The sequence below is a fragment of the Rhinolophus ferrumequinum genome, chromosome 27 (assembly GCF_004115265.2).
Source record: "Rhinolophus ferrumequinum isolate MPI-CBG mRhiFer1 chromosome 27, mRhiFer1_v1.p, whole genome shotgun sequence".
Classification (NCBI taxonomy): Eukaryota; Metazoa; Chordata; class Mammalia; order Chiroptera; family Rhinolophidae; genus Rhinolophus; species Rhinolophus ferrumequinum.
In genome coordinates, this window is record NC_046310.1 from 27,172,837 (window position 1) to 27,244,925 (window position 72,089).

Below are 72,089 nucleotides of genomic sequence, written 5' to 3' on the forward strand. Positions count from 1 at the left end.
CCCTGCAATGTGTTCTTAAAAGTGAGACATTCACTTTATACATTAGAAGTGCTTCGTACACAATCAAGAGCTTACATTCAGAGGTGGCTTTAGCAAGCGCTTCAGGTATCATGGTATAAATCTGCACAGAGCCCGTTTCTAGCATATGAGACATTAGAAATAATTTTTCATTGGTGAAATAAGTCGTATTTGGGACTAGTGGTTGGCTAGAAAGGCGTGAGGACATGGAGCACTCAGCCACCCTGCTGTCCAGCAAAGCGTTCTGTGGGGGCTCTACTGGGTACTCTGGCTATACCCCACCCTTCCTGCAGGACCGTCTCACCTGACAGACAAGGCTTGGCACTAGGACTCTTGCAGCACCTGCTTCAGAGAGGACCTTGCATGTAAGGTGCTTGTTGAGAGCCTGACGGACACAGGGTGGGGCCAGACGGAGCAGTTGTGTTTTCACCTGCTGGTACAACGTCATCTGAGTGTTGTGTTGGCTGTGACATCACAATTGAGAGGAGAAAAGCCACTATTCGTATTTCTGGTCTGTTTGGTTTGCAACACATGGGTGGTTTTGACACATGTGTGAAGGGTGTTTAGAATTTAGAACCAGCCATGACGAGTCACCAGCGATTTTGAAGTTGGGATGATATGGAGAAGTGTTCGTGCTGCAGTGTGAGGGCCAAGAGACTAGGGTAGGGACAAAGAGCAGAAGCAACAAGTTGGGGAACCCAGAGCTCAGGTCAGAACCCGCAGTTTCCCCCCAACTCATCTGAGCCCGGGGGCTGGTCCAGGACTTCCCATGGCAGAGCCTACTCGAAGAGCAGTCAACACGGTCCACTGTGACAAAGCGACGCTGTCATGAGGAAGACTGTCACTGACACATGGATTAAATTTCCTCCCAGGTATACGTGGGGGTGGGTGAGACTCAGAGCCCATCCAATGTCAGCTGGGGCCTTGATTTGCCAAGAAGACACACTAGTGATGACAAGCGCATGTCACAGCGACGAGGTTGTGTGGGCTCTGGGAGGTGCAGTCTCCCGAGCTGCTCACTGACTGCGGCCCCTTGTCAGGCAGAACCGGGCTCTGTTGAGGAAAGAGCCCATGTGAAGGGTCAGTTTCATCCCCCCTCCCTCTCTACCTCTGAGACTCATTTCCCGGTTTGTCTTCTTTTTAGCTGGAGGCCACCCTTGCTCTGATGAGCGCTCCTGAGCCTTAGCTACTGCTCCCTGGGATGGGTTTTGCAAAGTGTGTAGAAAATGGAGTAGAACAGACAGGCTGGGGCACAGGCTGCTGTCGCCCCACCTCCTCACCCCCACTGTGTCCCCAAGCTAGGTTTTCAGCACGGACTGGAAAACCCTGGGAAGGTTTTAGCACATGGCTTCTGTTTTGTTTTCAGGCAAGTGTAGACATCTGGAGACCTAAGCTCAGGCCAGGTTCCACCTCTGGACGTCTGTTAGTGACAACGCTCAGTGGCTTGTTTCTCAACATCGCCCCCTCTCTCCCTACCCACGCACTGTCATGAGGAGTGAACGTTGGTATTTGTGAAGAATATTAACTATTAAAATAGTTTCCTGTACTGAACACTTAGCGCATATGAGGCATGTGCGGGCGCATCCGTGCAGTAACCCAGTCAGTCCTCACAGCTGTCATCACAGACGAGGAACGTGAGGCTTAGCTGCCATTATTTGCTCATTCATTGCAGGGGGTTGAATGGCAGTCCCCAGAGTACATGTCTAAATCCCTCAGAGAGAGTGTGGCCCTGTTGGCCAACACCTTGAATGTGGATTTCTACTCTCCATAAGTGAGAGAATAAATTTCTGTTGTGTTAAGCCAACCAGTTTGTAGTAATTTCTTACGGCGGCCTCAGGAATCTAACAGTCAGATAGCTAAGTGATGACGTGTAGGCACGATAAAATCAAAGCTGCCATTATGGAAAAGAAATCAATAACACCCAAAAAGAATTACAGCGTACTATCAAATGAAAACAACAGGCCATGTGTACCTCACTGGTAGCCGTCTCTGGGTAATGGAATTACACAGGTAACTTCTGCTCTGTGTTTTCCTCCACTTTCCAGTCGTTGATGAACATGTAGTGCTTTGATACCCAACTTGAAAAAACATCCCTACGACAAGGTACGTGAACTCAGACGCCCCTATTCACCCAGCTTGTGTGGTAGCAGGGTGACAGTGGCGGGGCTTGCTGCAATGCCCCAGGGAGCAGGGTTCTCCAAAAAGCCTCACTGTTTCCTAATTCTGGTCACCAAACCCCCAGATCCTGTGCACAGATCCTCGCATCTCTGGAGTTCTGCGAGAACCACCAAACTGCCTGGTCAGTGGCTGTCCTTTGAGAATTATTCACATATACATGCAGGTGCATTTCACGGCGACAGCTTTGTTCCAGAAAGGTTGTGAATAAATAATACTTTAATAAATTGACTTGTGGTGAACACCCAGCAGGCTAGCCGTTCAGATGAGGCCCACTTGGACGTTGTCCCATCCCCTTCCAATGCCACCCTCTCTATGCCAAGCGTTGTGTGCTGTGTGTTCCTGAAGGGAGAGGGGCCTCCATGGCTCCCCAGGCCGCTGACCTGGCACCAGACACACATCTTCCCAGGAGCAGATCCAGGCTCAGCAGGCACAGCCTTGTATCTGTCCCCATGGACGCCGCGTCACCGCGGTTAGGGTGAAGGTGAAGAGAAAGGGCAAGGAACCCTGCACGCAGGGCAGGCCCGAGGGGAAGGCCGTGGGGAGGCGAGGCCTGGCTGTCTGAGCAGAGTTGCAGGCAGCTGGGCGCGCGGTGGAGGGCAGGTTCCGCGCGGGGTGGCCGGACCGCGAAGCTTTGCGCCGCGCGCTGCAGGCTCTCCTGCCAGCAGTGCCCTCAGCGTTCAGGAGGGAATCACTCCCACAGCTGGCTGCGTAACCTTCAGCTGCACTCTTTCTTTTAGTTTTACAGGTGAAGGTTTTTTGTTTGTTTTTTAATATAAATATAACAAATGAGGCATTACAGATAAAACTGGAAAAAATCTTTAAAAAACATCCGGGCTAAAACTAAAAACTCCAGCTGGCCACAGGCAGTGCATTTTTCAAGGATCTTCTCTAAAGCACATTGTCCATGGCTTTTAGGGACAATTTCATAGTAGCCTCCGTGGAATTGGCAGTTTTCCTTTGTCCCAACGGTCCTGTCTGTCTAGTTTTAGTTGGGAGGGACCCCTTGCCTTGTCCTAAGGAGTTCGAAAAGCCTCCAGGAGGGCCAGAGAGCGGCCGTGGATGCTCCCGGCAGCAGTGAAGGACTGAGGACCTGGCCACGGGCGAGGCCACGTCTCAGCCACCAGACCCACGTGCAACTTGGCATAGGACAGTACAGTGTCCTGTACACAATCAGGACAGGTACCAGTGATAAAAGTGAACTGGCATCTTGGGATGCCTAAGCATGGAGCTGGGAGGACTGTGGGTGGAGCCGGCCCCCCCCATTGACTCTCTAGCCCTGACTTCCTGTTGAACTTTGTGGTAACTTCCGCAGGAGGGATGCTAATACATAGGAGAGCCAGGTGGGAAGCGGCCGTTGTTTTCCTTCTTCCCGTGGGAGCTGTTTGGAGCCCCGGGTTGGAGGTGTGCATTCCCGCCCTGCGGTGGTGGTTTTTGTTTCTTTTTTCTTTTTTCCCTGAATAAACCTTTTTTCTTGTGGATTTATCGGGAGAGTTATTTATGTCAGTTGACACCAGAAAGCACCAGATACCGCAGCCCCAGAAGGACCCGCTGTGGTGCTCATCTGTTGGTATTCCCAGTGTTCCCAAATGCTAAGGATGTCAGGGCAGCGTGTAGACACACCTCACAGAGAGGCCCAGACCGTCACCTGGTGATTGCCTGCGGAGCTCCAGCACCCAGGTGGAAAATAAGTCATACCTTCTCTGACCTACTGCCTGAGCTATTGTCAGGATTTTTAAGGACTGATGGTGAATAAAATAGAAAGGTTTAGCGTGAGCCCCGGATGTGCAGGGTTGAAGGGAATAAATAGCCCTTTGTGTGTCAAAGATCCTTCCTGGGCAATCCAACCTGAGAAATCACTGCCTCAGCCACCTCTGCTGCTAGGGAAAGCTGAGAAAATAGAGACTCCAAAATGAAATGAGGCTGGGAGGTGAACCATGTGAAAGCCTGTGCACGGGCGAGAAGCATCAGCTGTTACAATCAAATCTCTTAGGAAGGAGCACGGTGGGCAGGAGACCGTGAACAAGCAGCAGATAGAAAATGCAGATTTTCTCTTGGGAAGCTCCATCCCTGGGAAAGACACTTTAACAAAACTGAGCCAGGAAGCTTTGCCTGCGGGGCACTCTGTTCTCATTTGCATGTTAAGGAGGGAGCCCTCCCGTCCCCACCGCCCGGAGAAGGGCTGTCAGAGATGCTCTCTCAATCTGAAGGTTTCCTGCTTACCATTTACTCTGCTCAGAGCCCACAGCCCCAACAAAAGCCTTATATACTGCAGATGCTCAATAAATATTTGCATTGAGTTGCATTTAAAAGCTGGGGTCTGGAGTGGCCCAGACCCTGAAAGGCTGTGCTCAGAAATCTCTGTCCTGTGCGTGTCCTGAATTCTGTGTAAACTGTGGGGCGAGTGTCCTGAATTCTGTGTAAACTGTGGGGCGAGGCCTTAGAGAGACCGTGATCATCCCGAAAGCCTGAGGTGTGTCAGTTTAGGTTCCACCGCCTGCACCTCTCCACTGTAGACAAACAGCCCGAGTCAGCTGAGCTACAGAACCAGCACTGCCAGTCTGAGACTAGGGACTGGGAAGGCCTTGGCTGTAGCAGTGCTGTCCTGTCAAAAGTCAGCTGCCCTCCCTGGGCTCCCTGCCTGTTACCCAGCAGGGATTTACCCCTTGCAGTACCCGCTCAGGGCCTGCTCTGCAGCTTCGTCCCACGCCCCAAAGGGCGCTCCTGGGCTCCTTCACCTCCACAATCTGTGCACACGTCTGTACTGGCTGGCTGCACCTGCCTGCTGCCCAGGCCTCTGTGCCCACGTGCGTGGATTCTGGTAGCTTCTGATGAATCAATCTCTCCTTTTCATTCACTCCACACTCAGACATTGACACCTCCTGTGTGCCAGGCACTGCCCTGAGTGCTGGGGACAGCAGGAGCAAAGCAAATAAAACTCCTGCTCCTATGTTGCTTTCATCAGGGGTGGGAGGGCGAACAAACAGGGAGCAGAGTCAGTAAGTAAGTACTGTTAGAAGATGGTGCATTTTGGGTAAAAACCACAGGATTAAGAAGGATCTGGAGTGAATGGGGAGGGACTGAGACAGAAAAGAGTGTTGGGGACACCCTGCCCTAGGAGGGAGAGCCAATGGCACCTACGGAGGGGGGCTGAGGGCTGTGAGGACAGGCAGGAGTTGGGCGGCTGCACTGTTGACCCAGTTGTCAACTGAGAAGGAGGGTGGAGGGAGGGGTCTGGGGCAAGGGCTGCTGGGGGAAATTAGAGAATTGATTCTGGATATTACTTATGAAGACTTTAAAAAACAAGCATTACAAACGGGAGGAGAGTGAAACTGAGACAGGCGATAAAAGGGTGTTGTGCCCAGGCGCCAAGGGGAAGGGATTGGTGACAGGAGCAGCAGGCACATGTGGGGCGGACCCTCCGAGGGTTCTCTGCTTTCCCACAGGTGGGACCCAGGCCTGAGCTGCCTAGGGATGGCCTTGGTGCCCCGCTTGTGGAAGGCTACGGTCAGAAAACCCAGAGGGAAGTGTACTCTGCAGAGGGGTGAGGAGGGGTAGAGCCAGGGTCTCTGTCTGGGCTCCCAAGGGAATGCAAGGGCATGCATGTTTATCTCCAGAACACAAGGGGACTGCGCCATCTGGGTGGTTTATCGGTTGTGTCCTGTGTGCCTAGAAGGGGGCCGGATCACAGCACATAGTTGCTGAGCAAGTGAGTGAATTCAAGCACTCATTGGCTGCACTCTGGGGTCCCCCACTTGCTGGGCATGGCAAGCCCACAGGAGATGTGGGTGTCCCCTTGCTGGCCTGCCCTGAAACCTGGTTTAAGTAGCAGCCTCTTCCTCTAGGACACCAAAGGGACTTGTGGGCCTTACAGACACAGTGCCCCAGACCAAAGAGCCCTGAATATGGAGGCCGGTTCCGTCAGCCCGTGTTGACTGGACCTGGACTTGGCCAAGTCACTCAACGTCTGTGAGCCCATCTCTCCCACATGGAACCCCAGGAAATCAGGGTGTCCTGCTGGCCCTGCCTGCTTTCTGGGGCACCTGTGAAGAACACAGATCTGTGTAGGGCCGTGCTCGGGACCAAAGCACTGCACAGCATAAGGCACTGTTCTCACTCTTCCATTTGGAAAATTAAAGACAAAGAAAAGTAAAAAGAATATCACAACACGTACTGAGGCACTCCCCGCTCAGAATAATAAACTGAAATTGTTCTGTGGCTTCATACCCCTCTGGAGTAAAGCTATGACCTCTGAAGGTCAAGTTCCCTGTCAACCCTAACCTAAGTCTATCCCTCTCCCCGCCCTCCCTCACAAGGCAGCCACTTCCATTAATTTTGTGCAAGTTACTTTATCCCAGATTTTAAATATTTTATTTATTATTTACGAGAATTACAATATATAAACAATACATTGTTACGTTTGTTTTAACAGTTTGCATAAATAGTATTAAGTTTCTGCATCCAATTCTGATGTGTGAGTGTGTGGCGAGAGGTCTCCCCACACCAGCAAGCAAGTCTCTGACCCCGACACTGGCTGGTGTCCTGTGATTCAGCTCCATTGTGACACTGTCCCCCGCAGATGGCGTCAAGTCCAACAGGACTGCCCCACCCCCCAGATGCCAATCACAAGTCCAGGTTGTCACCTGGCTTCTGACCAACGCACTATAGATCAGGGTTCCCACAAGCCCTCCTTGGGTTTGACTAACTTGCTAGAACTCAGAGACTCATTTTCTCACCAGGTCACGGGTTTATGATAAGAGGACAGAACTCAGGAACAGCAGATGGCGGAGATGCATGAGGAAAGGGGTGGAGCTCCACGACCCCCCCAGGTGTGCCGCCCTCCCCAAAAGGCCACTCAGCTCTCCCAACCTTGTTCTTTGGGTTTGCATGGAGGCTTCATTCCAGAGGCACGAGTGATGAAATCATTGTCCCCGCAGGCAGGATGTTCCCTGATTCAGGCTCTGCTGTGGGGACACCGAGGAGAAACGGGACATCAGGGGCTGGTCCAGGTACCAGAGTTTGTTCTGCCTGAAATTATATCCTAAATCCCGGGCTCGCCCTGGAGTTACCTCAACTAACTTGGGGTCCTTGGGGGACACAGAGATGGATAGGGTTGATGTATCGTTGGGATTTATTTGGAATCTGACCAATATTTACCCCAGCTTAGACCTGGCTCTCCAGTAAGGGAGTGTGACCTCTCTCTCTGCCACCGCCTTCCTCGTCACCCATTAGCAGGAGTGGCCCAGGGACGAGCATTCCTTTGTGCCCCTTCCTGCGCAGGGAGGGTTGGGTGCCCAGGTCCTGCCCGGGAAGCAGGGACTTGTGCTGAGGGCCCTGGCTTGCCCTCCCCAGGACCTTCCAGAGCCACCCTGTCACGCTCAGGGAGGAAGACTTACTTTTGCCTGTGGCATAAATAAATACAGGAACCAGCTCTAATAATCACAGTGTGTGCCAGCTCTCCAGTGCCCGCTGACAGAGCAGGAGGAAACCTAAAAGGCCACTCAGGATGGGGAGGCCAGCAGGAGAGTCAGGGCGCCAGACCAGGATTCTGGAGAAAGGGGCAGCAAGGATGTGCTGGATTTTTATTTTAAATTATCAAGTTCTTCAAAAAATTAAAAAGAGCAATTCAAAAACCAAATCTAAGTAATCTTGCCCAATTCACTTCAGATCTTAAGAAATAAAAATAACACCTTATTGGTCCACTAGGAAGCCGGCCATACTAGATCATTATCTCCCCAGCGGTTGTCGCGACTCTCAATCTGTGTTTATCTTCCTCATGCTTGCTTTAGTATTTTTACGACGTAAGTATGCATCCATAAAAACAACCGTGGGATTGTTTTTAAACTTTCTTTAAATGCTTGTCTACTGTACCTATGGTCTTACAACTTGCTGTTTTAGAAACATTGTGGCAAAAAAATCACAACATACAATTCACCCTCCCACCAATTTCCCAGTGTACGTGCTGTCTGGTGTGGCGCACGGTGCTACAACCGGTCCCCGGGACCTGCATCTGCGTGACTGAAACTATTTACACCAAAAGACACCTCTCCCAGCCCCCGACAATTCTACCTTCTATGAATTTGGCTGCTCTAGGTATTTAATATTTAATAAGTGGAATCAGTCAGTATTTGCCTTCTGTGACTGGCTTATATCACTTAGCATGTCCTTAGGTTCATCTGTGTTGTAGCAGGTGTCAGAATTTCTTTCCTTTTCATGGTTGCATAATATTCCAGTGTATGGATGGACCACATTTTGTTTATCCATTCATCCATCAATGGACACTTGGGTTGTGTCCACTTCTTTTCTATTATGAATCATGCTGCTGTTATGTCATGGGTGCAGATATCTCCTCCAGTCCCTGTTTTCAATGCTTTTGGATACACTCCCAGAAAAGGGATCATTGGAACATATATGGAAGTTCTGTTTTTAATTTTTGAGAAAATTCCATATTATTTTCCATAGTGGCTGTACCACTTTACATTCCCACCACCAGTGCACAAGCATTCCAATTTTTCCACATCCTCACCAGCGTTTGTTATTTTCTGTGTTTTTCTTAGTGGCCATTCTGATGGCTGTGAGATGGTTTCTCATTGTGGTTTTGGTTTGCATTTCCCTGATGACTAGTGACATAGGGCATCTTTCCATATGCTGTTGTCCATGTGTGTGTCTTCTCTGGAGAGATGCTTATTGAGATCCTTTGCCCATTTTTTAATTCGCTTTTTTATCATGTAGTGGTTGTTGAGATGTATGAGTTCTTTATGTATTCTGAATATACCCCCTTATCAGATACGTACATGGTTTGCAAATATTTCTTCTCATTCTGTAGATTGACTTTTCACCCTGCTGATTGTTTTATTTGCTGCACAGTTTTTAAGTTTCATGTGGCCCTTTTGTCTATTTTTGGTTTTGTTACCTGTGATTTTTTTTTTTTTTTTTTTCCCAAGAAATCCTTGCCAAGTCCAGGGTCATGGAAATTTCCCCCTGTTTCCTTCTAAGAGTTTTATAGTTTCAGGTTTTATGTTTAGTTCTTTAGTGAATTTTTGAATTAATTTTTGTATATGGTGCATGCAACTTGCCCTTTGAACTTATTTAGTGTTTGAGATTTATCCAGGTTAATGCAAGTACTTCTAGCTCACACACGGTCACACTGACAGAACACTTTGGAATGTCCTCCATGGGTTGTCTGTCCATTTTCCAGTTGTCATACAATGTGTTGTGACAGACGCTCTAAGTCCCCGTGCACTGGCCCCGAGTGTGTGAGCGTCTTCCATACTAACACATACCCCCCAACTGTCACCCAGAGGGGTTGTAGGAACTGGCAGGACTGCCCCTCTTCCCCAGGACACTCATTCCTGCATATAATGGTGCAGGATAGTGCCTCATGATAACTTCCATTTTTTGGATTAATTAGCAGAATTTGAGATATAAAGTTTATTAAACTGCTTTGTATCTTTTCACTGCCCTGAACTGTTAGGACAGGTGATTATCATAGTGTTAAAAATTTGGGAAGTAACTGTAAGTTACTCCTTGGGACACTCCTTTCCATCCTACTCCCACGGTCTTAACTCTATGATAATCACCCATCACAGTAGTTTGGGACAAAAGGAAGGGAATAAAACCAGTTAACAAAATTTATGCCTATTTTAAAGGGATAAACTGAAGAAGAAATGGGTTCCTGGTTTGGATAATGGCTTCAAGCAAGGCAAGAACTGCTTTATGCTTAGATATCTGAATCACTCTGTCCACACTGTGTTCCTGGAGCTCTGTAGGTGAAGATATGCTATAAATGGGAGGTAAATGACATTTCTCAAATTCAGACTAAAGGTGGGATGGGGCGGCTTGAATTAGTGACGATGGAGTTATGAGCCATTAAAGACACAGGGTGCCACGTGTACGCAGCAAAGCAAAGGCAAGTAGGCTCTGATGGCTCCATAAGAATCTCCTGTCTGGCCCAGCTCTCCTGCTTTGGAGCAGGAAGAGGTTGGCATCCAACGCCCAAAGCCATATTATAACCACAAAAGTAGTTTGCCTGCTTGTGGCTGCGAACAAGCCAGATAGGCTCAAATATCAGAATGACCCTCTGAAAAAGGGTTCTGCCTGGAGACAGGGCTTAAGCCATAAAATACTAAGAAAAGGTTCTGGTCCAGCATATTTTTAAGTTGTCACTCTTGTACTCACAACAAGAAAGAAGCCACTGAACTGAAAATCAACAACTCTTCTTAGATCCAGTAGAGAACTATAGTTACACAGCTGCCTCCCCCCAACAGGCAGACAGATAGAGTCACAACTTACTGAAGCAGTAGCCTAGGTACAGAAAACTCCATGGGAACCAGTGCTGGGGTAGTAAGGCTAAACTGCTATTGAAGAATTGCTGGGGGCTCAGTGTGGACAAGCATGTGAGTTAAAAACTCCAGAGGGATCCAGAAGTAGGAAAAGCACCCATCGTTTTGTGAGTTTTACCTCCATGAAACCTATCAGGTTCTCACAATGAAGACCCGAGAAAAATCTCCTTGGGCTTCGGTCAGGGGTAGAGGAAAAGTAACCACTTTGAAATATGCCAGAGCCTCTGTTCTTCATATAAAGCCTGCCCTCGAGAGAAGCACCTAAACTGGGGTTTTATCGGAGCCTAACTCACCTGGAGGAAAGGAAATATTCAGCTCCAGACACTTTTAGCCATCCTGTCCCACCTAAATGGGGAAAACTGGGGAGCATTTGTGAAATTCACAGCCCAGATTTCAGGCTCATTAAAATATTGAGACTTAATCATAGAACTACAGACTCTTCTCCTCCCCCATACCTCACCACATCAACAGAACTTCTGTATAACAACAAGGGAATAAAATGGAGAGATTACTGTCTCAGACCTTATTTAGAGAGAAGACTCTAGGGAAACCCAAACCTAAACATAACAGGGGAGACAAAAAGAAGGTCACCAAAGGAAATTTTAGCCTCTGACATGTACAGCTATAGTAAAGAGTAAATACAGCTTAACTCCTAGCCAAATAAACATAAAACCTCACACTAAAGGTCTACTTATCTCAGTTCCTTTTGCTTAATACACCATGTCTGGCTTTCAACAAAAAAATAACAAGCCTTACTAAAACACAAAAAACACAGTTTGAAGTGACAGAGCAAAGTTCAGAACCAGACTCAGATATGGCAGAGATGTTGGGATGATCAGACCAGAAACTTAAAACAACTATGATTAATATGCTAAGACCTCTAATAGAAGAAGCAAACAACATGCAAAAACATATGGATAATGTAAACAGAGAGATGAAAATGCTAAGAAAAAAATCAAAAGAAAATGTTATAAATTAAAAACACTGTAACAGAAACAAAGAATGTATTTCAAGAGCTCATCAATAGACTAGACATGGCTAAGGAAAAAGACCAGTGAGCTTGAAAAAATGTAAATAGAAACTTCCCAAACTAAAATACAAAGAGAAAAAGATTAAAAAAGATGGAACAGAATACCCAACAATTGTAGAACAATTATAAAAAGTGAAACATGCATGTAATAGGAACACCAGAAGGAGAAGAAAGAGATAAAAGAACTGAAGAAATATTTGAATAATGACTGAGAAATTTCCAGATTAAAGACAGACACCAAATCATACATTCAGAGAACACCAAGGAGGATAAATACTACTAAGAAATATACACCTAAGCATATCATATTCAAACTGAAGAATATCAAAGATGAAATTCTGAAAGAAGTCAGAGGATAAAACATCTTACATACAGAAGAACAAGAATAAGAAATTACATGTGGCTTTTCTTCAAAAACCGTGTAAGCAAGAAGAGAGTGGACTGAATTATTTAAAGTGTCAAAATTAATTAAATGAATGAATGAATTAAAGTGTTGAAACCATTATCCTAAAGTTCTGTATCCAGTGGAATTATCCTTCAATAGGGAAGAAGAAATAAAGATTTTCTCGGACAAACAAAAATTGAGGGAATTTGTCAGTACTGGACCTGTCTTGCAAGAAATATTAAAAGTTCTTCATAAAGAAGGAAAATGATGTGGGTTAGAGACTTGTATCTACATAAAAAAAAAAGAAGAGTGTTAGAGATAAATGAAGGTTAAATAAGATCTTTTATGTTTCTTATTCTCACTGGATCTAATAGAAACAGTTTGCTCAGAACAATAATAGCAACAAAGTATTTGGTGATTATAGTTTATGGATAATGGAAGTGAATGACAGCTATTCATAAGGGAAGGGAGAGAAAACTTAGGAATACTCTGTTATAAGTACTTGTACTACCTTGAAGTGGTACAGTGTTATTTGAAAGTGGACTTGAATTAGTTGTAAATGTATCTTTCAAACTCTAAGGCAACCACTGAAATAAGTTTTTTAAAACATTATAATTGATGTGTCAGTCAGGATTCTTCAAGAAATAGAACGAATAAGATGCATATATGTTCTGTGAGACTGAGAATCCCAAGGTCTGCAATTTGGACACTCTGGAGAGTCAGTGGTCTACATTCCAGTTCAGTGATGGAGGCAGGAGAAGACCAAGGCCTGAGCTCAAGACCAGCAGGTAGAGAGAGCAAATTTTCTCTTGTCAGCTCAGCCTTTTGTTCTATTCAGGCCTTCAATGGTTTGGATAAAGGCTGCACACATTGGAAAGGGCAATATGCTTTACTCAGTCTACAGATTTAAGTGGTAATTTCATCCAGAAATACCCTCACACACACTCAGAATAATCTTTAACCAAATATCGGGGCACCTCATGGCCCAGACCAGTTGACACATAAATTAATCATCATAATTGATATGCTATGAGAGGAGAGAAAATGGAATCATATAAAATGCTCAATTAAAAGTAGAGAGGGAAAAAAAGAGTGAAAGGCAAAAACAAAACAAAGGAAAACAAACAAGCAAAAAAAAAAAAAACAATGACCATAACTAGTAACAAACAGATATTAATACAGCTATATCAATAATCTCTTTAAATGTCAAATTTAAATGCTAAGAAAAAAATCAAAAGAAAATGTTACAAATTAAAAACACTGTAACAGAAACAAAGAATGTATTTCAAGAGCTCATCAATAGACCAGACATGGCCAAAGAAAAAAATATACTAATTAAAAGATACTGTCGGTGTAGGTAAAAAACAGCAACCATATGTTGTCTATAAGAAACCTGTTTAAATATAAAGACACATATAGACACATCCATTAAAGGTAAATGGATGCAGAAAGATATACTATGATAACACTAATTAAAAGAAAGTTGGAGTAACTATGTAAATTTCAGACAAAGCAGATTTCAGGGCAAGGAAAGTTACCAGAAATAAAGAGAGGTGTCAGATAATGATAAAGGGGTCAATTCTCTAAGAAGACATGAAAATCCTTAATGTTTATGCACCTCAACAGCACCTCAACACAGCTTCAAAGTACGCGAGACAAAAACTAATAGAAATGCAAGGAGAAATAGACAAATCCATTGTTATAGTTGGAGAACTCAGCACCTCTCTATCAGACACGGACAGATCCAGCAGGCAGAAAACCAGTGGGATGTAGCTGAACTTAACAACAACAATCAACTGGATCTAACTGACATCTGTAGACTACTTCAGCCAACAACAGCAGAAGACACATTCTTCGTAAACTCACACAACATACACCGAGATAGCCCACCTTCAACATCATACAACACATCTTAACAAATTTAGAAGAATAGAAATTATGCAAAGTTTGCTCTCAGATAACAATAGAATTAAACTAGAAATTAAGAGAACTGTAGTGGGAAACCCCCCAAATTCTTGGAGATTAAATAACATACTTCTAAACAACACAGGAATTAGAGAAAAAGTCAGGAGAAATTTAAAGATATTTTAAACTAAATAAAAATGAAAATACAACATATCAAAATTTGTGGAATGCAATGAAAGCAGTCCTTAGCGGGAAATTTATAGCATTAAATGCATATATAAGAAAATAGAAAGATCTAAAATCAATCATCTAAGCTTCTACATTAGGAAACTAGAAAAACTAAAAAGAGCAAATTAAATCCAAAATAATCAGAAGAAAATAAATAATAAAATTTACAGCAGAAATCAATGAAATTTAAAACAGGAGATCAATAGAGAAAATCATGAAACCAAAGGTGTTTCTTTAAGAAGATCAATGAAATTGATAAGCCTCCAGCAAGGTTAACTGAGAAAAAAGAGAGAAGACACAAATTACTAATACCAGAAATGGAAGAGAGGCCACCACTACTGGATAACATGTACTTTAAGATGATGATAAAGGAATATTATGAGCAAGTTTATGCCCCCAAATTTGATAACCTGGATGAAATGGACTATTCCTTGAAAATTGTAACCTACTAAAATGCACACAAAACTCACACAAGAAGAAATATATAATCTAAACAGGTCTGTGTCTACGAGGTGTGATAAAAAACTATGGTGAATGCTGCTGCCAAGTGCCATCCAGGTGATGTTAATTGTGTTTTTTGACCTTGATGGAATTGTGTGAGCTGAGTTTGTACCCAGGAATACTTTGGTGAACTCTGAATATTATAAGGGCTTATTAAAGCATTTAAGAAACATTGTGTGTAGAAAATGGCCTGAGAAATGGCCAAATGTTTCATCCTCCATCATGACAACACTCCGTGTCACACATCGTTTCTGGTATGGCAATTGCTGTCAAATAAAAACATTACGATGTGTCCTCATCCACCTTATTCACCAAATCTAGCACCTTGCGACTTCTGGCTCTTCCCCAAAGTCAAAATGAACATGAAACATAAACATTTTGAATCGATTCAGGACATCGAGGCAGCCACCACAGCGCAACTAAAGACACTCACGAAAGAGGACTTTCAGAACTGCTTCAGAAAGTGGCAAGAATGATGGGATAAATGTGTTTGAAGCGAGGGGGAGTATTTTGAGGGGGATTAATGGCAATGTGTCTTTTACTGTAATTAATTTTTTAATTGAAACATTCACTGTCTTTTGTGATCACACCTCATATTAAATAAATTGAATCAATAATTAATAACCTTCTTTCTAAAACAGAAAGCACCAGGTCCAGCTGGGTTCACTGTGAATTTTACCAAACATTAAAGGAAGAAATGATATCAATTCTTTACAATCTTTTCCAGAAAATAGAAACAGAGGGAATATATCCTAACTAATTCTATGAGTCCACCCTAATTCCCAAACCAGAGAAAGACATTACAAGAAAGGAAAACTGCAGACTACTATCTCTTATGAACACAGATGCAAAAATCCTCAGGAAATTATTAACGCATCAAATTCAACAATGTAGAAATAGAATTATATACCATGACCAAGTGGGATTTATTCCAGGTATGCAAGTCTGGTTCAACAATTGAAAACCAATTAGTGTAATCTGTCATAGTCCGCCTGGGCTGCTGTAACAAAATACCACAGACTGGTGGCTTAAACAACAGACATTTATTTTCTCACAGTGTTGGAGGCTGGAAGTCCAAGATCAAGGTGCTGGATATCTGACTTAAGGTCCAGCATGGGGAGGACTGTTTTCCTGGCCACTTTCTTCACATAGCTTTTCCTTAGTGCATGCACAGAAAAAAAGAGAGAGTGCAAGCTCTCTGATGTCTTTTGTTATAAGGACACTAATCCTATTAGATCAAGCCCCCACTCTTATGACCTCGTTTAACCTTAATTCCTTAAAAACCCCATCTCCAGAGACAGCCACACTGGGGATTAGGATTTCAATCCATGAATTTTGGAGGGACTTACACATTTGGTCTATAACATAATCTAACACATCAACAGGCTAAAGAAGAAAAATCATATGATCATATCAATAGATGCATAAAAAACATTTGACAAAATCCAACACCAATTCATAATTAAAAACAAACAAACAAAAAAACCTCTCACCAAACTAGGAAGAGAGAGGAACGTCTTCAACTTGATCAAGGATATATACACAATATCTACAGCTAATATCATCATATAGTACGAAACTATATGCTTTCGTACTAATACCAGAACAAGGCAAAGATATGCTCTCTCAGCATTCCTAATCAACATAGCACTGGAAGTCCTAGCTGATGCAATGAGACAAGAAAAGACAATGAAAGATAAACAGATTGATAAGGAAGAAATACACTGTCTGTGTTCACAGATGACATGATTGGCCATGTCAAAAACACCAGAGAATCAACAAAAGAAGAAAAACTCCTGAAACTAATAGAAATTATAGCAAAGATACAGGATGCAAAGTTAATGTACAAAAGTCAGGCGCTTTCCTATCTACCAGCAGTGAACAACTGGAACTGGAAATACAAAACACAATGCCATTTACATAAGCCCCAAAGGGAAAAAAAGAAAGAAATACTTAGGTATAAATCTAACAAAATATATACAATATCTATATAAGGAAAACTACAAAACCCTGATAAAATAAAAAAAAGTTCTAAATAAATGGAGAGTAATCCATGCACACGGAAAAGAGTGTACTAGTTTGCTGGGGTTGCCATAACAAAATACGAGACTGGGGGCTTAAACCACAGAAACTTACTTTCTCACAGTTCTGGAGGCTGAAGTCCACGATCAAAGCGTGGCAAGTTGGGTTTCTCTTGAGCCCTCCCTCCCGGTCTCACAGACATCTGACTTCTGTCTGTCCTCACATGGCCTACCCTCTGTGAGTGCATCGCTGAGTCTCTATCTCTGTCCTTGTGTCCTAATGTCTTCTTGGAAGATAACCAGTCAAATTGGATTAGGGTACATTTTGTCTTTAAATTTTACCTCTCTAAAATGCCCTAACCACATTCTGAGGTACTGGGGTTTAGGGCTTCAGCATATGCATTTTACAGGGACACAATTCTGTCTGTAACAGAGAGACTCATCATTTTCAAGATGCCAGCTCTTCCTAATTTGGTCTATAAATGCAATGTAATCTCAGTCAAAATCCCAGTAAAGTTTGTATGGAGACAAATTTTATATGTTTCTAAAGTGTATATGGAGACAAAAGACCCAGAAGAGCCAACACAATATTGAAGGAGAACAAAGTCAGAGACTGATAGCAGCTGGCATTCAGACGTATTACAGAGCTGTAATAAGGAAGACAATGTGGTGTTGGTGAGGAGATGGACAAACAGATGGAACAGAAAAGAGAGCCCAGAAATAGACCCTCACAAATACGATCACAGACGGTGTGGTGAGTGTCCCGAGGGTGCAGAGGGTGCACTGACGGGTGTTTGCTGGGAGACCCTGCTCAGCTCTCAGAAACAGACAAGGGGGGCTCGGCACCCAGCACCTCTCCTGCTTTTCACTCACACTAGACCCACGGAAACGCTCTCTTGCTGTCTGTGATAGAAGGTTAGCTATTCAGGAAAACGATGAAGGGAGGAAACTGGCAAGTCATCACGTTTACCTCCTGCTCTTTGTTTAAAGGCATCTGCGTGAGATTCCACAGCAGGTCTTGGCAACGACCGAGAATTCAGCAAGCCTGATGCCAACAAGGGTCTTCTTCTAGGTAGTCTCAGTCTCTCCTGCTACACTTTGAGCTCATTTCATCTTATTTGCACCCTGCTCATGACCGTCCCTCCCCGTCACTTGTTTATGTTGTTCCTCTCTGCCTGGTGCCTCTTCTTCTCTGTCACCTATACACTGTGGTCCCTGAGCTCCCGCTCCCTCAAAGAAACGAAGCTCTCAGATCCAACTCTCCTTGGGTGGCGATGAAAGGAAGAACTAGGTTTCTGTCCACATGAATCAAACTCAAAAACATAATGTTGAACAAAGAAAGAAAGTTAGAAAATAAAGTATGCAGTATATCATTTACGTAAATCAAATATACGAAACAGTGCTATACACGTTATGGATGTACACACACACACACACACACACACACACACACACACACACGGGAAGGGGGTCAGAAGGATGCAGTAATAATATGAGAATGTAGTTATGGGAGGGTGGCACCAGGAGCAGGGATAAAGGGACACAAAGAATAAATGAATGTCTGTGTGTGTCAGGCAGCCTCGTCTGGCAAACGATGGCCTGTGCCACCAGCTGAGGAAATGGTCACTGGAATTTGTTCAGATCAGCCCCAGAAAGGAAAACCACTCAACTCAAGGTGCACAATATGCAGAGGTGGCTCTAAGGTGGGCAGAGCGCAGGGCCAGGGTAAGGAGAGGATGGGGTGGGGGGGAAAGCCACCCGGAGGGCTTACCTAGGACTAACGAGCACACATGCTCTGGGGCTTCTGCTGTTTGGTGCCTCTATCCACAGGGGGACAGAAAAAGGAACACTAGACACTCTGAGCACTGGTGCAGGGAAAACAGCCTCAACTTTTTTTTTTTCCTGGGATGAGAAAAGATACAGACTTGTCCCCTGTAATAAACAAACAAGCCTACAAGGGATCTTTAGCTCCAGACATCAGAAATGTTTACATAAACTGAGAAAAAGTTAACGTCACGACTTTGTGAGTCTCAGATTTGGTATTTTTAAAGCAATGTCGACAAAGATCCATGACCCCTTAGAGGTTGGTGACATAAGTGTGTGACAATAGACCCCTCAAGTTAGATCCCCAGGTCCTGACTGAGGTGTCTTACCTGTCCTTGGGCACACACCCCGCTGCTGGGGGCTGGGCTCCCCCCTCCTTTTTCTGTGCCCCCTCTCTCACTTCCAGGCCTATTTGTGTTTTTTTGAAATTTACCTAAATTGCAGTGTATTTTAAAAACATTTCATGCTAATGTTATTACTACGTTTTGCTGTGTTAATTGGTCTGTCTTGGAATAAGGTAAGCACTTTCCCTAGAAAAGCACAATCCAGTTGACCGTGCCTACTGGACGGAAGTTATTGAGACACAAAGCCCTAAGCCATGTGCTGCCTGGCTGGGCCTGGAGCCCCTGGGTAGGAGGGGAAGGTGCCTCACCTGCTGACAAATGTGGCTACCCGTGTCCCCTCCACAGCCACCCAACTTGCAGCCCAGTGAATGTTTCACTTTGTGATGGGGTGCTAATATGGGGTGCGTTTCAGTCAGTAAGTGGCAGCACCCCATGTTCCACCCAGCAGGTGAGAGTCTGCAGGATGGCTCACGACTCTGACGTTGTGGGCCCTTCCTCTTCTGTGGGGGGTAGTGCAGACACATCCCCTCACCTTCAGCATGGGAGGGAGGAGACTTTAACACATCGGGGTGTTGACAAGGGGCCAAGGCCTGGCACTGGCCTGAGAATATGAGGGGTGAGGAATTGGCTGAGCTGGCTGGAGGGGCTGAGACAAGGCTGCAGGTGGGAAGTTGTCAGCGCTGGCAAAGGATGCACCTGAAAGAGCAGGCGGGGCCCCGCCATGTCTTTGCCCTCGACACCCCCAAACAGAAAGCCCTCCACCTGCTGTGTGGAGGTGAACCTCTGAAAACCAGGGACTGAAAGGGCTTTGTTGCTGCCTGGTCAGTGCGTCACCCTGGTCAAGAGAACCAACGGAGAGGGTGCCCTAGGGCCCAAAAGGAAGGGCACTTTTCTACATCCGCTGTGGCCAGAGGGCCCGAAAGTCACACAGGTAGGACCCCCTTCCCTTGAGGTTCCATTGGCCCTGCTCTAGTCCTGGACAGTCAGAGCTGGGGAGCTGGGAGTGGAGATGCTGGCAGGGAGAGAAGAGGCTGACTGTGTGTCGTCAGCTGAATTGTGTCCACCACAAATTCATATATTGAAGTGCTAGCCCCAGGAGCTCAGAATATCAGGAGACAGGGTCCTTAAAGAGGTGATTACGTTAAATACAGTTATTAGGGTGGGTCCTAACCCAATGCGACTGGTGGCCACAGAAGAGATTTGGACACAGGGAAGCTGATGGGAAGACGTGGGGGGATGGAGGCCGTGTGCAGGCCAAGGAGAGGGGCTCAGAAGGAACCAGCCTGCCCACACTGGACCTCAGACTTCCGGCTGCTAGAACCATGACGAAATACTAGATTTCTTGTTGTTGAAACCGCCCAGCCTGCAGTCCTTTGTTATGGCTGCCCCGGCACCAGACACACTGGGTATCTTCTCTGCAGGCTGCTTGTCTGCGCAAGGTCTAGGTTTTCCCTACCAGTGCCATTCACAGAGGGTGCATTACTGACAGCACAATCATCCATGGAGCTCAGACCACCAGCAAACTTCTTGTGCTCTCCTGTCCCTGGGCCAGGAAGAGCCAGCTCCCAGGTGGGTCAGCAGGGGGCGTTACAGCAGGCACTGAAGTTGCTCCTGTTCCCTCTGGGCCACAGGTCAGCTCCCTGCTGGCCTGTCCCTGACAGCAGCAGCCCGCTCCCACGTCCTGAGAGGCTCTCCCACGTGGCGCAGATGAGTTCATCTGCGCCACGTTAGATGTTAGAGGGTTAGATGTTGGCCTCACCGATTACTCTCTGGAGAAAATGGAAGCACTAATTCAAGATACCCAAGCGACGAAAGCATGCCTGTCCGCAGTCAGGCCCAGTCCCCAAGCGTGCTGCCCACAGCCCCAGCAGCACGTGTCCTCGAGCCCCTTCTACTTCCAAGGTGGCCTTTGAGTCCGGTGCAAACAACTGTGCTCGTCTCTGGGCCTCTTAGCTGCCTGCCCTTCCAGTCGCTTTCCAAGGTCCAGTCTGTCTGTCTCACAGATTCTTTCTACATTAGGGCTTGTCTTGGATTCCACCTGCTGACCAGGCTCCATGGCAGAAGTGGCCCTGGGTGTGCGGAGGCCTCAAGAATGTGAAAACTGACCTAGAGGAGAGGGACCGTTAGGCTTTGGTGTCCAGTGCACTCAGGGCGGCGGGAAGAGGATGCAGGCTGAGGCTCCAGGGGCCTCCTCCACCCTGGAAGCTGTACTTCCTGAGCACACCCAGCAGACTGAGAGCCCACCAGTCCCCATGCACGCGGCAGCACTCCCCCACACCGGGCCTTGCCACGCGCAGGGGGCAGCTGACAGCATCAGTATCAAGGGCCCCTGCCTTAAAGTGCCTTTTACGTGGCACTGCGCCAGCCTCTGCTTCAGTCCTCAGGCGGAAGCTGAACACTCACTTTACTCAGCTGGTTTCATGACACAGTCATGGTAGCAACTGGGCGGGGAGGGTAAGTGGGAGGCCCTGGGCCCAGAGCGGACATGCTGCCGCAGCCTGCCCCATGTGTCCTGCGCTGGCTGCCGGCCCAGGCCCCTTCTGTGCTGGGAGCTGTTGACACGGTCCCATGTGCGTCACTGGGCCCTTGGGGGTGGTCCAGAGGTGCTGGCCACATGTGATCGCTGCTCCGTCCGTGTACCTGTGGCGACTCACAGGGACCAAAGCCAAATCAGCTGTGGGGGGCAGGGGCGGGTGGAAGACACACTTGGAGGCTTGAATTTGGCCCCTTCAAAAACAAAACCCGCCACATAAAGCAAACCCCCACCGTCACTTACGGGTCTTTACCAAATAGCTGGTAGGTTCTAGGAACGTCTGAAGTCCCAGGCGGAGGCATTGCTCAGCAGGTGTTAGTCCTGTGCAGGAGCGCTCAGTCCAGACCCCAACTCCTCTGGGGCACTTGGGACCTCAGTGGCTGTCCCAGAGATGCTGGGGTTGCATTTCAAGAGTCCCACCTGCTCCTGCAACACAGCCACGCACAGTTTCTTAGCTACTGGACACACCTCTGGAGAGTTGCTCTCAGCCTTAGAAAGCATGAGTCATACCTGAAGGAGCTAAGATTATACATACCTGTGACAATGGGGATGCCCCAGAATCTTGACAACACCAAATGCTAGGAGGCTTTGGGGCGGTGGGAACGGCCATTCACTGCTAGTTGGGACATACATGGTGCAGCCAGTTTGGAAGACAGTCTGGCAGTTTCTTCCCAAACTAAACACTCTCTTATTATAGGATCCAGCAATCACGCTCCTTAGTATTTACCCAAAGGAGTAGGAAACATGTCCACCCAAAAGCCTACACATGGATGTTTACAGCAGCTCTATCCATCATCACCACAACTTGAAGGCAGCTGATGTCCTTTGGTAAGTGATGGATAAATACACCAGGGGACGTCAGACTGGAATATTAGTCAGCGCTAAAAAGAAGCTTTCAAGCCACGAAGAGACGGAGGAGCCTCAAACGCACATTTCTAAGTGGAGGAGCCAGTCTGAGGGAGCCGCACACGGTGTGGTCCCAACTGTCCGAGCAGACTGCTCACGCTTTTGCTTCCCGAGGGCAGTGAGATGCTCTGAACGACACTGTCGGGCGGGTCCACGGCGTCAGGCGTCTGTCCAAACCCACAGGACGTACCGCCCCAGCGGGGCCCTGACGTAAGTGCGGACTCTGGCTGACAGCGACGCGTCCGCGAAGGTTCACCAGTGGTGATGATGTATCCTCTGGTGGGGGATGCTGCCCTGGGGGAGGCTGTGATAACGGGGTGTATGGGAACTCTCTGTCCTCCCCACTCAATTTCGCTGTGACCCTAAAACTGCTCTCAAAAATGGTCTATTGAAAAAAAGTTTGAGGTTACTGGGACCCACTCCTCCACTTGGAAGAGATTCCGAGTCAGCAGGGCTAGAGCTGGGTGGGGGAACTGCATTCTGAAAACTTCTTATGCCCGATGTCAGTGGCGTACGGGACCCCTGTGGAGAAGCAGAGGATCACAGCTTGCCCTGGCGGCTGGCAGAAGCAGGGAGAGAGCTGCAGCCCCTGGCTCCCTCTCCAGGTAACTGCCACCCACCCCAGCCTCAGGGCATTGGCAAGGCGAAATGTTCTGGCTTCTCGCACCCCTAGCTGTGTTGTGTCCCGTGGAGAAGGAGGCTGCAGGACTGCACTGAGCTCCTTGGGGCAGCCCTCCCACCTCAGGCCTCTGTCTCCTGTGGTTCTTGTCATACAACTGACCACGCGGTCGTCCTCTCACAACATGCTCATTACACAGGCTCCTGCCTCCAGAACTTTCCATTCTCTCTGCTGCCTTTAAGGTCAAACTCAAACGCTGATCTCTGATCTGAAGATCTTTGGGGGCACTGGCTCCCTCTCCACCTCTGGCACCCCAAAACTGCCCACTGTAGCCAGGCTAATCTGCCTGCTGTTTCCGGTATAGCCTCCCGTATCCGCCCGCCCCTCCTTCCAATCTGCATGCCCCACCCTCCCTCTCCAGGGTCCCACTTCCCTGGGTCTCTCTCCATGGACCTCCAGCTCCCTCCTTCAGGGAGCTTCTCTGCCTGCTCTTGGGCCCCAGAGCGCATTGCAGTGTCATCTATCTGAATTTGCCTAGGTGTGTCCTACCTGTGCTCACCTTGCCTCCCAGCGAAGAGGCCAGCACTAAGGCAAAGAAGAGGCAGGAGTAAGACCAGCAGAACTGAGACAGGTTAGTTACTATGATTACTAGGTAGACAGGGAGGTCCCTGGTGGAATAAACAAAAAGCAGCCACATCCTGAAACTCCAGGCCCTGGAATGTCTCCTTCACTCCAGGACAGAGACATGAGAATACGCCTTAAGGTTAATAGATAATCTCAAATCCCTTCTGGCCAGACAGAGGAGCAGATCTGATAGATAGAAATGGGTTGGTTCTTAATCCCTCCAGGATGAGCAAACAGGGCAAACCTAAGAGATGAATCCAATTAGAAGTCTCCAGCCCCTTTCCCCAAGCAGGCAGGGGAAGGTATAAAAGAAAAGAGCTTTTGCCTCAGTCACGGGACACCCCCCATTCGTGACCCCTTCCCGCTCGGGAGCTGCAACCTCTTCTCCTGCCTCTAATAAACTATCCTCTTTTTAAACCTTTTTCCCTCTCCCTGGTCTGTGTTTCCATTCTTCGGCTTCACAAGACATGATCCCAGCCCGCACTCAGAAACTGCCGGCAGACCCAACATCACCTCCATCATCTGGGGAGTCACAGGAAAATGTCCCCACATCAGAACTGGTCAGCAGACCTGGGCGTGAGGACAGACTCTGCCATTCAACAACGGCAGCCAGGGGTGATCATTCAGTTCTCTGAGCTTTGCTTTCTTTACCATAAAATGGGGACAATACTGCCCATTTCTCAGGACTGTTGGGAAGAGGAAAGGATGATGGTCGTGAGTATGAAGTGCTTCAGAATTATAGAGCACGTCCCCAAGGCCAGCAGCTGCTGAGCTCAGCTGCCTGAAGCTGGCTTCAGCACTGCTCCACGACCTTGCTGCTACGCTGGTGGCCAAGCCAGGTGCAGGGCAGACAAGGCCAGAGTGGGGCCATTGCTGTCCTGAGGCTGAGCCTGCAGTAGGTCCTAGAGACCTCCCACTCAAAGTGTCAGAGTCAAAAGTGCGGGAGGCGGGGAGTGTCGGGTTGGGGTGTATAGAATAGGGGTCTGCAGAGCTGACCCAGGGTGGGGGTGGGGTGCCTAGGCAGCAGAATTGGCTGAGGGCAGAGGCCTGGGCAAAAAAGCAGACAAACTGCAGAAGGACAGCTAGAGACAAAGAAGATACTTTCTCTGGTTTAGGGAAGAGCTTCTGGAACACTCTTCATCCAAGGCCCACCTTGTGTTCTCAAATACCATTGGGACAGCCCAAGAACATATCCCTGAGGTCAGGAGCCGGGAAACTCAGGGGGCTGACAGCTTCTCTGTTACAGGGTGGTTGTCAGTGCAGGACTCGAAGAGACTGAACTGGGTAAGGATTTGGGGCTCTGGCTTGGAAATGCTTCTGTGTCATGGATTGTGATGTGTCCTGTTATTTACGATCTTAAAGCTGTTTATCAGATGGGGATACTAATAGCTAGGGTGGTGATGGCTGTGCAGTCAGACAGAGCACATGAAATGCTTAGGAGGAGGCTGGACATATAGTAGGTAAGTCAGTCTCGGTTCTGATAATCATCGTTATTCTTACAGAGGCGACGAAGGCAACCGATACCAAGTTGGAGAGCTGAGTCTTTCCCTGCACAAAATAGGGCAGGAAGAAGTGGGTTCACCCGTTTTCCCCAAAACCAAGAGAAGCTGGGGAAGGAGGGCCTCCCGTGCTCGCTCCTGTGGGAGAGTCCGTGGCCCCGAAGAAGCAGGAGGGAGCTGAAGAGTGTTTTTCCTAAACCAGCTTCTGGAGGCCGGATGTCCGCTTTCCCTTCCTTTTCGGACTGCTTTCCCAGCGTGACCATCCTGGAAATGTTTGCAGCCGCCAAACAGTCCTGTTGAGTGACGCGGTGAGTGCAGTGAGAGCCGGTGGGGGCCGGTCCGCGAGAGGGGTTGCGCATGCGTACTCTGCAAACACGGTGGCTGCGGAGAGTCCCCTGTTCAGGGACACTGTTCTGACCCTGTAACTGAAGGGGAAGATTCATTTTAGTGCTTTGAGACCTGGAAGCAGTGTCTGCGGAAGGTGGCAGTTACAGAGCATGAAGGTCGCGCTGGGAGAAGGAGGAGAGAGGTAGGGGCACGGCAGCCAGGGCGATGTGCACCCCTCTGGTTCCGCGCTGGTGTGAACGTCCCAAATCAATGCCAGCCAGTCCGTGCTTCCTCTTTCTAACGTGCGCAGCAGTCCCCAGGCCCAGCACTCGCGGGGGTGCCAAGGAGCGGCCTGCTTGAGTCCGGCTTCGGAAGATGCTGCAGGTGGGTGTTTTGTCCTCTCTGGAGTGACATTTAACCTCACAAATTGCCTGAGAACAAGTGTGAGGGTGTGAAGATCTTGGGGGCGGAGCCTCCCGCAGCATCAGAGCACCTCCACACAGGTTTGGGGACAACACAACAGAGCATGTGGGCTTCTCTTTGGAAAGCTGTCACTTGGGGAGCAATCTGTGTGTTCTGTGATACAGTTAGATGTCTTGTTAGAATAGAAAGATTTCAAAATTAGAATCAACATTTGAGAATAAAATCTCTTCCATATGCTGCTGAGTGGGTGGCACCAAAAAGGCATTGCTGAGCCCCAGAATGTTCTGTCTGCTGTCCCTCCCCACCCCCACCCAGAGCTGCTCCAGAGGAGCCTCCTCAGGGGTCTGATTTCCGCTCATAGCCCCTCCCTGCCGCAGCCCCAGGCCCCCAGGCCTCCTGGGGTTTGCCCTGAGTCACCTTGTAGACAGAGCAGCAGGGCAGGGAAGGCCTTCCTGCCTCCTCTTCCTCACTCCTGGGCTCCTCCTCCCTGACCACACTGGCCAGGAGGGGTGACAGGGGCCTGCGTGTCTTCTGCTGCGCTGCACCTTCCCTGACCTAAACCCGGAAACAGATGACGCTGACCACGTTCTCGGCTCTCCGGGGCCATGGGGCCCCAGAGCAAGGCAGGCGGGCGTCCGCGGACCGCTTTTGCCCAGAAGGATTGGGCTCCTTGGGACATGCTCACCAGCACATTCTCCAGACATGAGTCTCTGGGTGTTTCATGTGCCCTGTGGTCCAGAAAAACTCTGAGACCCTGACCTTTTTTTTTTTAAACTGAACAATCTCCTGGGTCTCCCCCAAGGAAATGGTATTCTGCTAGTTCAGCGGAGCCCCTGTGGTGAGCAGTAATTCTCCTACAAGGGGGCAGGACAGAATCTTATCAGACCAGACTCTCCTTGCCCTCTAGGAAACCACCCATTTGATCCACGTGATCTATCTTGGGAAGTTATTAACTAGTCTGAACTCTATGAAATTCACCCTGAAAGTGCCCCCATCCTTCCAGCTTCCCGCTGTGCTCTCAGAGCACAGACAGTCCGCAGCCCAGGGGTCAAGACCTGAGTTTGACGAGGTATTTCTTTTTCTAAATACCTCGAAACCAAGGAAAATAAAGTGAATTTAATATTAATAAAAACTAATTTATATCATTTGCTATATTAATAGATGGAAATAGAAAAATATATCATTTTCTAACATACAGAAAAATCTGACAAGACTCAACATCAATGGGTTCTAAATAATTATTAGCAGACTTGAAACAGGAAGGGGCTTCCTTTCAGGGCCCTTGGGCATTGGCTGAGATTAATTGATTGAATCAGACAGTTGTGACATTGGAGCCTTTGGAAGTCTGAGGTGAGGAAGATGTTAGTGGAAAGGGAGCGGGGACAGGGAGGGGACACACACGGGAATCACAGGGACAGGGCCTCCAGGAAGAATGGAGCCATGGGGCTCCCAGAGGGTTTGTGGGCGTCTCACAGTGGCACTAGGGAGTAGGCCAGTAGGCAGGTCTCTCCTGCCATCCCATCCCGAGCCTGTCACACACCAGCTTCTGTCCCCAGGCTAGTTGGATTGAAGGAAGTCTCGGAGCGGCCTCCAATTGGTCTTCCCCGTCCTCAGAATTAGCTGGGCCAAACTGCTATAAGAAGGAGGCCAGACAGGACGGACTCTGGTCACTGTCCCAGCGGTCCTGAGGTGGGGAGTCCAGGAAGGCGGGCTTGCTCGATGAGGTCATCCAACACCCAGCTTCCTTCTTTTGCGGTTCTGCTGTCCCCTGGCTGTGGTCCTCAGTGGTGTGGTCACATCTGCGTTGTAGCCTGTGAGAAGAGGGGTTTCTGAAGAGAAGGCCACCGGCTTCCTCTGTAAGGCATGTGACTGAGGCAGAAGTTGCACTTCCAGCTCCTTCCAATGTCCCATTGGCTGGCTAGTTGGTGCCACACGCAGCATAGGGGCTGAGGGGTCCAGTCTGTGGCTGGGCAGCTCTGTGTCCTGCTCGAGCCTCTCCTGAAAGACAGAACAAGAGAACGGACACCGGCAGATAGTCCGCAGTGTCTACCACACCCTTCCTTCTGGGTTGACTGGGACCCGTTGAGTCCTGGGCTCCTGCACTGTCCCCAGGGCACTTCAGTTTCTGAGCCTGACTCAGTTCCCTCACTCCCTGCCCCTATGTTCTGATTTGGGGGCTGGCCTACTGCCCTGGCCTCTACTCAGATGACATAGAACAGTGATAAATTCCCAGCTGCCAACCGCCTACCTGAGCTTTGAGGATCCACAGTGAAGCCCCTGGCACTGGCCCTGCCTGTGTGCCAGCAGGGATGTCCCTGCTCCAGAAGCCTGAACCACTAACGGTCACAGAATCCTCTTGCCCACCTCTCATTTTCCACCCCTGTGGGTCAGGCCCAATCCTTCCCCCTTGTGTTCTCCTCAGGAGGCAGGAAACTAAAGGGGGTGGATGAGGGTAACAGAGGAAGAAGTATGGGGGCAGCGGGCTGAGGGGGAGTCCTGAAACAGCGCTCTGCCCCTTACTCCTCTGTCTGCACAAAAGTCAGTGTCAGACGGGCTGTTGGGGTTGTGTCCCTTCAGCTCCTCTGCTGAAGTCCTAACCTTACTACCTCTGAATGGGACTGTATTGGCAGATAAGATTAAAATGAGGCCATTAGGGTGGGCCCAGGCCCTACATGACTGGTCTGCTTATAAGACGTGATTAACACAGAGACTCACAGAGGGAACACGCTGTGAGGACACAGGGAGAAGACGGCCGTCAACAAGCCAGAAAGAGAGGCTTCAGGAGACACAGCCCTGTCCGCACCTGATGTTGGACGTCCAGCCTCCAGAGCTGGGAGACAAGAACTATGTGTTGCTGAAGCCGCCCCATCTGTGGTGGCTTGTTATGGCCACCCCAGCAGACGGACCCCGGGTGACTGGACGAGTGCTCCGTTGTCAAGTGCACGCCCCCCACTCCCCACCGGCCGCGGACGGACCCCACAAAGCGTCCTCAGAGTCCCCACAACCACAGTCGCACTCAGTTCACGTTTGGCACTGTGGCTGCTGGTTGGGAAGGACTGTGATTTCCACATCTATGAATAAGAAACTTCTGAACCTCAGGTAGGCAGGCATGCCTGTTCTGTGCATGTGTGTCTGCTGTGTTTATGGAGGTGAGTCAGAATGCAGGGCACCATGGCAAACACCAGTGTTGTCACCAGACCATCACTCCGGGTCTCTTTGCTGTGGAGAACATGGTCTCAGTGGGGTTAAGCCCTGAGAAGCCCAGGCACAGAAAATGCCACAGACCCTGTTCTGCTGGAAAGGACTTAGTATACCAGGGCACAGCCTGGGCACATCAGAGACAAGACAGGCTCCTGTGAGACACGAGTCAGAGGAACGATGGTGGCCTCGCCACACCCCCATTTCTGGAATGGCCATCAGAGCTGTCAGTGTATTAGTCTTGACGTCCTGAAGGAGACCCAGCGGGGCACCTGGGTGAGGTCACAGGTCTGGGGCTGCCAGGCCCACTGCACACCTCAGATGTGCATAATGGTGCCAATAACAAGCTGTGTGCCTCAAAGAGTGGCCACTTCCCTGAAACTCAGCCTCACTTTCAGAGTTCATGTCCCCAGACAGCTGTGAGCCAGGGAAGTGAGGCCGGTTGGGTGTGTGGGTAGGCGTGTTTCCTCCAGCTGTAGGTGCTCAGATCACCTGTCACAAACACGTCACAAATACGCACCTCATTCCCTCTTACAATTCACTCTGAGGTGCCTGGTCCCAGGCTCCACAAGTCCTGCGTGGGTTCCCAGGCTTTGTCTTACCTTTGAAGACATCTGTTTCATGGTTGGAAGAATAAATTCAAGACCTGTGGGTGATAATCAGGCCTTCCACAGTGGTGGCCAGGCTGAAATCAGCCTCCCAGTGACAGACGGTGCCCCCCCAACACTGAGCGCCTGAGCCCACCATCACCTCTCAGGCCAGCACATGCTCACTGAGCTGATCTCCCTAGAAAATCACAAAGATGCTAGAGAAGGGGAGAGAGAGGCCAACCTGAAGACCCTAATCCCTGTGCCTTTGGGAGCTGACTCCTTGGACATAGCTGTCTGTGTGCTGGGCCGGTGGCTTCCCACCTGGGTGCAAGCCTGTAGTACAGCTTTGGGCAGAGTCTACACTCGCGAGGCCTGTTTCCTCACCTGTTCTCTCCATGAAAGATATACTTGTGGTGCTCAGTAAATACTTGTGGAATGAATGAGATAACGTCAAATAAAGCCTGCTGCTGAAGGTTTGGGGGAAAATGCTGAATTGTAGAAACACAGTTTCTAAGAGTTATAAAGACACACATATTGGATGGTCATTATGAAATCAGGGCAATAGCAGCAGCACTTATCATCTATTTCTTGGACAGCCACACTGGTAATTTACTAAACAGTGGATAGGGACAAAAGAAAACAGCCTTCAGTGGATGAACCAGGGACTGATGCCAGACATTTCATTAGATCTTGTGAATTCTTCATCTTCACATAAACATTTGTGGGAAAAGGCCTTTTCAAGGTATAAAGAAACTTCTGGATATTGCATTTCATCAGGCCAAGGTCTAGTTCAAAAGCAGTCTGGGGGAAGTACCATTTGGAAAAGCCTGTCCGCCTGCAGAATTTTATTCCTCTTTGATATTTAGGTCTCACTCAAGACTGAGGTAGAGCTAAAGGATTTCTTGTAAGGCGATCTCAGGCACAAGTGTGGGTCTGGGCCAGATAAAATCTGCACGTCAGCTCCAGAAAATCTGGGAGGCATTTAGCCACCGCTGGGTGACCCTGCCTTAAGCTTCGGGACCATCTCTGCTGCCTCCTCCCCGTGCCAGGGTGCATCTTGGAGAAGTGTTCTGGGTGGGCTTCACCACCAAGCCGCTGGGAAGTTGGCACAGCCGTCCGTGCCCAAGATGTGAGCTTGTAGCTCTGACTGACGCAGCCAAGCTTCTCAGGTTCAGTGCTAAGGTGAGAAGACAAGGTCACAGACTACAGTAGCCACTGGTTATTGCACACCTACCATGTGTCAAGTAATATGCTAGGAGTCATGTGTGCTAAACCCTGAAAGTAGCTATTGCTTTATTCACTTTAAAGGTGAGGGATGAGGCTTAGACTTGTTAGGTAATGTCTCTATCAGTGGTAGGATCAGGACTTGAACTTGAGTCCCTCGGGCTCTACGAGGTCGGAAAAGTAAGTTCACGATCTCATCCTAGAAAAAGTGCTACATACCTCATTGCTGAATATCACTATGGTCACCTTCGAAGGACTCTCCTTGGGAAGCCGTGCACCAACGCCAGCACCTAGTCCACCCTTCAAAGCAATTTTGGAACTCTTTTTATAGAATGGCCATCAGAGCTGTCATCATGTTACGCTTTATGTCCTGAATGTCATCAAAATGTCTTCCTTTCAACATTTCCTTTATCTTCGGGTAAAGAAAGAAGTCATTGGGGGCCAGATCAGGTGAGTAGGGAGGGTGTTCCAATACAGTTATTTGTTTACTGGGCTAAAAACTCCCTCACAGACAGTGCTGTGTGAGTTGCTGCTTGGTCGTGATTCAAGAGCCATGAATTGTTGGTGAAAAGTTCAGGTCGTTTTCATCTAACTTTTTCATGCAGCCTTTTCAGCACTTTCAAATAGTAAACTTGGTTAACTGTTTGTTCAGTTGGTACAAATTCATAATGAATAATCCCTCTCATATCAAAAAAGGTTAGCAACGTCGTTTTGACTCTTGATTTGGACTGACAGAACTTTTTTGGTTGTGGAGAATTGGCTGACTTCCATTGTGCACTTTGACACTTTGTTTCAGGGTCGTATTGGTACACCCATGTTTCATTACCAGTGATAACACGTCCCAAAACAAAACATCTTCTTGCCTCTCCAAAAGGTCTTGGCAAACTTCGACTCTCCTTTGCTTTTGTTCATCGGTGAGCTCCTTTGGGACCATTTTTGCACACACCTTTCTCATGCCAAGATTTTCAGCTAAGATTTTCCTAACTGTTTCTCTATCGATGTTTACTTGGTCTGCTAGGCTTCTCACAATCAGCTGACGATTTTGATGCACAATTTGATGAATTTTTGCAATGTTTTTGTCAGTTGTACTCGTTACTGGCCGCCCTGACCTCTCTTCATCAGTGATACGTTCTCTCCCCTCAGAAAAACGTTTTATCCATGTGTACACTGCTGTTTTCTTCATGGGATCATCCCCATAAACTTGGATTAACATGTCCCTGATTTCACTTCCACTCTTGCCAAGTTTAACAAGAAATTTAATGTTTGTTTGTTGCTCTAATTCAAGCTCAGACATTCTCACGACAGCACACAAAAACACACGACAACAATGATGAACGCCACTCAGCAAGACACCGCCACGCGTCGACATGAACTCAGCTGTGAGACGCTGATACACCAAGGTTATGACACCTCACCGAGCTGTTGGTACAGTGCTGCCAATGGAGGCGCACGGTGGCAAGTTCATGAACTTAACTGTCAGACCTCATATGTTCTTTCTACTACCTGCCTCTTGGTTTTGGGCTAGACCATGACTTGCAATGGCACGTGGGTGAGTGTGATGTGGGCAGTGCTTGCCAGGAAAGAGTGCCCCTGAGGAAGCTGTTCTGTTGTCCCTCAGACTCAGCTCCAAGATGGGACACATGGAACAGACTGGAACGGAGTGTGATGCCCGAGGAGTCACTCAGCTTTGGGGTCATTTGTCACACAGCACCACTACAGCATAGCTGACAATCACAAGCCAAGCTTCCCTCCCACCCTGGGAAACAATAACTGAAATGATAGATTTATTAATTCAGTATGTATTTATTGATTACTCACTTGTGTGCAGCGCTGGGTTAGTTCTGGGAAATATCGTAGTGGCTGAGTCAGATGTCACCAACCTCCTCAGTTTTGTTTGTCACCCTCCTCTGCCCAGCTTTGAATGTCAACATGAAAGCTCCACTCTAGACCCTCCCACCCCCCTAGATTGTTCCCCTAAGGAGCCTTGTCCCTGTCCAAAGCTTCCATCCCACCCACATCTGCAGCTCTGTCTTCCGTTCTGAGCTCTAGATGGGTGAGCCAGATACATTTCAACTGCCCGCTTTCCTTTGTCACCTGCAATCTATTGACCCTTCAGGTTTCACATTTCCAAAATTAACTCATGCTCCTTCTCCCCAAATCTGGGCCCTCCTTTGGTGACCATCCAGGAAGTCATTTGTGCTGTCGGAACAACTCACACTTGTCCTTGGTGGGCTACCGAGGTTGCCGATAGTTACACTGCTGGGTGTGCGCCCCACTCCCTCAGGGGATGACAGACTCCTGCAGGCGGGCACAAGCGCCGCTGCTGTGCAGTCGCCTGCCGAGGGAGGTCTTAACGCTCTCCCAGCCTCCACAACTTCCTGAAGCCTGTCCACCACTTACCATCCAGGCCTTACCCTTTGCTCACTGTTGCTCTTTCCCAGAAAGGGGGACACGTATACATGCAGGAAGGATGTGGCCTGTGGCCCCGGACATGCACAAGGACGCTGGTGTCCCTGGGCCTTGCCCGCTGGCTCTGAGCAGCCACCCTCTAGGAGCTGGCTGTCACCAGGGACAGCAGACTTTGCCATCCTCTTTACCATGCTGTCTCCCCACTCTCCCCAACCCTTTGTGCTGTTGAATGTCCTCCCCCCTTTCCCAACTATTCCTGAGCAACAAAGAAAGAGGGAAGGGAAATGGGGCAAGCGACTGAAATTGGGTCCCAGGAAGCTGGGGCTGCAGCAGGAGGGGGGGCCGTGTGCTCCAGGCCCCTCGTGTCAAGAGCATGTCAATCCTGGGGCGGGTTTGCTTTGTTTTGTTTTTCACCTTTTTTCTTTAAAATATGCTAGTGTACTGTAGATGCTAACTTCCTTATCCATTTCTGGAAATCCTTCCCTTTTACTTCTTTCCCAAGGGGCCTATTTAAATCTTGGCTTTGCCATTAGCCATGTTTGGATCTGAATAGCTCTCAGATAAAGTGAAATGGTTCAAGTTAACATTTCTTTTGTTTCCAGATTTCATGCTTTTTTTCCTGTTAAGACCCCAGTCCAAAATCCACATTTCAGATAGCACAGCCGAGCTGCGGTCTAGACCAGTGAGCTCATGCACGGTGTTTGTCTTGGCATCCGGGGGAGGCCGCCTGGGCACGGCAACCGCCTAAGCCCTCGTCACAGGCAAGGCCAACCAGCCTCCCGCAGGCTCTGCACCTCCCTGTGGCCCTCCTCCGTGCCTCTGTGGCCTTTGCAGCTGGCCGGGGCCCTTCCTGTCCACGAGGGCAGAGGTGTTCTGAGCAGGTTCCGAGCAGGGGTCGACGTGTCCCGGACCGTCTCTAGCAGATGCCATGACTACTTTTGGGGGCTGGCTCCAGGCCTCACCCATGGCCCAGGTGAGCCGTCTGTCACAGCTCCCAGTGGAGTCCCCAGATGTAGCCAAGCACACACAGGCCATCCATGACCAGAAATCTGACCAGTGAGAGCTGCTCCATCCCGGCCTGTTGGTTCCACCTTCCCAACAGCCAGTCTTCCCTGACATCCAGACCTTGTCTGATGTTCACAGGGGCCCCCACAGCCCTGCGAGGCCACCTCGCCTTCTTAGGTCCAAACCTCTCCCAGCCTCACGGCAGCAACAGGCCCGATGTCCTCTCCAGGCTCCATGCACTTGGAGGGGCTCGGGACTCAGTGAGCTGGGGAGCCCACGGGGCCTGAGCTCCAGGTCCTCAGAGGAGGGGGTGGCCGTGTTGGGGTTGGTGCCGCGACACCATTCTGATTGCATTTTGAACTTTGTGGCCTGGTGTGGAACCCAGCCACCACTCATGATACCTCTTCTGTGAGAAAATGTGACCCATGTCCACAGCTGTGGGAGCCAGTGTTGGGAACACTGAGGCCAAGTTGAAATACAGCCACTGTCACCGACTGGCTGCACGGCTCTCCACAGCTTTCACGGCTGAGCCTCTGTCCCCTCTTTTGCAAAATGAAGACAACAGCAAACCCTAACCGTCCTCTCAATAACTAGTTTCTAAGTAAGACATCACTTGTCTGTTTGCAAAAATCTTCTATAGAACCTTCTGGAAGAACATGACACAAAAATAGAGGTCTTGGGACTCTGAGGGCGGGGTTCTGACCTCTGTCAGCATGGTGGGGCCACATCACCCACAGTTGCTCTGGGCCTTGATTGTCTGATGGGTACAGTGAGTGGCTTGCGAAGAATTATTGCTTTTCAAGAAAGCCTCCCCACACAGAGCCACTCGGGGAGGGACAAGGGACAGCTCTGTGCCCTTTTCCTGGCCCCAGCAGAAGAATCTATCTCTATCAGGGTCCTCATAAGCTTTCCTTTGATAGAAAGTTTTGTACTTACAAGGAAAAGTTACAAACTTTGAGACTAGGAGACAGTTACGACGGTCCCAGCTCTACCATTCTGGACCTGAGGTGCCTCGGCCTCACCTATGACTGGCTCCGTCATCCTATGCAAAGGTTGCCTCACTCCCAGGAGTGAGAAAATTCCGAGGAGAAAGTTCAGGACCCAGCTCAGAACCGGTGGGCTGAACAATGCTGATTGCAAAAAGGGCATGTTGGTTTGTCTCAAAGTGCCATATGGTTCATTACTTCTAATAAAATGAGTCCATGTTGGATTGTCAGCCCATGTGTGTCCCCACTGTCCCAGAAAAGATAGCATGGTGCATACAGTAACTGAAATCAGCTGTCATTCCCTTGAGCCAATGTAGCCGGGAGTGATGAGCTGATGTGGGGTGCTTCTAGGCTGGCTCTGCAGGGATTGGGGTCTGCCTGCGCCTCCCCAGAGGCAGCCAGATGGTCGGTGCCACATCTCAGTCCTTTTATCCCCTCCCCTGCCCTGCTCCCCTCACAAGAGGTAGTGCGGGAGGGGAAGGCAAGTAAAGGGGACAGTGAGGAGGGCCTGCAGTGCTCAGGCTCCTGCAAGCAGCCTGTTTTGTGACTTGTGTCAGGATGGCTCCACAAACCAAACCCAGACTCTGCCTCTGTCTCCCTGAGGCCTGGGAGACTAGAGCTGCGGCCCAGGACAGCTGCCATAAGGCCTACGTGGCTATTGAGCACTTTAAATGTGGCAATTCCAAACTGAGATGCGGAAAACACACTGGAGTTCACAGATTCAGTATGAAAAAAGAATGTAAACATCTTACTAGTAATCTTTATGCTGGTTATATGAGGTCTGACAATTAAGTTCGTGAATTTGTTGCAACAATGTTGCCAACCTTTTTTATATCAGAGGGATTATTCATTATGAATTTGTACCAACTGGACAGTTAACCAAGTTTACTACTTGGAAGTGCTGAAAAGACTGCATTAAAAAGTTAGACGACCTGAACTTTTCACAAACAATTCATGGCTCTTGCATCACGACCATGCACCAGCTCACACAGCACTGTCTGTGAGGGAGTTTTTAGCAACTAAACAAATAACTGTATTGGAACACCCTCCCTACTCACCTGATCTGGCCCCCAATGACTTCTTTCTTTACCCAAAGATAAAGGAAATATTGAGATGTGAAGACATTTTGATGACATACTGTGCATCAAGGCTAATACGCCGACAGCTCTGATGGCCATTCCAGAAAAGAGTTCCAACAGTGCTTTGAAGGGCGGACTAGGTGCTGGCATTGTGCATAGCTTCCCAAGGGGAGTACTTTGAAGGCGACTGTAGTGATATTCAGCATTGAGGTGTGTAGCACTTTTTCTCTAGGATAAGTTCATGAACTTAATTGTCTGACCTCATATGCATAAATGATGTTTTTGATATACTGGGTTAAATAAAACACGTTACTAAAATTAATTTTGCCTGTTTCTTTTTACTTTAGCGTGGCCCCTAGAAAATGTACTGTGACACGTGTGGCTCACATTAAAATACTGGTGGACAGCACTAGTCTAGAAAGAATCGGATTTGTAAAGAGGACCAAATGCTGATTTAGCAAAAGCTTACTGGGCACTTTCTGTGTGCCTGGTACTGTTCTAGGTGAGGGTGGGGCATCACTCAGCTTGTCTCACCCCAGAGATGACCGCTCTGAGCCAAGGGTCAGAGGAGAAAACTGCAGATTGAAAGGGCCTGGGGAGCAGTGCCCATGGGTACCCTGAAATGTATCACAGACATCTTTCTAAGAATGTCCAGCCTGGGAGTGTGCCTTTAAGATGTCACAATGCAGGAACCCCCATGGGTGCTTACAAAAGTCGTGGGCATTTCACAGAGTGCCTGGGCCAAGGCAGTGATGTGTCAGTATGTGAGGGGACATGGTGGGGGGTTCCTCTTCCCTCCCTCCCCCATGCTGGGACTAAGCATGGGACAGAGCAGAGCTTCTAGAAACAAAAGCTGAAGATAAACCCAAAGTTTCCTTTGTCCTCTTTCCCTTAATCTGCTTCAGGCTCCCAGCAGCTCACTCCTAATTGGGTTAGTCTGTTAAACTGTTATTGAATCACAAGTGGCAGGTGGGATGTGGGGCAAAGGGCAGAAGGGTCTGGGAACACTGAGCTAAAGGGCCCTTCAATGCCCTTTCATTAGTACGTCCGCCAATGGTTTTCAAGCTGTTGATCATAAACCATTAGAGGACTGGGAAATCAGTTTAATGGATTTAGACCAGTATGTTTTAAATGTGGGAGTGCGGCGGGTGGAGAGAGTAGAGTGGAAAATAGCAGAAGCGTTCCTCGCAGTAAAGGAAGCATTGCTTTGTGCAAGTTTCGATTCAGGCTTGTGTGTGCGTGTGCGTGCATGCGTGCGAGCATGCTGAGCGGTGGGCATAAGCAGAAAAGTTGGGAAGCTGTTCTCTGATATAGCAGATGCTTCTAGAATTAGAGTTCCTGGTGTGTCTAGATCAGGAGACATGATAACTTATAAAGAGTGGAGTATCCATCAGCCAAGCAGAGGCTGAGGACAGGGGAAGGGGAGTTACCAGCTATGTGGTAGAAAGGGCAGGGGGAGGGGAGGGGCGAACGGAAGGAGGGGGAGGGGCAGATAGGAGAGGGGAGGCAGGGTGCAGTAGGGTGCAGGGCAGGCTCCCGTTACATGTTATCCCTGTGAAAGTCAAGAAGATCAGGAACTGGGTACTTTTGGAAAAACAAGGAGACGGATGCAATGATTCCTGGTTGAAATGCAGCAGATATAAGGACAAAGACCAGGTGATCCAGTGCCGGAGGATAGCCTCTGTGTGTTGGGGGGGGCGGGGGGGTGTCTGGGCCTCAGGTCACCTGTGATCATCTGAGGCTATGCGATTTCTACAGAACTATCATGCGGGAGACCCTGGTCGCTGCGTCGTGCAGGGTGTCATGCGGGGTCTCAGCTCCCGCTCCCCACATAAGAACGCAGGACATGGTGAGGCCAAAAAGGAACACCCACAGAGCCATAGGTAGGGGAGTCGTACCACTAATGTCTCGCTGGAGGCTGGAGTCACACGACGTGCGACCTGCTGTCCGCTTTTCTGCCAACCGACCGACTCAACTCTCTAGCGCAGCTGTGGCAGTTATATCAGTGGCCAATTGGCTAACTGGCTACAGCTGACGGTCAACTAGCCACAGCCGACAGCGATCTATTACCTGAGCTAGCATCTTTCCACGTGAGGCCGAGAGCCTGGAAACTGCTCTCTGGCGCTCTGTCCCCACAGAATCCTCAGAATCTCCTGGGGAAATAGAATTTTATCTCCAAGGCAAGCTTTGAAATTTAGGAATTAAGCAGCAGTGTTCAGGGGTGGTGCTGAGACCGCAGGACTGACCTACCAGGTGCGCTAACTGCCAGTTCTCAGGATCATGACCTCTTCCTCCAAGGCTGGCCCAGGTGAGCGGTCATCCATGTCAGGCTCATGTGCACACCTGAGGAGACATTTTAAAACTCATCTCCTTGTGGAGAAGGAAGAAACCCATCGTTTCTGGATGGGGGGAGGTGGCGCATCCTGACGTTCTGTGCTGCTCTCCTTTTAGAAAACAACGAAGAAACAGCCAATTCCTGAGAAATTCTTTGCCTATCATTGCTCACAATGACAGGAAATTATTCATAGAAAAAGGCCAAAACTACTTGTGTTCAGTGTCCCGGGTACATGCCCCCTTCTGCATGGTAGCATAGTCCTTCTTGTTTGGACCTCAGTGTGTCTGTTTAGGCTGTGCCCACACATGCGAGGGAGGGAAAGGCCAGGAAGCTGAGCCTGAGGTCCTGAGTGGGAGGTAACAGATGAAGACGCCTTCATTTCCATGTGGGGTAGGAAGCCGTGAACATGGGGTCTCCCTACCCGAAGGGCAGGGCATTTGAACTTACAAAGCTCTTGCAAGTCATCTAGGCATCTCTGGAAGTAGAAAGAGACACAGAGAGGCCTGCAGCCCATGTGGGTCTCAGGCAGCGGAGGGGGCACGAGGTGGGCTCTGGGCCAGCAGGGGGCAGGGCTAGGAAGAGCCAGAGACCCAAGTCTCCCATTCTGGGGACCCATGGGTCGCTGCTGCGGGGAATCATCTGAGCTGCCTGGACAGTCGCTGGGCCTGGACGCAGGAGCAGACAGGGAGGACCAGACATAAGGACCAGGGAGTGGAGAGGAGGGTCACGGGCAGGGGCGGGCTGGGCGGGTCAGAGGGGCTTGGCCTCATTGCACAGGCGGAGCAGGGCCTGCTCAGACGACACGGAGGCCTCCGCACTCTGGTGTGGTGTAGCCTGTGCTCCGTGCACGGAGGGTCCTTAAGTCCCCGAGACTGATCTCGTCACCCATACCAGCCCCTTCAGTTGTCACAGCAACCAGTGACGTCAGGACTGTTTTCACTTTATACGTGAGGAAATGGGGCCCGGAAAAGGTGGGTGACTTGGAACACATGGAGGGCCCCTGCTCCCTAATCACTTCCTGGAGTGGTAGGGACCAGATCCGAGGAACAGTGACGGAGCTCTTATGGGCTCAGACTGACCTGAAAGGTGAATTGCAAGAGCAATCTTTCTGTTCCAGGACGCTGTCCCTTGGTGGGAACGTCCTGGTTGCTTTATTTATACATTGGGTTTTCCCTAACATCTGAGTCGGGTTCTCACGGACCTCATCTACAGGAGTCCACGGGGCTGCGGGCCAAAGGGTGCTATGCGATGTGCTGTTTCTTTAAGGAACGCAGCACCTGCCTGCATTCTGGCTGGCTGTTCTCCTGGAAGCTGTCCCACATCATAGGAAGTACCCTGCACCGAGTGAGCAGTCCACGGTGTCACCCGGCCATGAGGAGGTGTGGGCCCAGGGTGCACCTCCGACCTTTAGAGAAACAGGCGCTGGAAAGACTGTGTCCTCATCAGGCTCCCAGGTGACCTGGCCGCCTGGTGTGGCGTCAGCATGCCCACGTGGCCTGGGGTGACTGCACATCTGTATCTGTGGCCGTGTTAACACCCCGAGGTTGCCAGCTCCCCTCTTTCGCTGATGGCCCTTGGGCTGCCCTGGTGGCTCCACGTCGGGGAGGCTGTGGCCAAGCTGGACACTGTGTTCATTGGGAGTGCTACAGAATAGACAGCAGGGGAATGGACTGAGGTCGGCCTGCAATTTCACCAGAGGCTATAGAAGACTCTTGCCTCCGCTCCATGGTCACCACCATCCTGTGGGTGAGAGAACTCAAGCTCCCGGAGGGCCAAGACATTGATCGAGGTCCAACAGCTTGGCAGTGCCCAGGGTTTTTATGCTGCTCCAACCTGCACCCCTTGCTCCTCATGGAAATCTCCAGGCTGGGGAAACGCACCAGCAAGTCACAAATCCCCCGTCAGCGATGCTGATCGGGAACAGAGTGGCACACCTCCCTGGATGAACCCACCATGTGTGCAATCAATCCCCCGCCCCCCCTTCTCCCCTGCACTTCCTTCCCCCAGTGACAGACGGGCTTGTAGAAGGTGCTGTTGCTGGGGTGTGTTGGTGAGTCACGTGAGGTTGGGCGTCTCTCGTGATGTGCAGAGAACAGCACATCCGGGGCTCCGGCCACACCCCTGCCCTGGCAGGTGCCAGGGACTCAGGGACTTACACACCTCCCAGAACAGTTTCTTCTATTGCACAGGAAGGGGCTCCTGTGCTCTCATTGTCATCAGTGGTGTCTCTGGTCTGGAGGGCCAGGAGGAAATAATGACTTGCTGGCCCCAGCTCTCCTCTCTCTGGTTGCTTTGCAAAGATGCCCTGTGTTTCCCTTTTGTTCTGCTTGAGGAAATTATATCAAAGGATAGATGCATCAGGACCAGTGGATTCAGTCCCATTTCCAGGCCATCCACGCCTCCCCCTGGTCTCCAACCGCCCCTGCCCAGCTCAGCAGTCCCTGGCTGGCTCCAGGTGCTCCTCCTGGCTCCGTCCGGGCAGCAGCTACACGTGTGCTTTGTTTGGGGAGCCTGGCGAGGCCGTTGGCTACAGGAAGGTTCCTCCACTGGCTGGGTCTGTCCTTGACATGTGGCGTCTCGCCCAGGACCCTGCTTTTCCCCACTCAGTCAGAATTCTGAATGAATGGAATTGTAGTCCTTTGAACTGACTTGACAATTCTCCTCTCCCAAGTTCAGATTACATTTGCCACTCAGTGTGTCTACATGGCTCCAAGACTTCTATAAGTATCCCTAGTGGGTGGATGTCCACACAGGGACTTTCTGTAAGAGTGACCCTGATAGGACCTGCTGTCCCAGCAGGCAGTGCTCATGTTGCGGGAAAAGGCAAGGACTGAGAAACTCAAGCGGCGCGCAGAGATCCGGGAGAGTGCAGCTTTATGTCGCCGGTGGCCTCAGTGGAATCGTTCCCAAAGACCGAGCACTCGCTGGGGTTGGGCGTTTGGTTATATAGCGTCAGGCTTTTGGGTTTGAGAGGGTTCGCGCCATTGCTATTGTGGCGCTAGGTAGTTGGTTAAAGCCGGTCGGTGTGACGGGAGAGTCTCTAACGGCTGAGATCGCCGGAGACTGCTCTAACACTGACACATCTGCACCGTCACGCTGCACTGGGCAGTTTATATTCACTTTCTCTAATATTCACAATAACTGAAAGTGTAAATAATAAGATCCCCATTTTTTGATGAGGATGTCGCGGAAAAACGGCGGAGACTGAGAAACTCAAGCGGCACGCAGAGATCAGGGAGAACGCAGTTTTATTTCGCCAGCGGGCTCAGCGGGATCGTTCCCAAAAAGACTGCGCACTTACTGGGGTCGGGCGCTTTGTTTTATAGGGTTAGGCCTCTGGGTTTGGGAGAATCCGCGCCATTGCTATTGCGGCGCTAAGGGATTGGTTAGAGCTGGCCGGGGTGCCGGGGAGGTCCGTCCCTAACAGCTGTGATCGCTCGATACTGCTCTGACAGGAAAGCCTCTAACAGCTGTGCTCGCAGGAAAACTGCTCCGATAAGATATCGGAGGAGGGAGGGGGACGGGAAAGCTCCTAAGGGCGGTGCTCGCAGGAAAAAACTGCTCCAACAAGGAGATCAAGGTTTTATACAAAGTTACTCAATGAGAACGTAACAGAGGCTGGATTTGAACCCATGTCCCTCTGATGCCAAAGCCTCTGTGGCCCCACAGTGTCCCTCTAAGGGACAGTGGCCTGTGACTGACTGCATATTTACACATGGTCAACAATTTCTGGTGGCAGTGATGGGGAAACTGACCTAAAATGGTGCCCTGCCATGTGGAACTGAGCTAAAATGGTGGCTTGAGCGGAGAGAGAGGTCCCCAGCCTACGCCCCAGCCCAATCCCGCATAACCCCCTCCAAGCCACACCTTGAGCCAATCACCAGACGACACCTACCCCTTCCCCAACTCAAGGAAGTCCCCAACCCATAAAAACCTGCTCAAAACCTTGCTAGGGGCTCAGTCTTTTGGGAAGGATTCGGCTGAGCCCGCCGGCGTAATGAAGCTGTGTTCTCCCTGATCTCTGTGAACCGCTTGAGTTTCTCGGTCCATGCCGTTTTTCTGCAACAGCAGCACCTACGAATGTCACGCTGCCATGAGGAATAGCCCTCACTAAATCAATCAGCTTGTATCTCTTGCTTCTCACTGGCATAATGCTAGCTTTGTGGCAAGGTCATCTGCGTGAAGCTTGTTGCCTTGATACACAATGCATTTTCATCCTAAAACTACTCTGTTCCTTAAGCTAAAATATGTCATACAGTGTCACCACGCAGCAGCCTAACCCTTTGTTACCTTGTAACTACCCCCATAGAAAGGAGAGTCTGTAAGACGGATCCTTTCAGGGACTTTGCTAAACCTTTGTGTTTGCACCTTCTGCCTCCCTGTTTGGTCCCAGAAAGATGGCTGGACAGTCAATGACGAGTAAGATTCTTCACGGAAGGAAGATCTCAAGCCAGACACAGTCATGTGGGGACCAACAGGAGAACCCATGGGGTTCATTGAGGTGGGCACAGCCCCCTACCTTCCTCAGGCTAAGGAAAGCCTCAGCCTCTGTGGCTGCATTCCTTCCCACAACCTGCAAGGGAAGTGATTCAGTGAGGTGCTTTCCATCTATTCACATGCATATAGGTTTTGTCCCTTGGGGAAGTTGAGACTTATGGTCCAGCTGCCTGCAGGCAAGAGTGATGGACTCGAATGGGTTTCCTATTATGATGTATAGGATTCACAGATCTTGAGATTGACAAGCTTTATCTCCTTTACTTCTCCACCGAACTAATAAAAGCTGATGCGACGCCAATTCGGGGCTTCCAGTCCTTGAGATTGGGGGTCCCTTGGTCTGCTTCAACTCTATTCATGACGACTGTCTTTTCTTAGCCCTGTGCCGCCCTCCTCGCTCCCCACAACTCTTGTCGTGCGGGACGCGACAATATAGTCGACTCCACGCTACTCAAATATTGTGATTGTCACACGGGCCCCAGGAACAGAAATGGACAGCATTTAATCTTCCACTGCCCCGCCTGCTCTCCCTCAGGTCCCACCAGTGCCCCACCTCCAAGTGGTGTCCACAGTTACCTGGTTCTTCTCCATGTAGGGGTCTTGAGTCAGAGTCAGTAGTGATGCAAATATACACCCACAGAAAGAAAACCGACCCCAAACGTGGTTAGATACTTTTGGATCTATTTACCACTTTTTTAAAATCTGAGGTTCAGAGGAACATGGTAAATGACACCCTGAGAATCAACAGCAAATCCAGACTAAGGGCCACTCTACGGGACAAGTGGCCTGGAGTCTTCTCCAAGAACAGCGTATAAAGAAAATGAAAGGAACTGGGAGGGTAGGATGTCCAGGAAAATACCAAGCAATCTCAGTGTGTACATCGTTTTTGAATCCCAAGTCAAACAAATGGAGTAAAAAACCATAAAAAATTGGGGAAATGTAGACAATGTCTGGATAAGTGAAGAGGTTAAGGATTCGTATTGTTTTATTTTTAAATGTGATGGCAATGTTATTGCAGCTGTATATTTTTAAAAACAGTCTTTATCTTTTAGATAAAGATACGGGGGGTGCCAAACAAATGTACACAAGTGGACACTTTGGTCAGCGTTGCGCAAGCAGTAGTTTGCTGTAATCAGAAGAATCTGGACGCTGATGGGAACCACTGTGAGCCCCTCTTGTCATTGCAGAAGTCAAACGTGACTTGTATTCATCCTTTGTTATTGGCATATATTGAGTATTACAATTTTAATACAGTTTTCCTTTCTTAAAATGTGTATACATTTTTTTGGAACCCTCTGTATATCTTGAAATACATGTGCAATAATATATCTGGTATTTGCTTCAAAATGATGTCAGTGGCTGGGTGTGACTGTTGAAACCAGGCAATGGATGTATTGTGCTATTGAACGTTGTTTGTAATTTCGCACATGCTTCTATAACAAGAAGTTAAAAACAAAACAAGGGCAACCTCTGCACTCCATTCCTGACAGATGACCGAGAAGACACCCGGGAGCTCTCGGGATGGAGCAGCCAGGCTGAGGGGCTGGGGCTCACTGGCGACCAGTCTGAGGAAGAAGAGCTAGGACCTTTGGGGCAAAGAAGACAGTAATGGAAAGGAGCTACCAGCACAAGGGCGATCTAGGAAAAGCGTTTTCACAGCTGAGAATCAGCACTTACTTGCTACAGCTGATGAAGTTTTAGAACTTGGGCTGTAGCAACGATCACAAATCTTCTTCCAAAGGAGTTTAGGCGAAATCATTAGATCTGATGCAGAAGCACAAGGATAGAAAAAGGTGTGAAATCGCATGAGCGAGAGGACCCCGGACCGGCCTGGAGATCTGGGCTCAGGGTGTGGAGCGAGGCTGCCTGGCTAGCAAGGCCCATTCTTGATGAAACAGGCTGAAGAACTGAGGTTGCCCAGGAGTGTCAGCACAGCTGCCACCGGGCAAGATTGGGTTGCCGAGAAAACTGGAAAAGCCAGCAGGAAGAGCCGGCACTGCCCTGTGCAGGCAGAGGGGCAGCCAGATCTGGGGGAGTTAGTGTGTACTGGTGTCAGGAGCCCGGTAGGCCTTGCTTGTGCCTTCCTCTTGCTACCTCTGCCTCACCCCTGGGAATACCCTGCTGGTCCCTAGACATCCCCAGACCATAGGGCAATGGTGGAACTGGGGGAGGACCATGTCTCATCACACATCCAGGCGGGCTGGTGACAAGGGCCAGACTATCACACTGGGCTGGCATCAAGCACTCAGGGCCCAGGTGTGAATCCCAGCTTGTTTCTTATGAGCTGGAGCCCTTGGACAAATCATTCATTTTCTCACCTGTAAAATGGGGGGAAATGATGTCTATGGCAAAGTTTCGTTTCTATGTGTGAAGATTAAACGAGATGCTGTATGTAACACATGCTGTTAGTAGTTCATTGTGTTACCAGAGAAATTTGTTGAAGGAGACTTAGGGACTGGGGGTTCTGCACTGTTCCTGAACCCCCCCCCCAAACTTTGCTGAATGATCTCTAGATGGTTGCTGAGGCTCCAGGCAGGCACCCCCGGAGGCAGAGTGGGCAGGAGGGCTGAGGCGGGGGAAGGGAATGAGCTCCAGGGTCACGCATGTTGGGGGATGGGCCCTGCTCTCCTTTCCCCAACTCCAGTTCTTGGAGAAGCTTTCCAGAACTTCACATTTTCCTCTGAACTTGCTTAACAAATGGCAAGAAAAAAAGTTTCTACTGTAATCCAGCTCTTTCTTCCCATCAATGTTTTAAAGAAAGACAGTAACATCCACTTGGGAGAGTGGGTGTGGAATTTAGTGAAATACCAGCAAGCTCTTGGAGAGTTGAGGGAAAGAAATAAATAGATTAGGGGCCATTGCTCCCTGCCCCGAAGTGTCAGTATCAGCCATAGTAAAGGTTTTTGAAAATTTTAAATTACATGTGATTAAAATGAACTCAAACTCTGGTGGTGGAATTGAAGGGATGGCCCAACAGGCTAGAGAAGATCTGTTTAAAGTAGGTGACCTTTCTGGCTCCACTCATCTTCTATGTTATGTGTAAAACCAGGAAGAGGCAGAAGTAAAGAGGATTTTCCTGCAGACATGAGGGAAGACCCAAGGAGCCTGGCTAGTCTCGGATCCTCCTCCAGAGTCAGAACTGGAGGGAGGTAGAGTTGTGGGGCTCCTCAGAGGGCTGGGAGGTGTCCCCCAGGAAGGCGCTTGGGCTCACTGTGCTGTGCCAGTGCACAGCTTATGGCACTAGGCTGCCTGGCTGAGGTCCCACTCAGCCACCTCGCCAAGTGCTCACGTCTTTGGCCTCAGTTTTCTCATCTGTAAAATGGGGGTGATAATGGTCACATGTGAATGAGCTATCGTGAGCATTAGATGAAGCGATACTAGAATATCACTGGAATGTAGAAAGAGTTTGTTTAATGAAATGAACTAAGTCGAATCCTGCCATATCAATGCCTAGGCTTTTGTCCTCGTCAGCAGTTCAGACTAGCAGCACATGCTTCCACTACCAGGATGTCCTTAGATGCCCACGGAGTTCTCACGGGTATCAGCAGAAATGGGGTTTTCAGTCTCTGACACGGTGTTCTCTTACGTTTCCCGTGAACTGGCCGCTTGAATTGGGTCAGCTGTATGAAAGCCCTTATTCTGCACGAAGCAGAGTGTGCTGGGTGTGTGAGTGTGCAGGCTGCACCCATGGGAACCGCACGCCTGGCCCCTCCCTGCGTTGTCCCCAAGCGCTCCACGGCCCTTATCACACAGACAAGATGGCCAGCTTACGCAAGCAGCCCCTGCACAAGTCAGACAGCCGGACGTCATTTGAAAGTGGTCTGCAGAGCTTTGTTTTCTCTTTCAGCTTTTCTAAAGCTGCTGAACAAGGCACACGATTCAGAGAACTAAGAAAATTCTGTCAGTTTTTGGCCATAAGACAGACTCCAAGTGGGAAGCGCTGCTTGTTATTCTCAAGTGAGTTTCCCCTTTTGCTCACGAGTTAACTATAGTCAAATCTTTTAATTTTTTCTTAAAAAGCTTGAAATTTTGTACTTCATGCAGGGCCTGTATTGACGCTTCTGATCCTTGACAGACAATATGCAGATGAATGGGGAGAGCCCACGAGCTAGGATCCAGAGGGTGCGTTCAACTTCTAGTTATATCAGTAAGTTTTCCCAGCAAGGCCACTGATGTCTTAACTTCAGTTTGCCCATCTGTGAAATGAAAATAACAGAGTGTGTATTTCACAAATGTGTAAAGATTCAGCAAGATAATGAAAGTAAACAACCTTTGTAAACTGCAAAGTTATGCAAATAAAGATAGCCATTTGTTTATAGATAGTGTATATTAGCTGTGCAAACAGGACTGGCAGAAATAAAATTTTTAACATAATATTTCAAAGCTCTGTAAGCAACCTACCTTCTTGAGATCCCCAGAACCTTGTTTTTAATCTGTTGTTACCAGCTTCTCTTAAAAAAAGAGATCAAAATCTCTTTTTGGAATCACTTCCCTCACAGTGTAAAATGAACTTTGCTTAACACACCACAACTTTTATAAAGTTTCCGATGCCTGAATGTGTCCTTTCGGACAATTAGGGAAGTCAGTACACACATGTTTATGAATGGAGCGGTCAGGGCATGCTCCATAATTTATAGACAGAAATGCAAAGTGAAAATGTTAAGTCCCTTGTTCAGAACAGTTTAAGAGTTTCAAGATGGTGACAGCAGAGCATCAAAGCAAGAGTGGGGGCCTCCTGAGCCCAGGGCCCTGGGTGACAACACCAGTCCGGCAGATGGCAGTGACACAGGAAGGTCATAGGCTGATAGCTGAGAGGTGGGATGGTGCTGAGCTCTCCTCAGTAGTTACCGTATTTCCCTGAAAATAAGACTTAACGGAAAATAAGCCCTAGCATGACTTTTCAGTAAGTTCGTAATATAAGCCCTACCCCCAAAATAAGCCCCAGTTAAGATCGTCAGCCAGATGGACACATTTAGTATGTCTGTTGCAACACACGACAGATGCAGTGAATTATAAAATAATAATAATAATATATAATTAAATAGAAATAAATAATATTATTGACATTAATACTTAAAATAAATGATAATATAAGTTATAATTAAGTATTTGTAATTACCCAAGTGGGTACCTTTGGACGAAACTTACTGGATGAACTTACTGGACGAAACTTACTGGACGAAACTTACTGGACGAAACTTTGGATGAACTCGAAACTTACTGCTGAATGACCAGTTGGAGTACAGACACAACGCACAAATAACGTGCACACTTGACAACGAATGGACGTGGTTGTGTCTAATATGAATCTTCATAATTCAATACATTGTGTGTTGTAACAGACGTACTTAATGCACTCGTGTGAAATAAAGAAACATTTTCTGAATTTTGGTGCCTGCAATTTTTTGTTGCTTTTGTGTAGACCATCATTCTTAACTGTCACCATTTTTGTTGTCACTCCTGTCTCGTAAGTCTTCAATTAACACTTGATTTAATGGTAGATTTAAAGGGAATAATATTTTGACCCCCAGGCAAGATGAGTGCAAAAAGAAAGAGCTATTCTGTCGAGTACAAGAAAGGAATCATGGAGGACTCCCCGGGGGCAAGAATCTTATGGCTTTCTGCAAAGAGAAGAAGTTGGATCTCCTAATGGTCCAAAAATGGCGAACAGAGTACAATAACCTTAGTCAACAGGTGGATGAGGAAAATGCTAAGAAGCACAAGAGTGGATCGGGTCGGCAACCATTATTTCCTGAGCTGGAAGACATCATCTGTGAATGGATTGCTGACAGGAGAGCAAAGGCTTTGGTTGTGCGCAGGGCTGATATTCAAGCATTTGCCCTCGCAATGGCACCACAGTTAGAAATATCCCCGGAAGAATTCAAAGCATCACAGCACCGGCTGGATGGCTTCCTTCAGTGATATGAACTGTCTCTAAGATCGACAACATGGTTCAAGCTGGAAGATACTGAAGTTATTATTACCCGTGCACTGTCATTCAAGTCCTTTGTTGATGGCATCGCCTTTTCTAAATACCAACTCTCCAACATGATTGTTGTGGATGAAACCGCAGTGTTTATGGGCCAAGGATCTCAAACCACAATTGATCAGAGGGGTGCCTCATCAATATACATTTCCTCCATTGGTTACAAAAGTGTACGTGTTACCTGTATTTTGGCAATCCCTCTGGATAGAAAGAAAGCCCCACCTCTAATCATCACTAAGGGCAAGAAAGATAAGGTTGAACGTGTTTCAGGTATTTATGTTCTTGAAACCGAAAAAGCCTGGTGCACACAAGCAATTGTAAGGAAGTGGGTCAATTTAATGCTGCCACTTGTTTTGCGAGGTGGCCAAAGAGGTCTGCTAGTCTGGGATTCAGCCAGCACTCACTGTGCTAAAGACATGAAGAACTTCCTTGTAGAGAGAAGAATAGATCAAATGATTCCTGCAGGAATGACTGCCTATCTCCAGACTCTTGATATTGCAATAAAAAAGCCATTCAAGGAACATTTGCACATGGAAATCAATGACTACATTGAAAATAGAATGGAGAGAAATCAGCATGGAAACTGTGAAGCTTAGCCTGCAAGAGGTCGTGACTTGGGATAAAATCACTGACAGCTGTGTTCCCAATGCACTACGAGCAGGCTACATGGACAAGACGTGCTCATTTAAGGAGAGCACTTTGCTGGACATGAAAGATTGGGGCCAATGGTTCTACAGGAAATGGAGTCACAAGAAATTCAAGCCAGAATTTGGGGTTTGGAGAGTTATGACGATGTTCCAGAAGAAGATGACATGACTGTATTTGAATAAATGTAGATTTTTGTACATGAAAGAATAAGACATCCCCTGAAAATAAGCCCTAATGCATCTTTTGGAGCAAAAATTAATATAAGACCCGGTCTTATTTTCGGGGAAATATGGTAATAGGAATTTACCTACTTTGAATGTTATGGGGGTCTTGCCTACAATGCAGTGAAGCCTCAGAGGTCAGCAAGCTGATGACTGTGCGAGCAGGGTTATCCGTGATACATTCTCGGGGAGCAGAACGGGCCCAGCCGAGCTGGGAGACAGAGGCATAGGCTCCCAGTCCCCTTGTCCTGAGCATTTATATAGTTTGCCGGGTGGGGTGAGGGAGTTACACGTAGATTTGGCGGGAAAGGTGGTGCCTGCTCTTCCACTGGAGGACGTGACCTCCTAAGATGGGTGGAGGTCTGTCGACTCAGATCCTTATCTTGCTCCAGACCACCTCTCCTCATCTGTTGTAAAAACAGATACGTGGCTGGAGGCAGTTAATCAAAGCTATTTAGAAGCTTTTTCTGTAGGCACTGTGGGCCCCCTCCCATCCATCTTCCTCCCACATTTTCTAACTTCTACGTAACACTAACATCAAGTTCAGATGCCTAAGATATTGAAGAAGTTAGAAATAGATGTACTTATAGAAAAGACACACATTAGGTGTCTGCTCTGTGCCACACCCTGCACCTGGCCCTTAAGGAGTGGGGAAGGAAGGACAAGCAGCCAGAAAACGGAAGTGCAATTTATTTGTATGCAGTTTATAAGACACAAGGTCTATGGGAATTCTTCAGAGGAAGCAATGGACTCTGATGTGGAAAACCACGGAAGGAAGATATACAGTATTTTGTTTGTGCTGGGATCGTGTCTTGTGAAACCGAGGAATGGAAGCACGGACCAAGGAGAGGCGAGGAGTTTTAAAAGAGGATAGTTTATTAAAAGTAAAGAGTAAAGAGTTGCAGCTCTCGGAACGGAGAGGGGGTCCCGACCAGGTTGCCCAGTGATTGAGGCAAAAGTTCTTACTTTCACACCTTCCCTCGCCTGCTTGGGGCAGGGGGCTGGTGCCTTCTGGTGGAATTCATCCGTCAGGTCTGTCCTGTGTGCCCAGCATGAAGGGATGAACGAACACATCCCTACCTGTCAGATCTGCTCCTCTGTGCAGCCAGAAGGGATTGGAGATAATTTATTAACCTCAAGGCACATTCTCATATCTTAGTCCTGGAGTGAAGGAGACATTCCAGAACCTGGAGTTTCAGGATATGGCTGCCTTTTCTTTATCCCACCAGGGACCTCCCTGTTTGCCTAACAACATGCTAACTAACCTGTCTCACTGGAAGAGGGGATTTGAGTTCAGCCCAGAACCTGGGTGAGACTTGAAGCAGCGTCCCATCCATCCCGTGTCACCAGCCAAGCAAACCCTTGGGGACCAGTGCTTCCTTGGATCCTTCTGATCCTAGGAAAGCTCCCAGAGACCCTGCAGACGTCCCACATGTAGGGAGGTGACATGCGTGGGTCCAGGACAAAGAGTGACAACTTCTGGAGAGAAGAACTTATTTCTTTTGGCTTTATTAAGTGTTTATAAGGAAAAGAAGTTAGTTTGTGAGAGGCCAAAAATCATTCTTTTAACTTGAAAAAATTAATTTTTATTAAAAAATGTTTGATTGACAGTGTATGGAGATAAAAATCGCTAACTGCCAGAAAGAGAGGTCTTATAAAAATGCAAGGGCAGGGTCCCCCACGGCAGCTTCTGGGGGAGAAAGCCTTGTGGGGTGGAGCCCAGACGCTCATGATGGAGACCTGGGCATCCACGCGTGCTCACCACCGCTGCCAGGATTCATTCCCTACCCTGCTTCTTTCTCCCTCTTCTCCTCCCCCTTCCTTTTCTGAGTATCTGCCTCTACTTAGCCACACATTATCTAAATCCTACTTAAGATAAACAGGAAAAGGGATTTAGGAGTTAGAGTGGAAAAGTCCTTGAAACTTTCAGCTCTGAGTATGAAAACAAAAGGAGGTGGGGTAAGAAAGCAAAAAAAAGTGCAGAGAGCTTTCTAAGAACTAAATGCTGAATACTATTTTCCATTTTCCACATAAGATTAAAGTTTCAGAAGGTAAGTTTTGAAGGGTATATGCACTGAGGATGGGGAGTGGAGATAACCAATTGACCCTAAAGAAATGGCTTGTTCAAAGAAGCCCCCAGCCGTGTAAAGGACCCTTGATGCTCCTGCAGGACTAGACTGTGATGTACACGCTTCTTCCAGCCCCCACTCCCAGCCTCCTGACCAGCAGTGGGGCTCCCCCGCCCACTGGCCACCAGCCCTGCACAGTCCTGCTGAGTGTCTCTGGTGTGTGAGGAAGGCAGGAGGGGAGGCCCTGCAGTGCGGCCTGGGAACAGCGAGGCCACCCTGAATTACCTTGGTAGAAATAGAGAAAGTCATTCACTGACATCCCAAAGGTCACAGGAGGGAAGCTGAGCCCAGCTCTGCTGCCCACTTTTTCAGCTGAAGGATGTTCATGGGCCTGGGGTCCCAGGAAGAACCCTTAAAGTGCTTGTGCTGTGAAATAACAGAATTTTTAAGGCATGAATGACCTCAAGTGCCCTGAGACTGTTCCCATTCCTGGGGTCCTTGCTCCCCACCTCTTCAGAGGCCATAGGAATAGAGCCCCTCCTGTATGCCTGTGTACAATTGCTGTCACTCCTCCTTTCAGCCTCGTACACCACCCAAGGGTTCCCCAACCTGGAAGCAGAGGACGGCCGCTGCCATCCCCACCTGAAGCGGCCTGGTTGCTGCTCCTTAAACATAGCTTGATTCTCTGCAAGTTTCTCTTGGTACAAAAGTTTAGGGTTCTGGGGCCTGAGGTGGGTGATGGCGGCAGGTCCTCCAGACTCCGCTCACATTGCCCAGACACGGCTCAGAGGAAGAGACAAGAGTCACTCCCCCTCTAAGCACACACACCTGGAGGCTGCCACCACTCAGCGGGCTCCTCGTCTCCAAATTGCATGCTGTTGGGACCCACATCTCTCTTGACCACGGGAAACCCCAAAGAAGCAGAACTCATGCGGCGAATGTGCAAAGGCCAAGGCCAGCAAGACCCTGGGGACGTGACTGCAGGTCCGCCCTCCATTGCTGTTCTCCCGTGAGCTCTGACCACCCCTCAAGGGCGCGTGCTGGCAGGGCCGGTGCCCCCGAGGCTGGGGCAGGCGGCAGAGGGTGCAGAAGGTGGAGGAGCCTGTGAGGACCACAGGCCTCTGTCCCAGCTCACACATGCCTCGTGCCTGCCACTCCTCCTGGGGAGGGAATAGCCTTCCAGCAGAGGCCACAGACCATAACTCACCCACACTTCCCATAATTGCAGCCTCCATCTGAATGGGGCCCGCTGGCATCCCCAGCTGTCTGACGTCCAGAGCCAAGTCTGAGTCTCCAAGCTGAAGATGTCCCCAAACGCTGGGTCACAGTCCGTCGCTGTGTTCAATCAATCCTGTGCACATCCTGAGCCCAAAGTGAAGCCCTCTTCAGAGGCACAGGAATGGCTGTAGAGATCATCCCCAGGAAACGTTGTGAGAGCCAGTTTTGCTCATATAAAACCTGATGCGTTCACAACTGCCAGAAAGACAACATTCTATTTGGGTACTTTTTGAATCAAGTAAGTAAATTAGAAAAAACGCAGCAACACCTGTACCCCATTTGGGGCAGCCCCAGGATGAGGATCCAAAGGGCCATCTTGTATTTCACCGGCCCGGGAACATTTGTTGTCACGTTTTAAGGTGTGCGCAGTGGGCTTGCCCTTCAGGACCACCCTGGGCCAGGCGGCACGGTGGCAGTTGCCAATGCTTGAGCACTGCTGGGAAGTCCTGAGGACAAGAAAGAGACAGACGCTGTTTAAGGGGCTGTGTCCCCCACTCAGGCTGCTCGGGGGCCGTTCTATGGGAAACACAATGATGGGTCTGACTGTGAAGTTTCACACCCATCTTAACCAATTTTATTCCATTTATAGTTTTTGTTTAATGAAAGAATGTTATGTGATTTAAACATTTTGAGTAAATTTAAAAGAAACTAATCATTATAAAATTAAATTATAAGCATGTTATATCTGACAATATGGTTTTCTACATCAGTAAAATATACATATATAACATATATATATAATATATACAACATATACACATAATATAGTGTTTTTTTTGTCTCATTGAAATATTTTACCAGTATTACATCTTCTCTAGAGATAGATCTCAAACTTTATTATGAAAGACAAGTTCTTACATATTGTTACAAATAATTGTGGTAAAATTGACAATTTTTATAGCATTATTTGATACCAGTTTGAGAGATCCTAGCATAGTGTTTATTTATGCAACTTAGCATATTTACCAAATCAAAAGCACACGGATGCAAACTAACAGCACCATCGTAAGCACCACTCAGAAAGGAAAAACACTGCCAAACATACACTGTTGCTTCAGTTTCCATGTTTTGCTGATATATATATATATATATATATATAAAGTAGTGAAAGAGCAGTTTATTAGAAGAAAAAGGACACACCAAAGATTTGGAGCGGGCTCCCGAGCAAAAGCAAGGCTCAAGAGACTCACAGGCGCTGTGATATTTTTAATGAATTGAACAAATTCAATTAAGGCCTTACAATGACTATAACTGCAGAAAAATTGTTGGCAATGAAAGGAGAAGTTTTAACTCAAGCTGTAATATTAAATAAATTTGACTATGTTAAAGCTTTGTTTTAAACATTTTGCAGAGATGGGTATTGAGGTAGCTAAGATTTTGTTTTTTAAATTATGTTGTTTAACATTCAAAATGTTTCAGATACATTATGAAAATATTTTTGGAAGAAATAGGAAAACATTCTTTGATTTCCTTCAGATTGTATATTTACTAATTAATGAATTGAAACAATCATTTAGAGCTTTTTTTTCCTGATTAATCATTCAACTTTGGACCAAAAATGTACTGTCACTCTCTTGAGCGTTTACATCAGAGGTCAGCAAACTGCAGGCCAGGTCTCACTCACCACCTGTTTGTATGGCTCATCAGCTGTGAGTGGGTTTTCCATTTTTAAATGATTGAAAAGAAATAGAAGAAGAAGAACATTTGTGATATGTGAAAATCGAATATGAAATGAAAATTTCCGTATCCATTAATAAAGTTTTATTGGAACACAGCCTGATTTATTTGTTTACACATGGTCTGTGACTGCTTTTAAGACACAGGGCAGAGTGGAGTAGTTGTCAGAGACTGTATGGCCCATGAGCCTAAGCTATCTGCTACCTGGTCCTGTACAGAAAAATGTTAGCAACCCCTGATCTGGATGAATTTGATGAAGGAGTCTCCTGAGGCTACAAAGGGAATAATTTAAAAATCATTTGCATGCTCCGCTACTTCTCTGATAGAGTGAGTCAACATTTTGCAACTGAAAACACCATACAGAAATAAACTTATTGGTAGGACTGTAGTAGTGTTTCAAAATCTTTTGTCAAATAAAATACACCTTGTGATATTTATTTGTTCATTGAATCTGCAATTAGTAAATGTTATCCATTTGAAGTAGGATAAACTTACGGCAATAAAATGTCAATTTGTGGTTTTATATTTGTGGCCTTTGGCATAAGGTCGCATTTAAAAATGGAGTCTGTCCCTGTGCAAACGTGAACTCCATCAGAACATGAGAAGTGAAGGATAAAGGGAGCAGGGATGCCCAGACACTGAGCCCCAGCCTCTAAGGTCTGTTTCAAACACCACCTCCTCAGTGGATGCTGACCATCTTGGTTCCAAATGTCCTCTTTCCCTCTGGGTGTGTAGGGGTCGTCTCTCTTCCCGCCCTCCTCCTTCCCCACTAGAAACATTCTTAGAAACCTTCCCCTGAGTCATCTCCTCACTGAAATTCTAAGTTCCTTAGGATATGTGAAATGTCTAGTCTTCATTTCTGAACTGAGTTATGCCCTTAGGGAGATTTGCAATTTACTCTTGAGTTTTTACACTTTCCCCAACTTTCGAGTTAGAACAGGGAGCTAACAGTAAGGAAGAGCGAGTGTTAGCTTCGTGACAGTACAACTGACCAGGGGTTTACAGTTAAGAAGCATCTTTGCGTATGTGACCTCAGCTGAGTCAGGAAGAATCAATCATAATTCTACAGGTGACACCTGTGGCTTGGCCCGAGCTCAGGGTCTCACTGGAATCAGGACCACATGTATGGTCCCTGTTCAGTGTTCACCTCTGCCCTTTCAGCTCAAGAACAGACGTCTCAAGCTGTGCCCGATGGCAGGGGCCAGAGTAGGAAAGCGGGTCCTGACAGGTATCCCGGTGGAGGGACTGAGGAGGTCTGTGCCCAGGGGACACACTGGGCACAGGCATGAAACTTTTCCTGGATGTTTCACCTTCTCATTTAGTCCTGAGACAACCCTGTGATGGTTCCTAGATCCCCATCTTGCAGATGTGGAAATGCAAGCTTCGTGAGTTGAGTGATGTGCCCAAGGTCAGACCGGTGGGACCCGTGGGGTCTCAAATCAAGCCCGGTTGTCTGGTGTGGGAGCTGCATCCCTCCCATGAGTCTCCCTCTTATCCTGCCACATGCGCCTGTGGTCTACAGGGCTGGCTGTGCTCATCTGAAACCAGGGTGAGAGCCAGGGAATTAAAGATGGGACTGAAGGCCAATGCAAGGCGGGTTCTTCCCCACGAGAAGGTGTGAAGGCATCACATGGAGCTGAAGCATAGGAGGGAGCTTGAAGACACTGGTGTTGGCTTTGGGTCTGAAGACCTTGCTCACAACGTCCTGATTCACAGGACGGACGGACTGAAGCAGGCAGAGAAAGAGACTGCCGCACGTCCCCTCATACACACTTCCTGTTCTTTCTGTGCAATGAATGTCAGGATCCCTTTCCCAACCCAGGCCGAGGGACAGGGGCCTTGAGCTTTCCCGGGGTAGCTGGGTGAGCACACAGAGCAGCCAACTTCACTGGGTGCAGTCACAGAGTGCTGTTGTCTGTTGTCTTGAAAGTGTGTTCTTGAGGGACAGGAAGGATTGTAGTCTGTCTGCTGAGTAAGCAGAGGTGGAATAAAGGTGACTGTCCTGCCCCAGGCAGCCTGGTCCCCGTTCCTACTGAAACACAAGTCTACACCTTCAGAGGCAAGCAGCCGAGCTTTCTTTGTGTGCTTAGTGACACTGGGCCTGCAAACCCTGCTGGGGGAAGTGTCCTGGGCTAATGCCTGAGATTTCCCGAAGCTGCCACAGTCCCTCTCGCACTGTTCTGTGCTGTTGACAAGCACCGGCTCAGGGCAGAGGGGGTAGTGCCTGGAAATCTGCCGACACACTGCTGTGAGGGCTGAGTGTAGAGGCTCCGAGAGCCTTCCACAGCTGACAGGCATCCAGCCATCCCTCGCGTAGCTATGGCCAGCCTGGCCTGTGCCAGACTCTAAGATCCATGTTAGCGCGGTTTCTGCCTGACCGCAGCTGAAACCCTCGGGTGGCTGAGAAAACAGCCACCGTCTGATGTGTTGCCTGCAGACTTTGTCAGAGGCCAGGAAAGGCCCCGGAGGGCCTCCCCAGCCTGGGCGTTTGTCCTGATTAACAATGGCTGCAGCCAGAGTGTCTCCTCCAGTGTGGCCTAGGGCCTTGTGGCCACAGGAGGTCAATGAATGTTTGCTGACGGACAGGCTCCACTTCTTGTCTTATTTATTACAGAAACCATGGAGGCTTGCTCCTGCTGGCTAGCCCCCAACCAGGCCCCATGAGATAACATGGGACAATAAACAGAGACGGATGGTCTGTCCGGGAGTGACACTGTCTTCCATTTGGCAGACTCCTTCCCAGCTGCGCCTTCATTGAAGTTGCAGGATAGAGTAAGTGACCTCCAGCAGGCCTGGGCACCAGTGGCTGCACGCCTCCTCCTGTCCTCTCCCTCCCTCCTCCTGTGGCTGGATGGACAAAGGAAAACCCCACAGGGGTGTTGGGTTACTGGCCTCCAGTTTCACACTGGCCTGGCAGGGGGCCCAGCTACAGTTTCAGAGTCAGTAGATGTGCCTCTAATTATTTATTAGAACTTCTCTCGCTGAGACACTGCAGACTTCCAAAGGCTTGCCTGTTGGTGACTCACAAGAGTGGAGTGAAGGGCGGCAGGCCGGCTGGCAATGCCGACACTCCCATCTGTCATAACTCAGCCTTTGCCTCAACTCAGCTATGTTTGTATGTATAAAATGCAGACAGGCACAGATCTGAACACATAGCCGGAGAAGAGTGTTGCTGAAATGACCTACCCGGTGATCGTCATGGGCTCAGTTGTGTTCCCCCAAAATTCACATGTCAAAGTCCTAATCCCTAGCACTTGTTAACAGAAGAAATGGCCAAACTGTAGAGAATTTTTATGAGTTTATTTGAGACAAACTGATCATAATTGCCAGGAAGCAGGATCTCAATAGATTGAGAAAATGCTCTGGAGAATGGCAGTTTTGCAGCTTATTTTATAAACTAGAGTTAAAAGAGGAGACGTTGGGGGGTCACATGAAATCCATGGGTGGTAGATTAAGGTGGCAGAAGAGAGCAAAGTGGGGAAACCTCTGGGATTATATAAAAAGTAACCCGGAGCGACACACGCCTCTTTTACACTGGTGGATACGGCATAGTGAGTGAATAATCGATAGCACATCGAGATGGAGCGGCAAGATAACAGTGAGGGTTCTGTGGTCTGGGGCTCTGGTGGAGGCTGTGCCCTGATGGGTCTAGAAAAAGGGAGTACTCTGACATTCCAAAGGTATGCTATCTTAGATGCAAAAAGACAATAGAAAGGCTCACTTGAGGTAAAGAATGACCTTTGTCAAGGAAGCTACAGGCCAAGGATATGACTACCTGCCATGACCCGCTTTCAGTTGGGAATTTGTATGTTCAGACCGTCCTCTGTGGTCACTTTTGGTCTCTGAGTTTGTAGGGCCTGTCATGCAGCCTCCCCTGAGCTCCTCAGGTTTATTTCGTATGTGGCCGTTTTTTGGCCACACATCTGACAATGTGACAGACAATATTTGGACACAGGGCCTTTAAAGAAGTGATTAAGGTTAAATGAAGTCACTAAGTGGGCCCTAATATGATATGAGTGGTGTCCTATAAGATGAGGATTAGGACACAGCCACGCTGAGGGACGGCCACGTGAGGACACGGGCAGAAATGGCCATGTACACGCCAAGAACGGAGGCCTCAGAAGGAACCAACCGCCGACACCAGGATTTCAGCCTCTGGCCTCTAGAACTGAGGAAATTAATTGTTGCTGTTGAAGCTGCCCAGTCTCTGGTGCTGTGTCATGGCAGCCTCAATGGACTAATACAGTGAGCACAGCAGGCCCGGGAAAGGCCACCCTTTGTGGAATATATATAACGTCATGTTTGCTCAGGATAGATTTTGCCACCAAATGAGTTTGTGCTAAAAGGGTAAGTACTTGTTTGGTTTGGGCGATTTTAGAAATATTCATAAAGAAAGTATTACAGACTGTCTAGTACCCCTACCTCCATCTCCAGACTTTAACTTTCTAGAGAAAGAAATCAAGACTTAGAGGTCAATCCGACCAAAATGTTGGTCATCAATGCAGCCTTTGAATTGATTTATAATGAAAAGGGGGAACTGGGGACCAAAGAAGGGGTCCAAGACAGGGACCTCACAGGGTGACCTGATCATAAACTCCTACCCGGGCAGGTCACGGTGCACAGTCACGCCCAGGAATACAACCTTTTAGTTAACGCCTTACCTTTGCCTTAAGCCAGCCCCGCCCATTGTGTCTGTGCACCTGGGTTCACACGCCTCTGAAACAAGTGTGACCACCCTCAGGAGAGCACGGTTTTGTGTTACCTGCCCTGTGAGCCGTCCCTGCTTTCCTCTCCCATGTCATCTTCCTTACGTTCCTTCCTTAATTCCAAGTGCATAAAAGTAGCTGTAAAACTGTTTTTTCCCCTTTCTTCCACCTTCCTCCCTCCCCAAAAAAACCCTGTTTTTTTTAGAAAAGACTCAGAGGTTGAGCTGCTCATCGAGGATCATCAGGAGACCAGCTGGGCTCTGAACACTTGTCTTCTAACTCGAGGTCTCTGTCTTTTCAAATAAGCCCAGGGAGCCACCTGGTGTGGTTTGCTCTTCATGCAAGGTGCCGCCTTCCCCATCTACACGTCAGCCACACTCTCCATCCCTCTCCTCTTCCCCTCCTGCTCTGAGGACATCATCTGCCAGGCTCACTTTCCAGAGTTTTCCAAGTCATGATTCCAGAATCAGAAGTGATCTTTAAGATGCAAGTTGAGCTATTTCAGGTGAATTTGGGCTCTCTTCCTCCCTCAACCAACCAAAGGGAACCAAGGGACTGTCACACAACTCTGGGGACCCCTAAATTACTGGTAACAGTACAAATTCTGACAGTCTGGTGTAGAGCGACACTTTCAACATGACAAAGGAGAAAAGCCAGCTCTGCCAGGTCACAAAAGCAGCAAATGTTTATGACATGCCTAGTAGCTGTCACTCATCTCATTGTACAGAGGCAGAAACAGGTCTGGAGGACAGGACGAAAACCCCAGGCAGAGGCAGGCCCGTGGCGGGCAGTAGCATTGCACTTGGCACATCGGGCAGGTGTGTGCTCCAGGCATTTCACATCATTCTCCCAAAAGTTAAATGAAAGAGTGAGACATATGGTTTGAAATGCTGCCCAGTTGCTTCTTAGGAGGATAAGGCTTATTTTCAGGAGCTCTTAGTGGGGACAGTGTGTATTACATAAGCTACAAGCTCTCCCTTCCATCCTGTACCCCAAACAGGCATAACAATGCAGTGACTCCTGAGTTAACCAAACAAAGAAATCCCAAAATACGTTGTGTAAGACATTTTTATTTCTCTGTTCTAGAAACTGCCAAATGGAGTTTGTCCAAACTTTCCATCTTAAAAAAAATTGCGTCTGGACTAAAATCCAAAACGTAAGAGTTGAATCCAAAAATGATAAATTTTTAGAAGGTTGTGATCCTGTGTGTACTGGATTACAGCGAGAAATGAAATTTTCATGGTAGGGAAAAACATATCCAGGAATAGTATGTATTTGTGAAAAGTTTCACTAAAAAGGCTTTGAGTTTTCTGAAAGTCACCCCTATCTTTTCCTTGCTTTCCTGAGTCTACTATGAGTCTCCTCTATCTATCTGGGGACAGATTCAGGGACTTAAAATTTGGGATTGAAGTGCTGTCAGCCACAGTCTGAAAGCATGATGGTAACTGCACACTGACCTTCAATAGTCAGGCGCCTCTTTCTCTTGGTAACAGTCTCCCGATTTATCAGGGCTCACAGCTGCCCGCCTAGAGGTTAGGTTTCTTGGCCTTCCTTGCAATGATGTGTGGCCGTTTTGTGACACGTTGGCATGAGGGATGTGACCAGGAGTGACGCAGAGCAGCTACGTCCTGGAGACAGCTTGTGCCTTCCTGGGACTGAGGACAGCACCATAAGGGCTGGTAGAGGGAACCACATGGCTGGCTGACAGTGTTCCCCACGCTGCGGCCATGTCGGGGAACACCTTTGTCACAGCAGCTCAGCTCCATGTGCTGTTTGATGTGTGTATGTGGGGGGAATCCCTGCGGGTGTGGGCACTGCAGTAAAGAGCAGACGAGTTTCCCGCTCCCCCCACACACATTTGCTTTACTTCCTGACCCATTTCTACTTGTCCTAGCAAAGTCCTATCTGAGGAGAAGAGCCCTGTCCCACTTGTAAAAGTGCCACAGAAAATCACAGATGGGACCCCTCTGAGTGGTGCACTGCGCTGGAAAACAGCCAGAAGAGGCTAGAATATCCAGTCAGCTTCATGTCACTCATCAGCTGCTAGGAAATTAGCTGTGGCAGCCAAGGACCTGAGAAGGCTCCAGTGTTACTGAAACACGTGGTCATGGGGTTGTGCCTGCAGACGAGGGTGATCTCGCAATGACAGCAGGCCTGACACCCAGCATGGGTGTGGGGAGTCAGGCCCACGACTCTGACATTGTCACTCTCTCACTCATTCATTCAGCAACAACTATTTGCTGCAGGCCTGCTGTGTACCAGGTGCTGCGCGAGACCAAATAGCCAGGCCCTTGCTCTCACGGAAGTTGCGTTTCTTGGTGTAAGACAGGTAACACACAAGTGCATAGGTAAACATCCAACAGCATCATTTCAGACAATGATTCATGCTATGCATACACTCAACTAGGGAGACGTGAATAAGAATGAGTTGAGAACTACTTTAGAAAGAGAGGTCAGCCTCTAAGGGGTTGACATACAAACAGGGACCAGAACCAGGAGCCACGTCAGGAGCACCAAGTGCAAACGTCCTGGGGCTGTGAGGACCGGGGTGAGCTCCAGGAGCCTGGAGAAGGCGTGGTAGAGCAGCTGGCACAGGGCACTGAGATGCTCAAGGGAGTTTAGATTTTATTTTAAGTGCATGATGAAGCCACTGGAGGATTTTAAACAGGATAAAGACATGACCTAATTTGCATATTAAAAAGATCACCCAGCTGCTGTGTGAAGAATGTCTTCTAAGCGTGCAAAGGTAGAAATAGGAAGCTCAGTTAGGAGGATACTGCAGTAATTCGGGCAAGAGGTAATAACTATGAATATCATCCCCATTCCATGGAGGCCTAGAGAGGATGTAATTTATGCAAGTGCATGGAGCATACGATAACAATGCTTTGCTTTTATTTGCACAGTGGTTTCAATTTGGAAAGCCTTCTTTGCTATATCACTTCATTTGAACTTCAGAAGAACCCTAGCATGAATTATGCCCACTTCTTAAATGAGTAAACAAGGCTCCAGGAATTTGATCCCTGATGAGATCACAGCAGTGTTAAGTGTGACAAGCCTGCTTGAACTCTGAGTCTGATAACTGTCAGCCCTGTGCTTTTCCCACTCCCCTTTTCCTACAACATGACACTCTGCTCAACTAAAAGCACTGGGCATAGAGACCAAACCAAGTCAGGGACAATCCAAAGTCCTAGGGCCGTTGCCTGAAGGGCTCCAGAAGGAGGCACTTGTCAAGCCCCATGGGAGGCGGAGTTCTGTTTTAGCAGCTGCAGGTAAGAGAACAAGGAGACAGAAGACATTCCTCAGCTTACAGGCACTTAAAACCCAGTTGGGAAAATTGGACAGACTTCCATAAATAACTTAAGAATGCCCAGCAGTTTAAAGTCATAACCAATTACAAAAACTTTGGAAAGAACCCAGATTCTTTCCAAAGAACCCAGATTTCCAAGTGGACCTGAGTTCCATTAACAAAGGCCCGCTGCTGGCAGTACCTCTGAGTAATGTTCCATTGGAGGAGAACTTCAGAGAGCCTGCTCTCCATCCTGTGTGACAAAATGCCCTCAACTCTGTGGCCTACAACCATAACCAGTTGTATTATCTTCGGGAATTTTGTGGTTTGGGAATGTGCACAGGCCTGTCTTCCATCTGTCTTGTCTGGGCCTCCGCTGAGATGATGTGAATGGCCAGTGACTAGACTCTGACAGCCCACAGGCGGGTGCTTGGGCTGGGGTGACTAAGGGCTGAGCTGAAATGGGCTCACTGGTCAGAGCACGTCCATGTCATCTCTCCACGTGGCCTGGCGTCTTCACAGCATAGCACCTCAGGGAACTCACGCTTCTTATATGCAACTCAGAGCTCCAAGAGTGAGGGTCCCAGAGAACAAGTGGAAACCATTTGGCCTTTTAGGACCTGGCCTTGGAGCCCTGCAGCCTCCCTTCCAGCACAGTCATTAGGTAAAGTGTCAGGAGCCCTCCCATACACGGAGAGGGGACCACAGAGCATCAAGAGCACTAGTGTCACACGTAAAGGATGAACAAGATGGGGAAATGAGATTTGTAACAATGTGTTGCATTTTTCCTTTACAGTTAATAACTATGAAAAATAAAGATATCAAACGATTTGGAGCCCAGAATTTTGCTGCATTATAATCAATAAAATGCCACCATTGCAGTCCACTGGCTGGGACCCAGTAACAATCTGTTGTTATTGGTGTGTGTGTCGAGGGGATTTGAACCCTGTCGGTAAGTATAACTTAATACTGAATACTATGTGTGTATGGACATTGCAGGTATAAGGAATGAAGAAGCGACTAGAGTTAAAACTGTCCACTTAGAAGGGTGCTACTAAAGGTGTTTTTTTGGAAGCTTCATTTCTGTCAGGTTCTAAAGGATACAAGAAAAATACTCATTTCAAATGAAGGCTGCTAATTATAAACAAATTAACTGTGCATCGAAGCAAGCCCAGCAGGACTCACAGTTGGAAACATTTAGTGAGAATTAATAGAGTTATTATGTGTTTGGGATAAAAATAAAAAGAGAGATCTCTGGATTGCTACAAAAGAAAAAAGTAAAGTGCCAGTGTAAGAGCCACCAGGCAAAAAGTGTGACTTTGCTGATTATTTTGGTGGGCTCCAGGACCACTGTCGAATCAAGTCCAGTATGATCTCAGAGTGTGTGACAAGGACGCCATGATCTCAGAGTGTGTGACAAGGACGCCATGATCTCAGAGTGTGTGACAAGGACGCCATGATCTCAGAGTGTGTGACAAGGACGCCATGATCTCAGAGTGTGTGACAAGGACGCCATGATCTCAGAGTGTGTGACAAGGACGCCATGATCTCAGAGTGTGTGACAAGGACGCCATGATCTCAGAGTGTGTGACAAGGACGCCATGATTTCAAGAGTGTGTGACAAGGACGTCATGATCTCAGAGTGTGTGACAAGGACGCCATGATCTCAGAGTGTGTGACAAGGATGCCACGATCTCAGAGTGTGTGACAAGGACGCCATGATTTCAAGAGTGTGTGACAAGGACGTCATGATCTCAGAGTGTGTGACAAGGACGCCATGATCTCAGAGTGTGTGACAAGGACGCCATGATCTCAGAGTGTGTGACAAGGACGCCATGATCTCAGAGTGTGTGACAAGAGGAAGCCTGGGTTTTCTTCGCCCACAGTACAATATAATGCATGTGTGCACGTGACAAAAGAAAAATTAGGGTTAGTCTGAACTCTTCCAATTCCTTTTCAGGAAACAGTCAAGTTTATTGAGGTATAATTCATGTACCATAAAATCTACCCACTGAAAATGTACAAGTCAGTAATTGTTGGCATTTCACAAAGTTTTCAATCATCAGCACAACCAAACTTTAGAATAGTTTTTAGAACTGTTTTATGAACAGTTTCACAACCCCAAAGAAAAACCTCATACCCGCTAGCAGTCCCTTCCTATCCACACCCCCAACCTTTGCCCAAGGTAACCAGTAACCGGAATGTGTCTCTAAATTTGCCTATTCTGAACTTTCCACATAAATGGACGTACAGCAACACTTGAGTCTGGCTTCTTTTACCTACAGTGTTTTCAAGGTTCATCCATGTATCAGCCCTTCATTCCTTTTAATTGAGGAGCAATACCCTGCTACAGGGATAGAAGACATTTTGTTTACTCCTTTATCAGTTGATGGACATTGGGACATTGGGGTTGTTTTCACTTTGGGGCTTCTATGAATAACATGAATATTCATGTACTAGTATTGTGTGGAAATGTTTTCATTTCTTTTGTGTACACACCTGGGAGTGGAAAGCTGGATCATGTGTTAACTCTGTGTCTAATGTTTTGAGGGTCTGCAAAGTGCTTTCCGAAGTGGCTGCACCATCTTCCGTTTCCCCCAGCATGTGTGAGGGTCCTGTTGCCCCTTTTCGTTACCCTCACTGGTTCTTGTCTGTTGTTGGACTATGGCCACCCTAGGGGTTGTGAAGTAGGGTCTCACTGGGATTTTGATTTACATTTCCCTGGTGACTAATAATATTGGACATCTTTTCATGGGCTTGTTGGCAATTTGTGTATCTGGAGAAATATCTACTCAAGTCCTTTGCCCATTTTTAATTGGGTTACTTATCTTATTATTATTTGTCTAATTATTACTTGTCTTATTGTTAGTGAGTTGTGAGGGTTCTTTATACATTCTGCATATAGTTCCTTTATCAAATATATAATTTGCTAATATTTCCCCCCATTCTGTGGGTTATTTTTCCTTTTCTAGTGTTGTTTACAGCACAAAATATCTTAATTTTGATGAAGTCCAATTTATCTAATCTTTCTTTTATTGTATTCGCTTTTGGTGTTATAACTAAGAAACCATTGTGTTATCCTAGGTCACAAAGATTCACTCCTATGTTTTCTTCTAAGAGTTTGATGATTTTAGCTCTTACATTTATGTCTACGACAACTTTCAGTTAATTTTTGGGTATGGTGTGCAGTAGAGGCCTCAACTTTATTCTATTTGTGGATATCCAGTTGTCCAGCACTCTTAGTTGAAAAGTCTATTCTTTCCCTCATTCAAATTATCTTGGTAACTTGTAGAAATTCAATTGAACATACATGAAAATGTTTATTTCTGGATATTCAATTCTATGTTGATTGATCTAAATGTTTTCCTAATGCCAGTACCACTGTCTTGATTACCACCGCTTTATAGTAAGTTTTGAAATCAGGAAGAATAAGTCCTCCAACGTTGTTCTCTTTTAAAATTGTTTTGACTTTTCTGGGTCTTTAGCATTTCTATATGAACTTTAGGATCTGCTTGTCGATTTCTTCAAAAACACAGGTTAGGATTTTGGTAGATGTTACACTGAATCTATAGATCATTTTGGGGAAAATTATCACTTAACAATATTGTCTTCCTATCCATAACCTTAGAATGTCTTTTCATTTATTTAGATCTTTAATTTATTTCAGTGTTTTGTAGTTTTCAGTGTACAAGTCTTATATTTCTTTTCTTAAATTTATTCCTAAGAATTTTATTCATTGTAATGCTGTCGTATATGAAATTATTTTCTTAATTTCCTTTTTAGATTGTTAATTGCTATTGTACAGAAATATAATTGATACTTGTATGTTGATTTTTTAAAAAATTTTATTTAACAGTTCAATATTTTCCATGTTTCTAGTTTAAAGATAACATTAAATACTTGAGAACTACAAAAACTGAGCTTATATTGTATCATAAAGTTATTTAAAACAGTACTGTTGTTACTAAAATGACAACTTGAGCTTCTGCCACCTCTTCAAAACAGAAGGGTGGAAAGGATTCAAAGAAATAGTGAAATAGTGTTGTTCTCCCTGTGATTTTCTTAATCACTTTTGCATAGGGTTAAGTTTTAATTATGCTCACCCACTTAATTCAATCCTCCTGTATAAGAATTTTTCAAATCTGAGTAGTAGCAGCAAATTGGTGATGTGGGCTTCTGGAAGTTTGGATGGACTAAGCATCATTCAGTGAGATTATGTGATTGAAAGAATCACTCTGAAAACTTACAGAAAAAAAGCCATATGAAAATCAAACTAAATTGATTTAACAGTCTATTTGCAAGACTACCTGGAAAACTTTGTGGGAATCAAATATAAAATTAAAGTTGACTGCTTCTTCTCTTCCTTATTCCATTCCATTCCATAAAAAATGCGACATATGCAGACAATGTACACTGTCTTGGATCATTTCACAAAAGCCACAAAATGAGACCTTTCGTTGGGGTTGCTGTGTACACGAAACACACAGGGAAGATGAACTCGATTTGGGGTTTCTTTTTGAGAGCAGGCAGGGCACAACTACAAGGACCGTAACTGAGCAGCTGCACAGTTTTTTCACCCAATCATAAAAAAAGTCCCTTTTTAAATGTTTCCCTTTTAGCACTCTTCAATGACTGTTGTTCCAATCAAGGAGTAAAGCTTTTTCTTAACAAGTCGAAATCCTGAGCTTAGGATCAGGGTTCATCTGAGGCTGGATGAGAAGTGACCTTGACTAAAGAAAAAGTCCCTCAAACTGGTCCACGAGCAGTTCTCCTGCTTAAACACGAGAGTAAGCTCAAAAGTGGGCACCACACTAGAGTCACACACAATCTTATCCAGCTTTATATATACATTTTCAACTTCCATGCTCACGTGCATGACACAACCTGGTAAGCCGCAGGGTTCCTTGGAGGAGAGCCGAAGGACGTCCGGAGCAATTCTCTGGGTCAATTTCTCAGGAACAGGACTTTTGAGCAACCTGGTTTGGTTTGCTTCAATTTGGACAGACAGTTCTCTAGCATTTTAACCAAACTCTGGCAAGTTGTTTCCTCAAATATCACCTCACTGCGGTTGGGTTCAGGAACAACAAAACCCCAGTAGTCAAAATCATTTAGCAGGTTCCCGACTGGAAGCCGTGGTCCAGCAACTCTGACGTGCTGCCAGGGCTCTTCCTGCTCAAACTGCCAGGGGCAACCATGGTCAACCGTTCGGTTTCCCTTCCGGAGCGGAACAGTCTTTCCGGGCGCTGCTGGGAGTTTGCCGGGGCGGACGCGCTCTCTGACAAAGCTGTGGGGTAAACTGAGGAAGGAACTCTTCTCTGCAGCCCCTTCCCTCTGGGGCTCAGGGACCTGCAGACCCCAGCAGTAATCCGCACCCTTCTCCACCCAGACCAGCCAGCACAGGCCCCACAGAGCCGCCTGTATGTTGATTTTTGTACCCTGCAAAATTGCTGATAACTTTAACAGTTTATAGGGCTAATAGTTTTTTAGTGGATTCCTTAGGATTTTCTACATATAAGATCACGTTATTTGAATTGAATAATTTCACTTCTTCTTATCCAACCAGGATGCTTTGTTTCTTTTTCTTGCCTTATTGCTTTGGCTAGAGCCTCCAGCACAATATTGAATAGAAGTGGAAGGGTGGACATACTTGTCTTGTTCCTGATGTTAGGGAGAAAACACTAGGTCTTTCATTATCAAATATATTAGCCATGGGCTTTTTATAAATGCCTTTTATTATGATGGAGTTCCCTTCTATTCTTAGTTTATGGAGTGTTATTATCATGAAACCATGTTGGATTTTGTCAAATGCTTTTCTACATCTATTGAGGTGATTATAGATCACAGTTTTTATTGTTTGTTTTATTAATATGATGTATTACATCGACTTATTTTCGGATATTAAACCTACCTCACATTCCTGGAATAAGTTCTAATTGGTCATAGTGTATTGATTTTATGGTGTTATTGATTTCTCCTTATGTCTATTGTGTTTGGACATAATACTTTGCAACACTTCAATTCTTTTACATTTATTGAGGCTTGTTTGTATTGTTGCTGAATTCAGTTTTCCTGTATTTTGTTAAGGATTGTTGTGTCTACACTAATGAGGGATAAAAGCTGTTGTTTTCTTGTCGTGTATTGGTCTGGTTTTGGTATCAAGGTAACGCTGGCTTTATAGGATAATCTGAGAAATATTTCTTCCTTTTCTATTTATTTGGAAGTTTGTGAAGGACTGGTATTAATTAATTCTTTAGATATTAGATAGAATTCACCAGTTTAAGCCATCTGGGCACGGACTTTTCTTTATGAAAAGTTTTAAAATTACCAATTTAAACTCTTTGCTGGTTTTATAGGTCTATTCATATTTGCTATTTCTTCTTGAGTCAGGAATTTGTCCATTTTATGTAAATATCTGATATGTTGGCATATGGTTGTACATAGTAACTCCTGTACTCTTTTATTTATGTAAGGTCAGTAGTTGTACTCCCTCTTTTATTCTTGAATTTAGTAATTTGAGTCATTTTGCTTTTTTTCTTGGTCACTCTAGCTAAAGGTTTGTCAGTTTTGTTGTTCTTTTCAAAGAACAAACTTTTGGTTTTGTTGATATTCTCTTTTGTTTTTCTATTCCTGATTTCATTTATTTCCACTCTAACCTTTATTATTTCTTTCCTCTGCTTTCTTTGGGTTGAGTTTACTCTTTTACTTGTTTCTTAAGTCAGAAAGTTAAGTTATTGATTTGAGATCTTTTTTCTCTTTTACTATAGGTGTTTGCAGCTATAAAATTCACACTAAGCCCTGCTTCAGCTGTATCTCTATGTTGTCATTTTATTTTCATTCATTTCTAAATGTTTTATAATTTCTTTTATGATTTCTACTTTGATGCATTGATTATTTAGAGGTGTGTTGTCTATTATGCATATTTGTGAAATTCTCAAAGTTCTTCCATTATTGATTTCTCCTTTGGTTCTATTGTGTTTGGAGATGATACTTTATAACACTTCAATTCTTTCAAATTTATTGAGGCTTGTTTATGGCCTAGCATGTGATCTGTTCTGGAGAATGTTTCCCATGTCATGAGTATATGTGCGTGCTGCTGTTTGTTGTTAGGTGGAGTGTTCTGTAGATGTCTTTTAGGTCTAGTTAGCTTATGCTATTGTTCTGGTCTTTATTTCTTGGCTAACCTTCTACCTAGTTATTTTATTATTAAAAGTGGAATATTAAAGTCTCCAATTATTATTTTTAATTGTCTATGTCTCCTCTCAATACAGTCAGTTTTTGCTTCATGTATTTTGAGGCTGTTATTAGGTGCATATACGAGGTCTGACAATGAAATTCGCGAACTTGTTGCAGCAGTGTTGCTAACCTTTTTCGGTATCAGAGGGATTATTCATTATGAATTTATACCAGCTGGACAGTTAACCAAGTTTACTATTTGGAAGTACTGAAAAGGCTGCGTGAAAAAGTTAGATGACCTGAACTTTTTGTCAACAATTCATGACTCTTGCATCATGACAATGCACCAGCTCACACGGCACTGTCTGTGAGGGAGTTTTTAACCAGTAATCAAATAATTGTATTGGAACACCCTCCCTACTCACTTGACTTCTTTCTTTACCTGAAGATAAAGGAAATATTGAAAGGAAGACATTTTGATGACATTCAGGACATCAAGGGTAATATGACGACAGCTCTGATGGCCATTCCAGAAAAAGAATTCCAACATTGCTTTGAAGGATGGACCAGATGCTGTCATCGGTGCATAGCTTCCCAAGGGGAGGACTTCAAATGTGACCATAGTGATATTCAGCAATGAGGTATGTAGCACTTTTTCGAAGATGAGTTCATGAACTTAATTGTCTGATCTCGTGTGTGTGTGTGTGTGTGTGTGTGTGTGTGTATTTCATTACTTCTTTCTGATGAATGCACCCTTTTATCATTTTGATATCTTTCTTTGTCTCTAATACTAATTTTTATTTTAAAATCTATTTTGTCTGATATTAGTATAGCCATTTCAGCTCTCTCTTGACTACTGTTTGTATGGTATATCTTTTCCATCCTTTTGCTATCAATCTATTTGTGTCTTTTAATCCAATGTCTATCTCTTATAGAGAGCACATAGTTGGATCATTTTTTAATATCCATTCTGTCAATTTCAGCCTTTGATTGACAATTTTTTATTTTATTTATACTATTGTAATTGCTGATGAGGCAAAATTTACATCTGTTTTTTTGCCACTTGTTTTCCATATTTTACGTCTTTGCTCCTCTGTTATTCCATCGCTAACTTCTTTTGTGTTAAATGGATATTTTTAGGTATTATTTTAATTCCCTTGTACATTCTTTACTATATATTTTTGAGTTATTTTCTTAGTGGTGGCCCTGTGGATTATAATTCTCAGCTTAATTTAATACAATCTAATTTGCAATGATACGGACTTACTTTCATTAGTACACAGAAACTGCTCCAATATAGCTCCAGCCCTCCCCTCTCCTTTACCGTCTCTTATTATCATAGGAATTGTATCTTGGTATGTTATAAATCCATCAACCATTTTGTAATTGTGGGTTTAGGCAGTTGTCTTTTAAATGAGATAGGAGAAGGAAAAAGGTGTAAAATGCATTTATGCTGTCTTTTATAAGTTCCCATATGGCTACTTTTTGCCAGTGCTCTTTATCTCTTCACAGGAGGGGAATGAGATCCCTGCATCCACATCCAGGCACTGAGGGATCAGGAAATTTGTTCTAGGTCTGCCTTTGTCACTATTCTGGGAAAAATGCCCCACTTTCTTGGGTCTTCTTCATAGTAGAATGAAGACATTGAACGGCGTGTTTTCTATAATTCTTTTCAGCTCTGGAGTTCTTGAATTTATGCTCATGACATCTTCATAGAGTGGGAGTCCTAGTGTCGTGCTCAGCCACAGTCCCATGAATGGCCCCTCCCCCAACCACTTGTCAGGCCTGTGCAGGCCATGACTCTGGAAAACAGCCTCTTTTCTGGTTTCCGTCAGCACAGCAATTGTGGACTTCCTGCCATGTGGCCCATAAACCCAGTGTCTGAGCCAAATGTGGAAAAAGGGCCAGCCTGCCTGCAAGGAAGTAGCAGATGGACAGGCGCCCAGCTCTGGCTTCCTTCTTATCTGCAGGTGGAAATACAGGAAGCCCCTGGCCCAGCTACCCGACCTGACCAGCAAGGT

General features: G+C 47.1%; 1 long non-coding RNA gene and 1 pseudogene across 1 annotated transcript; one reads left to right on the plus strand and one right to left on the minus strand.

Moving 5' to 3' along the window:
- Positions 1 to 25,340: 25,340 nt before the first annotated feature.
- LOC117018618 (uncharacterized) lies at positions 25,341 to 47,232 on the plus strand. Its single transcript, XR_004422266.1, has 3 exons — positions 25,341 to 25,665; positions 46,872 to 46,981; positions 47,069 to 47,232. It is a non-coding gene; the product is annotated as an uncharacterized LOC117018618 (long non-coding RNA).
- Positions 47,233 to 67,495: 20,263 nt separating this feature from the next.
- Positions 67,496 to 68,090, minus strand: LOC117018715 (DNA damage-inducible transcript 4-like protein; annotated as a pseudogene).
- Positions 68,091 to 72,089: the final 3,999 nt, after the last annotated feature.